The sequence below is a fragment of the Callorhinus ursinus genome, unplaced genomic scaffold (assembly GCF_003265705.2).
Source record: "Callorhinus ursinus isolate GAN/ISIS: 27379988/994484 unplaced genomic scaffold, GSC_fseal_2.0 scaffold4, whole genome shotgun sequence".
Lineage (NCBI taxonomy): Eukaryota > Metazoa > Chordata > Mammalia > Carnivora > Otariidae > Callorhinus > Callorhinus ursinus.
Genome location: NW_027397066.1, coordinates 26905529 through 26977617, shown reverse-complemented (window position 1 = coordinate 26977617; position 72089 = coordinate 26905529).

Genomic DNA, 72089 nt, shown 5'->3' with positions numbered 1-72089 from the left:
CAAAATTGGAATTTTGGATTTGATTTTTACTTAAGAATAAAACAGTATAGGGTAACAGCTTGCCAGCACAAAGATGTATTATTTCCATCATCTTAAGAAGAAGCCTTATTCTCATGGGGTTGATTTCAACCAAGAAGCACTCATAAATGGGGCAAAGAGACTGCTTAAATTTAATAAGGCTGACAGGTTCTGACTTACTATCTGCCCCACATCAGGGACGGCAATGTCTTTCAAGGGATGTAAACAAGAAACCCAAGAACAAGTTTTCAGCTGAATCATCATTTTTATTCTAAATATTACATTCTAAAACAAAGTTTTTTGTATGGGTTTGGGGAATGTAATCAGAAACAGCATTATTTCTTCATGCATATATAAATAAATAATTAATAAGAAAGACATACAAGGAAATATCAAGTCAGTCCAGCTTAAATAGTGATTTTTTTTTCCATTCACATTTTAGGTTTTTAAAAATTCTATTCTTTTCTAAAAAAAAAATTCTATTCTTTTCATTCTATTAAACACTGAAAACTGTCCACTGTTGGGTGAATAATAAAACGGACGGGCTGTGGAAATTGACTTTGAAAAAAAGAATGATTTATAGTCTTGACCTTTGATCTTTGCAAAATCTGAAAAGTTTGCCTTGTATTGAGATGGGAGGAAGTTTTATTAGGAAATTAAAATAATCTCTTTTATTAAAACAACAACAACAAACAAAGGGGAAATTTCAGCCAATTCAAAGCTGCTACAAATGAAGCCCTTAGGGTTATAGGCAGGTAAGAGGAAACCACACCTTCATTTGATTCCTTCTCTTCAATAGAAATTGTAAATGTTTCCTCTGAGACAATAACTGCACAGCTAATAAGGAACCTGGAATGTGCATAAAATCTTCACGGAAGTGAAAGGCATTCAGCTAACATAAACTGAGCAATTGTCTATGTACGTTTATAATCAAATTCACTCACTTTCCAGGTAGTTCAATTAAACTGTACCTCATTAATTCCTTAGAGAATAAAGAAAACCATCTTGCAAAATTTTAAATGAACTCAATCAAATCAGCTCAAAAAATACACTGAAATTGAACCATCTAAAGAATTGACCTTGAAAAGCCTCTGTGTGCCATCGTAATCTTTTTAAAATAAATTATCCCTTCTAATTATTTACTTGCTGTTTAATTCCCTTACATTTTCTTTCATTTCCAAACTTTAGCCCACCTTTGCCACAAAATTTTCTACAGGCAAGGGGAGGAAAAAAAGGATACTTTCAACATTATGATGTACTGTTTATTCTGTATCTAAAGTCATTGTAATTCTGGAAGTTGTTCTAAGGTTCAATGGATGTTTGCCAGAATTTTAGTCTGTGAAAGTGAAGTACTCTTGTTATATGGAGAGAGCAACACTGCCTGCATGGAAATAAGTTTACACCCTTTACCTACCTAGAGCTAAAATCTGGAAGGAAAAGTAAAAGCTTCTCTCATGAATGCCAATAGTCCCCGTCTACCTCCCTCAACTCCAGGTGTGGGTAGCATGGTGCCTGCATACAATACAGGGTAAATACTCAATGAATGAATTGAATGAATAAATATACATGCCTGAAATAATGAGAATGATTTCCGTAAGTTACCCTCAAAAAACAGGTTTAATACTTTTTGGTAATCTGTGACAATATAAGCAAGAGCAATCTCTAACCTCCATCTTTTCCTTTTTTAGATCTGCTACAATAATATATAATATTTCAAGGTGGAGAAAGGGAGAGAGAGGGGGAGAGAAAAAGAGGAGAGAGAGAGAGAGAACACCATCTGCCCCTCCACATTAACTGTAAACAGCTTTTAAGGAATTAATAGAATTATTTTTGATCTGTTATGCAAAATAATTGCTAATTTGGCTAGGAAAATAATAAGCAAAATGACTACAATAGAGTTCAAATACACTATGTAAATGCACATTTTCTGACAGTGTTCGACATGCATACTAATGTTGGTTATTTAAAACCAGAAATGGATAAAGCTGGTTATAGGTGCCTGATACTGTCTTGCTTCATCAGAAATCCATTTCTTAAGAGCAAGTTTCCTCTTTCATTTCTTTGGCAACATGCCCCTTCTCATATATTCAGTTATGCTACATTGCTTGAGGCTGTGCTTCTATGAATCCTTAACATGTTTCTGCTGCCCTCTCTGCTTGTGATTACCCCCATTTCGGTTCACTTTACAACAGCAGTTGGATATCCTGCTGTCTTCTATTTTCTGCACATGTGCAGCTCGGTAGAACTGTGCTATGATGAATATTGTTTCAATGTTGCCAGACCAGTTATATTAAAAGACTGTATTTCTGTGGCTGTGTTTCTATCACTGCTGTTCAGTAGTGCTCAGAGGTAGGTTGATGAAACAGACTCTGAAGCCATATATCTTATGGACTCTAAGAAACTTCCAGAATGCTCAAGCCCTGCTTAGGGTGGAGTGGCTGCTTTAGCACTGTCTTACTTGAAGTCCAGAGTTTCAGAATTACTTTGGAAGTCACTCCTAAACTGACCCGCAGCAGAACTCCCCAACTGTGACTAGTTTAAATCTATCCTTTGAGTTCCTATGAACACGTTCTCCCTTGGTATTCACCAGATACCTCTTGGGATACCAAGATGATGGAAACTATGGTTTATCCATCCAAGTGTGCCTTGTATGCTGTCTGGCACAAAATAGGAGTGCATCATTCATGGATTAAGTAGGAACTAGATTATAAACTGAGAAATGGGATAAAGCTTTTGGCAATATTAAAGTAATTCTGCTGTTGCTATTTTTACTACTTTCCTTCCTAGTTTTTTCCGGGTCAACATCTGCCATTTCTAAAAGATTTTATTTTCTCTAGGAAAAAAGTACACAAAGAACCAGAGGAAAAAAGAAGTCACTATAATACATTTTGTAAATTTCTAAAAAAAAATCAGGGATAGATATCTAATAAGTCTGGTGATTTGAGATTTTCCAAAGATAAAATTTTTACAATAAAAATTGAGACGTTTTGCTTGTTTAATCCACAGATTAAGAACATGGTGAACTTGTAGTAGGATGTGTGTTTTAATAAAACATTGTGTGTGTGTGCGCGCATATCTCTCTCTGTGTGTGTGTGTGTGTGTGTTATATTTTAAGTGTGTGTGGGGTATATCTTGATTGTATAAGATCAAGTTTTTCAACAAAAAGACATAATCCAGGTAGATTCCTACAAAGATCACAGAGAAGAAGAAAGTATAAGGAGGACCACAACATCAGAGATAAAGGCTACCCACTAGTGCATCAACAAAGAAGAATTACAAAAGAGGAAAAATGTGTTCAGAAAGTGTCTGGTATACCATTTTCCCTACTTCTGATGACCCTGTAAGGTGCAATAGATTATTATAAAATGTCCCATGTATTTAAAGAAAATCAAGAAAATCTAAGAGTGGGCTAGGAGAACTAGAGAGGCCTTATGTTTGATGATGAGGAAAAGTAACCTCAGTGACCTGGTAGTCTATAAAATAACTGGCTTGTAATCATAAAGAAATGCCAATGTCATGAATGTTTGAAGGAGAGAAGAAGCCTGCGGCAGCTAAGCAGCAGGTGATACAGGCACCAATCCTGAAAAGTTGAGAACAGATGCTTCTCTAAACCAAAGATTGATAAAGAAGGACAATCTGAGTTACCTTCTTAATTTTGCCTGTGTGATTCTTCTTATACCTTCACCATCATTTAGATTACTCCACATCCCACTCCACAACTACAGAATAAGAAGAGCAGGTGAAAAAGGAGAATTCTGAATTTACTGAGAAATTCTGAATTGGCTTGAAAAAAATTAAATTGAAGGTCAAGAGTTATATAGTTAGATTCAGTTAGTTTTCTATACATGATTAGCTAGAATTCATAGTACTACAACATTTCCAACTGTAGTAGAGAAACAAAATTGATAATAGACAAAGTTATAACTTTCTTATCAGTATCTTAGGTAAATCTCCAATCCTTCTAATCCTTTGTACTTCAGGATGAATTTATTTTATTTTATTTTATTTTTTTAAAGATTTTATTTATTTATTTGAGAGAGAGAGAATGAGAGATAGAGAGCACGAGAGGGAAGAGGGTCAGAGGGAGAAGCAGACTCCCTGCTGAGCAGGGAGCCCGATGTGGGACTCGATCCCGGGACTCTAGGATCATGACCTGAGCTGAAGGCAGTCGCTTAACCAACTGAGCCACCCAGGCGCCCAGGATGAATTTATTTTAGTCTTTCCTCTCCTTCTTCCTGCTCCCACCATGCCTGTGATTTTGCCTTTGTATAATAGAAACTGTCACTAGTCATCCATATATGGAAGTTGATTCCTCTTTCTTCCTTCTGACCACCAATAATTGCATCGCATATTTTCAGCATTTAGTCCTAAAAGTAGACACTAATTGGAAATAAAATGTTAAAGGAATGAAAATTTTCCAGGAATTATAATTTCAAGCTTTGGATAGGTTGCATTAATGCAATTATTAACTCATTTCCTCTGTTATCTTTTTCTTTTTTTCTCTCTCAGTACATCCTCTGTGTGTGTGTGTGTGTGTGTGTGTGTGTGTGTGATATGCATACTTTTTTAACATATAAGAGTAGGTTTTAGGCATCATTACCCTTTATCCTTTTAATGTTTTAATTTGCATTTTTAAAGAATATTTATACAAGAATATTTTCTTTAAAAATCTCAGTAAAATTGATAAACTTATGAATTTAGCAATAATACAATATTTTATTGTAACCCACAGTCTAACTCCAGTTTATGCAATTGTTCCAATAATGTCCCATAGGACTGTTTTCCATACAGGATTCTGGCCAGGTCATGTAATGAATAAAGTTTGTGCCTCTCTCCAGACTTCTTTAATCTGGGACATTTCCTCAGCCTTTCTTTGACTTTTGTGACATTGAGATTTCTTGAAGAATGCAAGCCAGTTATTTTATAGACTATCTCTCAGTTTGCATTTGTCTGATGTTTCCTCATGATTAGATTCAAGTTATGCATTTTTCGCTGGCACATTTCTTAAGTGATGTTGTGTCCTTTTCAGGACATCACAATGGAGGACTAACAGGTTCCTTTGCAGTTTTCTGGTAATGTTAATTTTGATCACTTGGTTAAAATGTCCAGTTTATTTATTTCATAATTACTACTTTTCCTTTTGTAATTAATAAGTAATTTGAGGAGAGGTCCTATGAAAATAGGCAAATATCCTATTCCTCATCAAATGCTTTCCTACTGACTAAACATGTATTCATGATTCTTGCCAGAATCAATTCATACTATGTTAATTGTAAAGGTAATTTCGAACTATATTCTTTCCTCTCTGTATATTAGTTGATAATATACTGAAATGAAGAAATTTCCTTATCCACTAGTTATTTATTCTCTTATTTATTTATATACTTATGCACACATTGATATATGTATGCATACATTTATTTTCAATACAGGCTCAAAGATTTCTACTTTATTTGAAAGGACCATTAATATCTTTATATATTTTGACACTATGTTGTACCAGTTTGGCTAGCTGGCATGCTGCTAAACTAGTTCCTCCAAAATTTTGACATGTCCCCCATTGTTATTTTTGAGCAATTCCTTAGTCTCTGGCCCAGTAAGATGTTTTAGTTTCATTATTAAACTATGAGACCTGGAATCAGTCATTTTTCGAAGGATTCTAGTTTCTTTTAGTGGTTAATGGTATTTAGTAACCATATGAGTGATAAATTGCTGTCTAAGTAGTTTCCTCAAAATTCAGTAGTTAAAACAATCTTAAACATTTATTATCTCTCACAGTGGCTGTGGACCAAGGATTGAGGAGTACTGGACTGGGTGTTTTTGGCTAGGGCTTCTCATAAGTTTTCTTGGTCAGTTGTCCCTGGGCCTGCACTGATCTGAAGGTTTAACTGGGGTTGAAGCAGTCACATTGATCTCTCATGTGCCTGGCCTGTTGGTATTTGTTGTTTGACAGAGACCTTAGCATGCTGTCCAATATGGCCATCTCCCCAGGATGGCTTGCTTGGTTGCATGATAATGTGGCTGGCATCCCCCCCACCCCGAGTGCATGTTACACGGAAAAAAAAAGACAGAAGTATTGAACATTTATGGCCTAACCTTAAGAATCACAAACCATCACACTTAGTATCTCTTAGCTATCCAAGCCCTGATTCAGCATGAGAAGAAAATACATAGGGGTAATGATGCAGGGAGGTAAGGCCATTGGGGTTTTTCTTTTTGTGCAGCTATATAATATCGTTTTCCTACATGGAAAGTCTTTTCTATAGCCTTGATAATCTCAGATTCAATCACCATTATCTATTTTACACACCTTTCCACCCACATCCCCTCTGGCAACCGCCAGTTTATTCTCTTTATTTAAGTCTGTTTGGGGGCGCCTGGGTGGCTCAGTTGGTTAAGTATCTGCCTTTGGCTCAGGGCATGATCCCAGTGGGGAACCTGCTTCTCCCTTTCTCTTTGCTGTTTTCTTTCTCAAATAAATAAATAAAATCTTAAAAAAAAAATAAAAAGAGTCTGGGGTGCCTGGGTGGCTCAGTCGTTAAGCGTCTGCCTTCGGCTCAGGTCATGATCCCAGAGTCCTGGGATCGAGCCCCGCATCAGGCTCCCTGCTCAGCGGGGAGCCTGCTTCCCCCTCTGTCTGCCGTTCCGCCTGCTTGTGTTCCCTCTCTCGCTGTGTCTTTCTCTGTCAAATAAATAAAAATCTTAAAAAAAAAATAAAAACAAATAAAAAGAGTCTGGACTTTTTGCTTGTTATTTTGTCCTAAGGCCAACTCAGAATTTTCCCACTAATTATTTTAATACTGTCTTTCTGTTGTTGTTGTTGTTGTTGTTGTTGTTGTTTGAGAACTTGAATTCACACGAATCAAATATGAGTATTCACTAATAATGTCCATTGCAAATACTTCCATCATATGTAGATATAGCTACATCTTACTAAACCTCAATTTCATGGCTTGCGAAATCCCCAAAATATCACCTTAAATTTGGAAATAGGCAAACTGCTTCAGCTCTGCCCCTATCAACCCTTACATTCTCTTCACATTGAGTTTTGTGCTATTAGAATAAAACTTAGTAGATCACTCTGGGTTGTCCCATTTTGTTTCCACTGTTTCTTCTCTCCCACATTCTTTCCTCTCTTTGTCCTCTTCTTTATTTTTTTTTAAGATTTTATTTATTTGAGAGAGAGAGAGAGGCACGAGCAGGGGTGAGAGGGAGAGGGAGAAGCAGACTCCCTGCTGAGCAGGGAGCCTGATGTGGGACTCGAACCCAGGACCCTGGGAAAATCACCCGTGCTGAAGGCAGATGCTTAATGACTGAGCCATCCAGGCGCCCTTCTTCTTTCCTTTCTTATGCTGACCCAAAATGCAAGACTTTGGGGGCACTTGTTTTCAGCAACCAAGCACTGCAGTACCTATCCTAAGAGGAATTTGGGTGGCATCTGTTAATATGATAAATTTCCTTTAGGTGCATTAGTTAGGATTATGTTCAGGTACAATAGACAGAAACTGCAGGAGAGCAGTTGCTCATGGAAGATAGAACTTAACTGCATGGTGTCTCCAACATCATCCCAGATATGCATCTCCTCTTGGTCACCATGATTCCTATAAGTCTTAGCATTCATGTCCACCTTTCAGTGAGCAGGAAGGAAAATGAGGTAAAAAGGGATGTGTCTTCTATGTAGGGCTACTTCCTGGAATTCCCACAGAGCACTTCTGGGCCAAAAGTTAGTTATTTAGTCACAACTAGATTTTAATGGAAACAGGGGACTGCATCTGTATCCCCAGCAGCCATGTGCCCAGTGAAAAATTGGGAATTCTATAACTAAACAAGAAGTTGAAAAATCTATCAGGAGAATACTAGATATGTCTGATCCAAAAAATCATTTTAATTGTCACTGCTAAGAGTAAGGTAGAAAAAGAAAGAGTTAAAAGAGAAAAGAAAGAAAAGATAAAAGAAAAAAAGAGGGCATACATGTTATGATAGAAGAGAAACTTAAAAGGGAAGAATCAATTACGTGAACATAAACAAGGAAACCAAAAATATAGATAACAAAGAAGCAAAGATACAGATTACAAGAGATTCATTTCATAATAACTTCCATCCTACTATTAGGGCACAGTACACAGATGTAGAAATAAATATGGATTCAATCTGAGTATCTGAATATAATACTTCTAATTGAGATTTTACTATTCTATTTTTTTTTAAAGATTTCATTTATTTGACAGAGAGAGACAGTGAGAGAAGGAACACAAGCTGGGGGAGTGTGAGAAAAAGAAGCAGGCTTCCTGCTGTGCAGGGAACCTGGGATCATGACATGAGCTAAAGGCAGACACTTAACAGCTGAGCCACCCAGGCGCCCCTAGATTTTAGTATTCTATTGACAACATTATCTTTTGTTTCCCTTTTTCTCATTTATTTGAGAAATATATATATTGAATTCTTTCGATGAGTCAAACAATATGTACCACACTGATAAAACAAAGAGGAATAAGAAAGATTCCTTTCCATGAAGCAGCTCTTGAATCAAGGGAGAATCCAGATACACAAACAGAAAAGTAGACTGGATTACAGAAAAGAAAAGAAAAAAAAAAGATTTGCTTGGACACATTGTAAGATGTTAATTTTTTTTATATTCAGACAAATAGAGATAGTATGAAATAGAATCTCCAACTTTTAAAGTACCTGGCAAGCCATTCTTCTTTGCCCATTAGGAATATGTTGCTGGAAAAGTTTGAGAAGTACTACAAAATGAGGGGTGACTTCATTGCTTTGTGCAGGGATCTAAGACTGTCAGTTTGAGTTTTCTATGTGAACTAGAATTGAAGGGGTATAATAAAGGAGGTATGTCAATCAGATTAGAAAGAATCTTTACCAAATTCTAAGAAGTAGATGATGAAGTCCTGAATTATAGTAGTGAGTATAGAGATGAAAAAGAGGAGAATAGATTTAAGAAAAAGTTAGAAGATACATGGACAGAGCTAGAAAGTATAAGGCTAAGCAAGATAAGTCAGTCAGAGAAAGACAAATACCACATGATTTCACTCATATGTGGAATTTAAAAAAGAAAACAAACAAATGGAAAAAAAAACAGAGAGAGAGAAATCAAGAAACAAGAAACAGATTTTTTTTTTTTTTTTTTTTTAAAAAAAAGACTCAATTGTAGAGAACAAGCTGGTGGTTACCATAGGGGATGTGGGTGGGGGATGGGTTAAACAGGTGATGGGGATTAAGGAGTGCACTTGTCGTGATGAGCACAGGGTGATGTATGGAATTGTTGAATCACTATACTGTACACCTGAAACTAATATTACACTGTATGCTAAGTGGAATTAAGATACAAATTTAAGAGAAAAGAAAAAGGAAAAAAGAAAAATTTAGGAGATACAATATGTAAGACTTGATAATTAATTAGAAGTGGAGGATATGGGAAACGTAAGTCAAAGGGGCAATGCTAGATTTCTACACTGGGTGACTAGCTGTATAATAATGCTGAGCACTGACATGGAAATTATCAGGAATATTATATTTAATGGATAATATATACATTGTTTTAGAGCTTATTGAATTTGAGGAATTGGTATGTGTATTCTCCTAAAGATGTCAAGCATGCATTTCTTTTGTGATTTGTGAGGCTTGAGCAAGATTATAGAGTAAATGAAATGAAGCCTTTTAGGAAATCAAAGACAGAGAAGAGAGAGTAACCTAATGATGGTGAAAGGTCTAGAGATGACAAAAAGAGATGGGGTCAAGAGTACAAGTGAAGTGACTGTCTTTAAATATCAGAAGAAAAGAGAAATCATTCTTAAAAACTGAGTGAAAAGCCAAATCCTAGTTTTATCACTTGTAAAAATTCAGAGTATTGTTTTCTAGCCAGTTTCATGGATAAGAAATCTCAAGATAAAGTCCAAAAGTCATACTATTAATTGGCAAACAAAGGAATCAAATCTTGCTATGCCCAAATTTCCCCCATGCTCTTTTCACTACATGCTATCTACAAAGACATGGCCCGGGAAAAGTTTTAGTTTTTTTTTCCTTCCAGGATTTATGTTGAACTATTGTAACAGCTGAACTTATTTTTCCACCTACCCTCACAGACTCCTCTTGCCACACACACATAAAACATACAACATCATGTCATTATTTTGGATAAAAATAATTGCATGTAACTACAAAGAAAGGATTACCTTTTTATTTATGCTCATATGACATTTCTTAGTTCCCCAAGGCAGGACTTAGACACCTAAAAAGAAGTCTAGGAACTGAAAGCTTTAGGTACTACAATGTTATAAAGATGGAGAGATTAGTCAAAATCTTCAAGGAGATTGAGAACTAGAAGCAGTCAAGAGGTAGGAAGATAAAGGAAGATGCTTCTTTTCAGGAAGTTAAGTGAAGATAGTATGACAAAGGGGGGGTAAAGATTATCTGCGTTAATTGTATTGCTGTGTCAGGTGAGATGAGAGCAGAGATTCACCGTGATTTATCAAGGTTATGGTTGTTGTCAATCCTGACAAGAGCAGTATGAGTGTTAGAGCCCAAACTGAGTGGAATGAGTTTAAGGCAGCAGAGGAAATGGAGACCTTCAAGTATACTCATTTTTTAGAGGATCATTGCTATAAATAAAATCATAGAAAATGTGAATGGTAGCTTGGAAGGGATAAGAACTCAAGAGAAGGATTTGTTTACTAAATTTTTAAAGTGGGAAGATATTAGCGCAATTGTGTGCAGATAGGAATGATCCAATAGAGAGGGAGTAGGTATGGTAGGAGTAGTGGGCTAGATAGGAGATGTCATGCATAGGTAGGTGGGTTGGTCTTACACAAACACAGAGAGTAAATATATATTAATAAACCAAAGCAAGATAATAAATAGAAAGTGTGATGGTAGCTTACATATGGATTTTATTTTTCTTAGGATGTTTCTTTTCTTAGTAAAGTAAGAAACGAGGTCATACTCTCTGTGTCAGAACAGAAGATAACATTTTGAAGATTTCAATAGAAAGAACAGGATATTTAACAATTGTCCAAGAGTGTGGGTAAGTAGAGAGATAAGAGAAATGTAGTATGTATGCTGGGCAACAACATCTGCTCAATTGAGAAGAGTGGTAGTAACTTAAAGTGAGAATAGTTAGCATGGTTACATGTGCAGATGCCAAGCTAGCAGATATTTAGCAAGGTTGGGTTTTGTATTACACAAGTTTCTGAGGAATGAGAGAGAGAAGCAATGTTATTGAAGTTATAAAATAAGGTGATGATTTCATTGCTGGGACAAGGAATTTAATTTGGATAAAATTGAAGTGAGGAATTACAATGGGAGAAAGGCCATGGAGAGGGAAAAATAATTATTAAATATAATTCTCAGAGGGTGCCAAAGTTGTTGGTGTCTTGGTACAAGTTGGAGTTATCTGGATGACAGAAGTTTGGTCAGAGTTGGGTGCTTGAACTCGAGACTGTGGAGAGGCCTCAGTTATTGGTAATGATATGTTCTAGAATCTGGCTGAGGAAATGAGAGGTAGGGTAGAGGCAAGACAAGTGGAGGAGAAGAAGTGAAGGAACTGGGAGTCCAGTGGACTGGAAGGATATCTGTGAGAACACTGACATTTCCAAGAACATGGCAGGAATACATTAGAGAGGGTGACAGTGAAGTAGCTAAACTCTTCAAGGAATGATTGAGAGTGACTTTGAGGTTGGCAAATGACGGAAACAAGTAGCTGCGTGTATGATATACTTATGACCTTGATTCTGTATTGGCTGTTTTTAGGGAGGGGAGGAACAAAGTAGTCTGAAAGCAGGAATGAGGTGCAAGAAGGGCACCCACTCTACCTCTAAGCTTAGTGCTCAGAGAATCGTGGGAAAAGAAACAGCAAGTGGACATTTTGGGGACTTCATAGGAGGCCAGATTCTGAGGGGGAGAGCCAGATTAGAGCAAGAAGGCAAAAGGGACTTTTAGGTAAATGATTGAGGATCCAGGGGTTTAGCTGATAACTGTGTGTTCCAGATGATACAGTGGAAAATCTTCAGGAGTTATTGAGGGGTAGGGAAGTGAGTCAAAAAGAGTGTGTGCATCCCTGTCTAAGTGATTAAAATCTAGGTATTAGGGAATAACCTACACATCCCAGGATTTTCTTGGTGACTGAATTGACCAGGAATAATGGCATCATGATGTCAGCCGTGATAGTGTCTAGGCAGTGTGTGATGAGGAGCCTTGGAGCACTGTGTGGGGGCAGGAGGGATCCCCTCCTGGTGATGGGGCAAGGCTTGGGCAACAGCTACAACACACAGCTCTCTCTGAACCACAGCCTGTGATGGTGCTTAATTTAAATTTGAGTGCAGTTTCTAGCTGGTACAGTCAACCTTCATATCTCAAGAAATGAGAAATATCAAAAAAATATGAAGAAATATCAAGAATTACCAAGAAACATATCATAGAACTAGGCTCTTGTTCTGTTTCCAGTAACAAAACAATACTTAAGAGGGGTAGAATAAAAGGTCAAATATAGGAAATGTTTTGTATTGTGGTGACATTTTACATGAAATAGATATATCACATTTGTAATTTATAATGCAGATTTATAATGCATATGTGTTGTAATTTAAAGGTTCTTATTTGAGTCTCACAGAAAACTCTTTTAAGAAGGTAATATTAACCATTTTAGCTCCATCTTAAAAATGAGAAAGTAGACTTAGAAAAACTAGTTTGCCCAACATCATACCAAGGATTTCAGCCAGGTTTCCTTTCCTGGCTATGAATTTTCTTACTATTTTACAAGAGACCGTGTAAAGGCTTGATAAAGGAAGCCACTGGTATCACAGATTTGGGGCACCATCAATAACCCTGGGAATATGTCAGGGCACTTCACACTGTTTCTTACAGAGAAAAGAACCTAGGAGGTCTTAGGAATGTAGGTGCAAGTTGACTTCCAGGAAGAGTTTTACAATTTCACTGTAATTACCTGCCTTCTTGCTTTACTCTTGGTGTTCTCTCTGCTCGAGATGTTTTCAGCAGTCAAAACCTTGAGTGGTCATCACAATTTCTCTTCCTCAATAAAATATTTATTGACCCAGGAATAGGCTATAACTTTTCCTTTAAATCCCCTAGGAGTTGTCATTATACATTTATTCTGTCACTTTATATATATTCCACCTTATACTATAGTCATTTGGGTAATCATCCAAGCACTTACCTGTAAAGCATAGATAGTAAGAACAAGTGTAGTTGGAAACCTTTAAAAGAGGAAAATATACATACTCTGCAATGTTATTAGGAATAAATGAAAGGTGAGCAAAAGTTTTGTACAATATAAAATGCTAAGTAAATATAAGTTATACGCTATTGTTAATATTAAGAACACATGACAGCATCATGGTTAGGAATTCAGGCTGTAGCTTGAAACCTGTATTGAAACCAGCATCCTCATTTACTTGTTTTATAATCTTGGGCAAACTATTTAACTTCTCTGTGTCACAGAGTTTTCATCTATAAAATGAGGACAATGAAAAACCTGCTTCAAAAAGTTGCTCATTCATTCTTTCAATAGCTCTTTATTATGGGTCAAATATTGGTCCAGGTGCATATTAAACTAATTATAGCTGTAAAGCAGCTATAAAAAACATTCGATACCCAATGGGACCTCAGCAAATGTTAGATATTTATTCTCCTATTAATTTATTGAGAGAGAATCCTTGAATATAGATGACACTCAAAACATGGCTATTGAAATTCAAATTAATTATAATTTAGGTACGTATCAAACAGAATTTTAAACTCTCCAAAGCAGTGAATCAAATGACCATTACCTTCACATATGGCCTTATGAGAACTATGAGAATAGATCCAGTCTCTATGAAAATCCTAATGAAAATATATCTGCCATGGCCAATATCTTTACCTTATGTCAGAACCCAATTTTGAATTATACAAAAAAGCAGGACATTTAATCAAACTTAAAAATATACTATTAATGCATAAACCATGATTCATATGAAATACTTAAATATTAAAGAAATTCAAAATCCTTTCTGTCAGTGTCTGACCTTTATGCTTATCTATTCCTAAAATACATCTTGCCTATCAACCAAAGCTTTAATCACTTTCTCATTTCAGATATTGAAAGAGAGATTCCATTAAATCAAGTAAAGGTCATCTTTCTTTGAAATATAGATTATTCACCTTCACTCTTTAAAGAAGCAGAGATTGGAGAGCAAACTCAAAAGCACCTTTCTCCCCACTCTTCAAAGTAATAAGTAAGCAGCGAAAAGGATTAAGGATGATTATGTTTAGCTCTCAAGAACTGAGTTCCAAACCAGATATAAAATGCAATTCCAGTACTAAAGAGTAGGGTCCATATGTTAAAAAAGAAAGGACATATTGCATTTCTCTGGGCTTCCTTTGAAGCACTTAATGAACTCCATTAGGGTTTAAGCAGCCATAGAAGAAACACAAGGTAAGTAGGACTGGGTAATTTATCTGAAATTTTTCCTAGAGAAGCAAATTGTTTTTGGATAGGAAACAAAATTTCTAAAGCAAATGTGTAGCATGTCTTTTCTCAAAGTCCCCATTTGTTTTAGTAAGTATCTTAGGAACTCACTAGAGGAAATTTATCTCTAATGGAAATTTAGGTCTTTTAATTCATGCACGTTTCCTTGAAAAAAGAATGATTTCAATTTTCTTAAGGGATCAAAGGTGTTTGCTTTTCAATCCTCACTAGTAATAGTGCTGTTCATTACATGGTTACCTCCAGATATTTCACAAACATGTGAGTCATTAACCATTAACACATAAATGCTGGAAAAAGTAGTATACTTTATAAAGTATCTAGCAAAGAGATTTGTCCATTAAGAGACTACTTTTCCCCAGAGTATTTATATCCCATCCTTGCATCAAGGCCATTTCAATGTTTTTTCCTGAGAATTTTGAACCAACTGTTTTTCCTTCTGAATGCTCACTGTATTTTCTGCTTTTTTTTTCTTTTCTTTTTTTTTTTTTTTACATAGCAGCCTTTTAAATATACTTCCCTGTTCTCTTACTATTTTATGGGACTTGTCTGAGTTTTTAATCTTCCTAGGGATAATTGCTCTTTCTCCTACTTTACATATAAAATGTAAGGCCTCTGAACTCCAACTATTATCATCCCTTGACGAGTACAAAATGGCCCAATGGCTGACCTTCCTTGAATTCTCATGTAAGCTTTACTAGATATACCACATCCTATAGCTGCACTCCTGAGGTTGTATCAGTACTGGGCAGGCTTGAAGTATAGACGTCTTATGAGATTTAGACCACCAGAACTCATATACACCAGATGTCTGGAACTTAGAAGAATTTGGATGGGTTATTTCTTCAGAAATGGATTAAGTAAAGGCAAAAAGCAGACACTGGGTTAACAATTTTGGGAGGAAGGTGTGTTGGAGGTCTGGATGAAAAGACTAAGAAAATAGCCATCAATGCTAAATTGACCTATGAGTCGATGGTGTCTAAATTGTAGGTTCAATTATGTATGTCTCATTGCTAAGTATACATATTGAAAAAATATTTAAATATATAAAATAGTTTTATTTGTAAAAGCACTTCTGGTTATGATCATTTTTTTTTAATTCTTATCAGGTATGCCTGATTGCTGTTCAACAAGATTAGATGTATACAACTCATTTCTTATGTCAAATTTACTTACTAAGTTTTATTTATAGTCAAAGCTGAGCTTACTCTATTGCTCTCATAAAATGGTCATGAACATACAGCTTAAAATAAATGGGCCATTATAATTGTGCAATGTTAACTTTGTTTTAAAATATGAAGTTTGCTCCAACTTTCAAATAAGAAGTGGGTAGATGGGAGGGTGGCAATATGTGATAATATTGCCATTGCAAAATGACTTTGTGTAAAAAGTGGTATACTAGAAGGATGTAGAAAAGAGAACATTTTTCTGTTTCACAGAGCTCAGCAATTCCAAACATAAGAAGAAATAATTCTTAGAAAAGAATGCTATTAATTCATGTTTAAAAGTCCATTAAAACAGAGTCAACTTGCTGTTTTATTATTTACTAATTTCACATGGATTTTTTTTTTTTGCATAACTCCACTGTTAGTATGTGAATTAAGTATTTTGCACTGAATGTTTTGGTTGAGCTGTGAAATTGCACAGAGTAGCCACAGAGTTGTATTAAGAAATGACAACTGACTAACATTATTAAAAAAAAAGAAACTATTTCAGTGCATAATAAAGTATCTCTTCAGAGGAAAACTGAACAGTTTTCACTTTCATAATTATAATTAAAAATGGAAGAAGCTCTAAGCAATTTTTAAGATTTTATAAATATTTAATGTAAGGAATGTAAATGTTTGTTGTTATATTTTTTTCTGGATGCAGATTCCCAATTCTTCAGCATCCATGATGCATAAGCAATATGTAAATAGTAAGCAGAATTAAATTATAGGGAGAAAAATCTTTAACACACCATGGGGCCAGAGAAATTTACAGTGCTTAGAGTTCCCCGATGAATGCTATTTTACTCTTAATCAATTGCAGCAGGTAGGAGGAACATCATTTTGTAAGCCAAGTGGGAATGTGTATCCATTTTTATAGAGTGTGTTCGTTACTCTCATTTCCTATATCAAAAGCAATATATTAACAGAAGTTACTTCAACATGCAGGAAATAGAATTCATTGCTGGTAAAATGAAGTTGGGGAAATGTCTATGTTTCACAATTTAATCACTTAACCTTCAAATGAAGATTGTGAACAGGACAAGTTATTTCAGTGTGGCTGAGAAGGAAGAAGGGACTCCTTTCATTTTGCTTCCTCCTGCCAGAGACATGCCATTGAAATTGCTACCATTCCCAGGCTTATTACTGTAACATTGTGATTTTGGTATTCCAAACTGTAATTATAGTGAAAATAAGGGCCTACAAGACAATAGACCTTGCCTCCAACAACATCACATTTAGAGTCTTTTTACCCCACTCTTTTTTTTTCTTTTTTTCCTGAGTTGCATGACATGCCCCCAATCTCTCAATCTCTTAGATCTAAATAGTCTGCAAGGGACTCAGAGAGAGAAAATATTTCTCTTTGTTATAATCCTTAACTAGCTGAGAGGGTGCAAGATATACCAACACAAGGTATATTAATATATATACATAGATATGTATATATATATATTCCTTTTGTTATATATCCTTACTATGCAATTGGATGTGCCTGGAAACGCATTCATGCTACTGTTTTAGTGCCCTTCTCGCATAGAAAGGGATCATAGAAGAGTGTTTCACACAGTGTCATCTTCTAATAAGAAGAACAGTCACAATTACAAGTGGAGCAGAAGATAATGACTCCTCAAATTGCAAAATGGGGAAAGCGAATATACTGGGAGTACACACTAGGGATATATCTGACCACATAGTAATGTATCAAGCTGATGTGATCATTTAAACAGTTTAATATCCAATTCGCTTTCCCAAATTATCTGGCTACTTCAGGTGAAAGTGATTTTAGGTTAAATTGTGGAGATCGTTGACTTAATCTGACATGTCACTTTGTATGACCCCTTAGATTAAAAAGCTCATACAGCTGGTTCTCAGAGTCCATTAATCTTATGAGGATGATATGGCAGAGAAACAAAGAACTTAAAATCAGTTCAAGTCACAAAGTCAGCAAACATTGCAGTCAAATCACTACATATTTTGTATTTATTTAATTATAGACATGACCCATCTAAGTCAGGTTCTTACTATTTATCACTTGCTCAGTAGTTCTAAAATAGGCTCTACACAGTCACCACTAGAGTTGCTGAATATTTTATAGATTCTTGAGCCCACATGTGCAGATTTTGATTTAGTGCATCTAGTGGGAAATCTAGAAATCAGCTTTTTAAACCAGTACCTTGTGTGTTTTTATGAATATTGATAGCTGGTATATTAGCAAATGCTGGACATAAAATAGGCACTCAAAGAATTATTTAATTAAGCTGAAACATGGCTCAATGAGTCCTCTCATTGCCTCAAATTTACATTTCAACTGGGTCTCCTGCCTCATTTCTTGTTTCCTTCTATCACTTGATGCATCTTCCCAACTGTCATTTATTTTCCTGCAACATTCATTATTTTTTAAAGAATAGTGAATAAAACCCCGACTTTTTAGGTTTCTGTATTCTGCATGCATGGACGTTTGCATCTTTATTTTCCACAATTTCACAACATACACTTTGCACACAAACTGATTTAGGCGATTACTGCACCTTGTATTCCATGGCATTTTTCTCCTATGTCACGGCCTTTGTCTATTATCCCTCGCATGTCTAGCTTTTGAAATTCTCTTGCATTCACTGGGGCTCAACCTGAATACCACTTTCTCTAGGATTTAACCCCTCTCATTGCACTTCACACCATTTAAGAAATTGTCCCATTTTATGTGATGTTAAAGATCTTCATGCAATATTTAATAGTCTCCATTAGAGAAAGAGTTACTAGAGCTGTGTTGTCTAACATGGTAGCCATTAGCCACATGTAGCTATTTAAATAGAAATTATCTATAATTAAATATTAAAATTTTTCCTAGTCATGGAGTGCCTGAATGGCTCAATTGGTTGAGCATCTGGCTTTTGATTTTGGCTTAGGTCATTATCTCAGGGTTGTGAGGTCCAGCCCCGAGTTGGGGGGTCTGCGCTCAGCGGAGAGTCTGCCTGAGATTCGGTCCCTCTCTCTCTGCCCCTCCCTTGTTCTTTCTCTCTCTCTCTTTAAAATAAATAAATCTTTTTTTTTTCTTGTCACATTAGCCACATTTTAATTGGATGACACAGACATAAACTATTTCCATCACTGCAGAAAGTTCTACTGGACAGTGCTGCACTCAGGATTAAGACTCTATTATGGAATTTTTTTAATATGAAGTTTACTGCAGTTCATTCATTAAAGTAATTCAATTATTGTTATGGAATGATGGTAGCCCTCATACCCCCAAACCCCTGAAGGATATTCTATATGATTACACAATTATTTCCAATATACCATTGTTGTTTAGTGCAGTAGATCTCACTTTAGCATACATCAGAATCAGCTGGAGAGCTTATTAAATAAGATTGTTTGGCTCTAACCCTGGAGTTTCTAATTCACTAGATCAGAGTTAGAGATTGAGGATTTGCAGGATTTCTAACAAGTTCCCAGGTGATTCTGATACTGTGGTCTTTTCAGAACCACTTGTTTAGTATTTTATTTTCCTCCGAATTCTTTGACAATTCTTTGAGCTTTGTATTTTCTTCCTGGCAACTTTCATGTACAGAGAATATTTAAGTAGGTACAAATCAATTTGGTTCAAGATGTATTTAATGGGGGCTTACTTGACCTAAATTTGTATTAGAAGTATCTTGATTAGTATTATATTATTATCTATACTATATTTTCTATCCTTGTGGAAATTGGAATCTAGCTGGAGAGATGACATAAAGATATATTAGAAAATAGTAATCCTAATATAGCATCACCTATTATGATATTGAAAACACTTTATACAAATTATTCTCTTTGATCTATGCAATAATACTGTCAACTAGGTATGGACATAGAGCTTCCCCATTATTCGATGGGGAAACCTAGACCCAAGGAGTCCATGTCTTAACAACTGTATTAACATATGCTTATGGTGGACTAAATTAGAGAAAAACATACACCATGTGATTTCCTTTTAAATAAATTTAGGGAAGTAAACCACATTTTGTTGGAAGGATTCTACTAATGACCTGGCTAGAACTTTATTATTTTTAAGTTTCTAGATATTAAGTAGCAACTTTTTTTAAAGATTTTATTTATTTATTTGAGAGAGAGAGAGAATGAGAGAGAGAAAGCACGAGAGGGAAGAGGGTCGGAGGGAGAAGCAGACTCCCTGCTGAGCAGGGAGCCCGATGTGGGACTCGATCCCGGGACTCCAGGATCATGACAGCCGAAGGCAGTCGCTTAACCAACTGAGCCACCCAGGCACCCTAAGTAGCAACTTTTAAAACATGGAATATGGTACAGATTAAAAGCCTTTGAATAAAATACTAGAGCTTTTAGAAGTTCAGGAAATTTATGGACTTCCTTTTAGCTATAAAAGGGTTGAGGAACCAAGAAATGTCATGTAGGAAATGTTGATAGATGCTAGCTTCTTTTATTCCTCCTTTTCTCCAGAGCAATCACACACTTGAAGATTGGGAATGCACAAATGCTTAGAGTGCCTGGTAAATGTAGTAAGCCATTCAAATCTAACATGAGATCCTACTGTGTTCCTTTTGTCCCCAAGATAGTTCTAATTAAATTAATCTTGCTGCCGAGATGAATATAGCAAAATGGGTCAAAATCTTCATAAACCCTTAACAATCTGACAATAAATTAACAAATTGACTAATGTCTCTGTAGTGCTTGTAACATCTGGGACTAAAGGAGGGAAGACGATATGAGAGCAGGAAAACATGTTGTTCCTTAATTGCTCTGTGGACTTTTTCTATAGTGGATCATCCTCCCAATTCAATTTAAGTAAATCATTGAGCATATGGTTTGTACTAAATATAGAGCATCTGTGGTGCTCACTGCTACGCATATTTGCCACGCAGGTGTCTGATTTTGGACTTGTCATATGGACAGATGGGATTTTTCTGTTTGTCTCTTTTATTGATAATGGAGTAAGGGAGTTACCCCTCACTACTATTGAGACAGCTCTCTCACATCAATACATTTCCCCTATTGTAAAGTGAGTTAGTGCTTATCTCTCTTTCATTACTCAGATTAAGTAATTAAAGTTATGCAAATAAAAATAGAAGGAATAATTGAGTCTTAGGGATATAAGGTAAAATGTTATAATTATTTTTTCTCTTAGAGACATCTGAATGCATTTATCTACATTAATTAATAATGTAAATAAGTAGTATAGATTGCTTATGAAGGACTAGACATTTCTTGAGAAGGTTACAGGTATTTTAACATTTAATCTCATTAACACTCATTTAATGTCAGTGTAATTTTTATCCCCATTTTAGAGATGGGAGTATTGAGGCACAAGAAACTTGGCAGAGATAACACAATGACTGAGATTAAATTGGGACTTGAACCCTGGCTGTGTGGCTCCAGACCCATTCTTTTAACTATTATACTTTACCACTTCTCTTGTTGACAGAATTGGTTTATGGATTTAGATTCTTTGTTTTTCTGAGTTATTGTTTTAATTCTTTATCAATGTCATTATTAACACAAAATTCAGAGAATCATTTTATTGGTTATTGATAAACTGATATTTACAATATCAAATATGCTTTCTCTTTGATGGTGGTGGTCATGATAGGTAGAGTTTCATTAAGGTAAATAGCTACAAGGTGAAACTTTTAGAATAGGGAGCATATTCTTACTTCTGAAAATATCTCCTAAGCATGAAAGATCTGATAAGATGGGAGAAAAGGAACAAAGAATGCATAACATTAATAAACCTATGTTTCCCTTCTAGGCATCCTCAGTAGAGGAAAGCTATGCCTCTAGAAGAACTACAGAGCCACAGGTCCTGTATTGGAGGTATGCCTAGCAATATCTTTAGAAATTGCCATAGTTTCTAATGCTTGCCCCATCCTTGTCATAATAGATTTTATTTCACTTTGTTTATTTGAATCAATAGATTCTTTACAATGTCAAAAGTTGATGTGTCTTCCTAGGGTATTTGCAAGGACAAGAAGCAATTGTGGGTGAAAGTAAGGATTTTCTCTTAAAGGGGAAGTATTCACAAACTATTGGTAGGAGGTTAAAAGGCTGTGCAAGCCAACAGAGCAAACTGAATCTCAGCGGAGTCTGGAATAAGACATTCTACTGTCTGGTACTTCTGATAACATGGCACATAAGAAGACCAAAGGGGGGAAAAAAAAACAAAAACAACAACAAAAAACTGCTTCAGCCCACTACCTTATCTCTTTTGCTACAATGTTACAATGTTATGCTGGATTTTATGATGATAAAGCATTCAGAAAGTCCACAAAAGTAGTGTTACAAAAGTATGACTGCCAGATATAGTAACTCTTATGCCAAAATAAATATTTGAATAAAAAGAAAGAGTTCCATCCATGACAGAAGGGGGTTCAATATAATAAACCTACCACCAAGGGACAGGTTTGTATCTCTGGATTATGGTGCCATTGTGGGGACTCTATATTGATTTTTGCTGTCCTACAGGACATTTGGTAGTTGGTAAGTCAGCTTTAGGAATAGAAAGATCATGTACCATCTGGCCACTCTTTTCTTGACTTCGTTGATTAAATATTACAGCTGAAAGAAGAAAAAAAGAGAGAGAGGACATATCCACAGAGCAAATCAAATTATCTTCATGATTAATTGTAATTTTCTCCACAGTGTTGGTCTATTGAACATTTACATGGGCATAAATATGGTCACACTAAGGGCTACTCCTTGGGAAATACATCCATATAGAAATTTATCATCCTACATTTCTGGAGGCTAGATGTTTGAGATCAAGGTTTTGGCAGGGTTCCTCCTTCTAAAAGCCATGATGAAAAATCTGTGCTATATCTCTTTTCCTAGCATTTGGTGTTTTGTTGACGATTTTTGGAGTTTCTTGGCTTAGAGATGCATCACCTCATTTTCCTCCTTCTGTCTGCATATGTGTCTTATCTCTGTGTCCAAAGTCCCCCTTTTTTGTAAAAATGCCAGTCATATTAGATTAGGGTCCACCCTAATGACCTCATCTTTGCTTAATCATTTGCAAGGACCTATTTCCAAATATGGTCATATTCACAGGTACTGTGGGTAATACTTCAACATTTTTTGGGAGGAGATACAATTCAACCCATAACATAGCTCTTTCTCTAAAATCTTTACTAGCAACTTCCTAACATTACATCTTTCATATATGACTCTCTAGCTATATATTAGCCATTGTTAAAATATCTGTATGTTTCCTAACCTTAAGCCATATAACATTCCAAGCAGGGGGGACATCTTGATGTATGATCATAAGTTTTGCCCACTGGGGACAAATTTCCCCCAAGTGGGAATATAGCATTATATATAGAATTCTGCTTTGCTCTGGTAAAAGTATATAACCCAGTAGCATCTCTAAGGCTTTATTTTCTTTTTTCCAGCTTAGTCAACCAGTCACAGGGAATTCTTTGTGAAGCTCTAGAATATACGAAAGTTGGCAGAATGGATGAAGTAGAAAACATTGATTAAGCCATCTGCTCAAGCTGTTCACCTGTGTCTTCAATAACTCTTGGGGTCATCTCAGATGTAAACTTTCACTTAAAAGGGAAAGCACATTAAATGTATGGGTTTGTGGATCATATAACATTCAGTTTAGGATGAACAGCTTGTGACATATGTGTACCTGTTGTGGATAGCCATGTTTCATTATCCACAGGACTCCATTAGTAAGAATTGAAAGAAGAGGAAAACTTTAGAGAACTCTCAAGCTATCCTATTGGGGCTTGCCACAGCCTCCACAAGCATTCAGACACTACAGATTATTTAACTGTATGGGTTATAAAGGCTAAGTTGTAGATCCGCTTGCACTATAGTGAGTATAAGCCAGACTCTTCTCTTCACTTTTTATCCCTTTCAAAACTCAAAGTCTTTGTTCACCTGGGAAATGGATTGAAGTAATATGCTTTATGGTATAGATTGCTTCCTAAGACCAAAGAAACATAGTTCCTCTTTCTTAGTGGTAGATAGAACAAAGTGTGGCAAGTTATCCTCCTTGTATTTTATATAAAATGTACACAAGTTTACACAAGATCACTGAGCTCAGAAACTTCCCTGAAGAGCCTGACATTCATGGGATCAATCTTCCATCCTTTACAGGAGTGTGGTTAAACAAAATGACTCTCATCCTTTTATGCTGAGTGTAAAGCACATGGCTCAGTGCTTAGGTAGTTACAATGTCCAGAATCATGCCACAGGTATCTATTAAAAACAACTGTGTTGTCACTGCTGGAGATAGACTATATTTCTTACAGAGGGGAACATACTGATATCAGACAATGCATGCTTCTGCTACGATAATTGAATCCCCATAACTTTATATGGCTGCTGATGGTTTGAGCATGCTGTTGAGGATGGATGCTGTATAGTTTCTTCAAGTCTCTAGATACAAAAGTCAGGGACACATACATTGTTTAAGGTATCCTACAACATATACCTATATCTTCTGTGACAGAAGTCAGAAAAGTAAATATTGGGCACATTCTGCTTCTAAAGAAAGAAAAGGTCCTCATTTTAAGACAGAGTATTCTCCATCAATAGAAAGGGGTATAAATGAGTCTTGGTTTTCTTGACAAGCAGGACTCACAGGTGTGTACTTCTCATTAGTGCAGCACAGAAGGACTCTTCCTACATGTGCTTTTGTCACATGTGCTAACATCACCTTGACCAAAACATGCCACATGGCCAAACCCAAAGTCAAAGGATAATCTGTGTAGTAAAGAGTAAAGATATAATAAGGAATGAAGAATTGAGGGTAATAAAGTTCTACCACAGGGGCTCTTGGGTGGCTCAGTCAGTTAAGCATCTGCCTTCAGCTCAGGTCATAATCCTGGAGTCCCTGGATAAGACCCTGCATCAGTCTCCCTGCTCAGCAGGGAGCCTGCCTCTCCCTCTACCACTCACCCAGCTCGTTTTTTTTCTCTCTCAAATAAATAAATATCTTTAAATATTTAAATTTAATATCTAAAATCTTTAAAAAAATCTAGCACAATTGTCTTTCATACTGAAATGTAAGCTCCTTTCAGAGAGATTTTTGTTTTAGTTAAATGGTGGAGTAACTGGGTCATGTAAAAACATTCAATTAAGTATTCTTTTATTGAATAAATGTGTCAAGGGGCACCTGGGTGGCTCAGTTGGTTAAGCGTCTACCTTCAGCTCAGGTCACGATCCCAGGATCCTGGGATAAAGCCCTGAGTCGGGCTCCTTGCTCAATAGGGAGTCTGCTTCTCCCTCTCTCTCTCTGCATTTCCCCCAACTTGTGCTCTCTCTCTCTCCCTCTCACTCTCTTTCTCTGTCAAATAAATAAATAAAATCTGGATAAATGTGTCAAAAATTATACCGTATGGCTGAAGCTAGATGTACATTGGCCTAATTGTTGTTTTCGTATCCTGCTATAAACTTTTATAAACATGTTATCCCCAGATTTTAAATCATGTCAGCTTCTTCATTCGTGAAATTAGATGTAAATATTTTTCAAAATATGAATTATCTTAAAAATCCATCATAAACTTCAGGAGTGGAGGATTTTAAGTATACTCTAAGTCCTATCTTGAAAACTCAGTTCAAAGTGAGACAATAGGGAAATTGGCTTAGGAAGCTGATATTTGTTGTTGCTACTTCTGTGATTCTGTTCTGAATGGTTCTGGCATATCCCTGCCACTCTGTTGACTGATGTCTCCAACCATTAACCCATCTGTTCTTTTTACTTTTCCCTCTGAATTCCCTTACAACTTTAACATGAAAGGACAAGAAGGACATCGTGATTCATTCAGTGACGGGCAAATAATAGATATTTAAGACCATGAACTTTAAATTCATAAATGGAGGGTGTCTGGGTGGCTCAGTTGGTTAAGCGACTGCCTTCGGCTCAGGTCATGATCCTGGAGTCCTGGGATCGAGTCCCGCATCTGGCTCCTTGCTCGGCAGGGAGTCTGCTTCTCCCTCTGACCCTCCCCCCTCTCATGTGATTTCTCTCCCTCATTCTTTCTCTCAAATAAATAAAATCTTAAAAAAAATAAATTCATAAATGGAAATGGACTGCACTATTAGAAAAAAAGAAAGACCAAGCAAAGGAAACTTTAAAGTTTCTAATGAAATACATATTTTAGGTATTGTGCCATAGCTGTGTTGTGTTAACACTTAGAACGTGGGAGAATTCCCCAGACAAGGGTTAGGCCACAAGCCTCTTATGCCAACTATGACAAGCCTCTGTCATAATTTTAACAACATTATTATAATCATTGATTCTGTATCTGTCATTGGACCATCAGTAACTTAATGAAAATGAGCAACGTTTCCTCATCTTTGAGGACTCAGGATTCTGAATTTTCCTGTGATACAAAATATAGTCAATGTTATAGAAAATATTGGATCAACTGCCAAATGACAAACCAAAGGAGAAAAATGGCAAACCTAACAAAGTAGAATACACAAACCTTGCAGCTGTCCTCAAATGGAAAGAACTTAGGGGAGAACCAGGTATTGTGAACAAATATCCTTAGTAATACATTCAGTTAAATTTTGTTGAAATCATGGTTCATAAAAGGATGGAACACAAAGAATGACAGATTTTTGAGTTGCTGCTCCTTTAAAAATAAAGCCCCCCCTTTTTTTTTCTTAGAATAATGAGCTAGAGATTTATTTGATTTTCTGATTTTATTTTTAGATGCTGTCTTGCTAAGGCCAATTATCATCTAGAACAGTTTAAACACCAAACACATTCCAATCTAATCAGAGAGAGATACACATTGAACTCCAAAATAATAAACACAAATTCAAGATGAATTGAGATGAACAAGTACAGAACCACTTTGAAAAAGACCTTGTGGTGTAATAACCTATTAAACCCCTGCTTACATTTCACAGAAGCAATTAATAAAGTCAACAGAGCATTGAGAGAGATCTTTACAACAGTAGAATGTAAATCAAATACGGCCATGATATATAATTTGATAATATTCCTTAATAAGATTCATCTTTGTATATGCATAAGAACTTGATCTTTTTTGTTTTTGATAAATTTCACTGGATTAAAAAATACTATTGTGAATGCCTTAATTTAAATGATTTTCTATAACCGTAGCTATTCATAATTTGATGTTCTACACATGCACTTGGATAAGGATTAATTTTTAAGGTTTTGTATGAATTACTAGTTTGTTTGTGTACCATATCATTTATGGCCTGCTAGGAACATATTTTATCTGTTTACTTGTTAGTTACCAAATGAGGGAAGAATGTACAGACACAGAAACCATGTACAGTAAGTGCAACTGGCTTGAAAATAGAAATGGCATGATACGAGGCTAGATACATTCAGGGACTGTGTTAGGAATTAAGAGGATGATATATCATGTACTAAATCTTTTTCATATTGCAACTTAACAAAAGAGAATATCTGGAGAGCCAACTCTCAAAAATAAGGATGCTTCAAGCACAGCAAAGAAGAGAGAGAAAGTATAAATTGACAAGAAGGCAGAGATCCAGTGCTTTTGCTGCTTTGGTCATGTCCCTTTTCTTCGTGGTTTTTCATCCTCTCCATCATCAAGATTTCATCCTCCTCCAATCTCACTTCATTTCACCTTACTTTTGCTTACTTTTCTCCTTCTGTTGGTATTCTCTCATGGTCACCTCTACCACCTCTTTGCCCCCACAGGGATTTTTGCATTTTGGCTGCAAGAAGAAGAAATGTTTGCCAAATGTAATAAAGGACTGAATAAATAAATAAAAAGATGAATAAAATCTGTGGTTCAGCTACTCAATACATACTTTTGATTGCTTCATTCATGAAATACATTCCATATATTTAAGCTTTAATCCTTTACATATAGAGGGTACAGATGTGAAACTATTAAACGAGAGTGTTTCAAGACTGGATCCCATACAACAACGTAGAAACCAATTTGTTCTCCTGTAGGTCAGAAGTTAAAGCCTAATAGACTATTAGTGGAAAATTCAGAAAGAAATACCCTTCTTAAGAACTGCCTCTCCAGCCTTCTCGTTTATAAACCAGTTGTTACATACACAAAGTAAACCCTCATATTGTGATTTTTAACAAAACATAAATAGAATGAACCTAATAAGTTTTTATGTCTTTTGGTAAAGTTTCATCTGAATGGTCCCAGGGAGAATATTTTGATGACAAGAACACTGAAAAATATCTCCTGTTGATAAATTGTATATGAAGAGTTGAAGGAGCTTGAGAGAGAGACAGAAAGGAGGAAGCCTTAGCACAACTGTTAAGGGTACCACTTTTTTCCCCTTTTCTGATTTAAATGTTATTACATCAATATTTAAAGTAGAATTTATTAACTTATTCAATGTCAGGTTCTTCCCTTTTTGTTTTTCCTCCCTCTCCTTCCCTCCCTCCTTTCCTTCCTTACTCTCTCCCTCCTTTCCTTCCTCCCTTCTTCCTTCCTTCCTTCCTCCCTTCTTCCTTCCTTCCTTCCTTCCTTCCTTCCTTCCTTCCTTCCTTCCTTCCTTCCTTCCTTCCTTCCTTCCTCCTTCTCTCTCTTGCTCCCTCTCGTGTATTTATATGTATCTATCCATTTTTCAATGATTTAGTTAATTCGAATAATTTTTCAGGGACAAGTTTCTGTAATATGGAGAAGTAGAGATAAAGGATTTGATTCAATCCTGAACTGTGTGTGAGTCTAAGACTCAGTATCTACAAGACTGAACATCTAGAAGTAGTACAGAAAAAGCCAATCAATAGTCCACATACAGTGCTTAAATACCTGGGCGTTCGGTGCTATTTAATGGCAAGGGAAGGTTCTGAGCTCATATCCACAACTCTCCTTTCCAGGATAATGCACATCTAATGCTTATTTAAAGATGACAAAGAGAATTAATTTCTTTTTTACTATAAGATAATTTGAACAATGAACAAAAGCATAGTAAAACATGTGTTATTATAAATAATAATAGAGATTATCACATCAGTTTTTAAAGGGATATTTATATTTGGATAATACGACACTCCATTGTCTTCATATATTTGGAAAATATAAAGGCTTAAATAATACTTTACAATCATAATTAATAACACATTTTGTCTTGTTTTACTGTTAGCCCTTAAGCATATTTTAACAGAAAATATCGTGAATTAAAATGTTAGTTTTAAATAATGAAAATGTTTTGAGTCCAATATTTTTAAAATGTGTGGATTTATGTTCACATATTCTGAAACATATTACAGTGATATTATAATAAGTAGATTATATGTCTGCTTGCAAGTAAGTTAAAGGGGAGAAAAACAAAGTATTCACAATTTGAAAATCAGGTTTTCAGACATTTCTTACTAAAAGCCGATGATATCCCACCCCCACCTGCCAAACCCACGCTTTGAAACCCACACAGGCTTCCACGGTAATAGAAACGATATCACACTCTTCAAGGGAATAGATTCATCCCAGTGTGCTTAAAATGAAAAACACATAAATGACATATGGGTTGGCATATGCTAAATCCTCTAGACACCCAGCACCAGCACAATCATGGGGCCCAACTTGATTTCATAAAATATTGCACATTTATTTCTGCCAAACAGGATAATAACAAAGAAGTATTTGGGGAAAAAAGAGAAAAACTAAGACTACTTTTTTTCCATCTGAAGCAAATCTTTGCAAGAAAATTTTTCAAAAAAGTCACCAAAAACCAAAGAGTAAATATTTTCCTGTTTTTGTGATAGATGAATGTGAAATCTCAATAATGCAATGAACCACTTCATTCTCACTACTCAAGGATTATACATTTGTTTATTTTATTAAAGATTTTATTTATTTATTTGACAGAGAGAGAAACAGCAAGAAAGGGAACACAAGCAGGGGTAGTAGGAGAGGGAGAAGCAGGTTTCCTGCTGAGCAGGGAGCCTGATGCGGGCTCAGTCCCAGAATGTCGGGATTGAGACCTGATCGGAAGGCAGACGCTTAATGATTGAGCCACCTAGGAGCCCCAAGGATCATAGATTTAATATACTTCTGAAATCACAGAGTTGAAACACAAACTATGAATTAATTCTTTTTTTTATTCAAAAAATAAATATAACATGTAGGTTATTGAAGGGGTACCACTAATTATAAGGCCCCAGATGAGCTAAGTGTACAGGAAATCAGCTAAATTCACCAATCATAGTTTGCATTGTCTCTGTTATTTCAAGCTTTGGCTATTTAAAGAGAACAATTTTATCACCTTCTCACATAAGCTTAAAAATAAACTTAATTCATGAACAGTAATTTTCTTCAGGATAAAGAACACTTAAAGCACAAAAATTGGATTCTTCAGTTTTTACACTGTGTATTGATTCCCTTATTCCTTTTTTTTTTTAGGAGTTGAGAATACAAACCTAGAATAGATATGTATTACAAAATAAATGAACATAAGGAGAAAAAAGAGAGACAAACCAAGAAACAGAGTCTTAACTATAGAGAACAACCTGATGGTTATCAGAGGGGAGGTAGGTGGGAAGATGGGTTAAATAGGTAATTGGGATTAAGGAGGTCACTTGTTTGATAAGTTCTTTATAGATCTTTAATACTAACCCTTTATCAGATATGTCATTTGCAAATATCTTCTTCCATTCCGTAGGTTGCGTTTTAGTTTTGTGGATTGTTTCCTTCACTGTGCAAAAGATTTTATCTTGATGAAGTCTCAATAGTTCATTTTTGCTTTTGTTTCCATGGCCTCTGGAGACATGTCTAGTAAGAAGTTGCTATGGCCCATGTCAAAGAGGTTGCTGCCTGTGTTCTCCTCTAGAATTTTGATGGTTTCCTGTCTCACATTTAGATCTTTCATCCATTTTGAATTTATTTTTGTGTATGCTATAAAAAAGTGGTCCAGTTTCATTCTTCTGCATGTTGCTGTCCAGATTTCCCAACACCATTTATTGATGAGACTGTCTTTTTTCTATTGGATATTCTCTCCTGCTTTGTCAAAGATTAGTTGACCAAATAGTTGGGGGTCCATTTGTGTGTTTTCTGTTCTGTTCCATTTATCTATGTGTCAGTTTTTTGCCAGTACCTTACTGTCTTGATGGTAACAGCTTTTTAATATAGCTTGAAGTCTGGAATTTTGATGCCTCCAGCTTTGCTTTTCTATTTCAAGATTCCTTGGGCTATTTGGGGTCTTAAGACAGTATGGAATTTCCTCAAAATGTTAAAAATAGAACTACCATATGACTCAACAGTTGCACTACCAGGAATTTAACCAAAGGATACAAAAATACTAATTTGAGGGGTCTATGCACCCCAATGTTTATAGCAGCATTATTAACAATAGCCAAATTATGGAAAGAACTCAAATGTCCATCAACTGATGAGTGGATAAAGAAAAGTTGGTATATATACACCACGGAATATTACTCAGCTATCAAAAAGAATGAAATCTTGCCATTTGTAATGACGTGGATGGAGCTAGAGTGTATTATGCTAAGTGAAGTAAGTCAGTCAGAGAAAGATAAATACCATATGATTTCACTCATATGTGGAATATAAGAAACAAAACAGATGAATGTTTTGGAGGAAGGGAAGAGGAAGGGAAACAAGAGAAAGAGAGGGAAGCAAACCATAAGAAACTCTTAACTATTGAAAACAAACTGAAGGTTGATGGAGGGAGGTGGGCAGGGGATAGGCTAAATGGGTGATGGGTATTAAGGAGGGCACTTGTGATGAGACTGGGTGTTATATGTAAGTGATAAATCACTATATTCTACTCCTGAAGCCAATATTACCCTATATATTAACTAACTATAATTTAAATAAAATCTCGAAGCAAAAGAAAAAAGAAGTGTACTTGTGATGAGCACTGGGTATTGTATGGAAGTATTGCATCACTGTATGATACAGCTGAAACTAATATTACACTGTATGTTAGCCTACTGGAATTTAAATAAAAACTGACCAATATCTATTCATTTCCCCCACTCCTTAGTCTCTGGCAACTACTCTGTTTCTATGAGTTTGACTTTTGAATTTTATTTTATATTTTATTTTATTTTTTAATTTTTTTTTTTTTATATTCCACACATAAGTGATACCTTGCCCTATTTGTCTTTCTGTCTGGCTTTTTCATAATGCCTTAGCACAATGCCTTCCAGGTTCATCCATGTTGTCATAAATGGCGGGATTGCCTTTTTATTCATTATGGCCGAATAATATTCCAGTGTGTGATATCTCTCTCTATAGATATATAGATATCACATTTTCTTGGCCATTCATCAATTGATGGATAATTAGTTTTTTTTCCTAACATGTGTGAAGTGATGTCTCACTGTGGCTTCGATTTGCATTTCCTTGATGATTAATGATGCTGAACAACTTTTCATGTACCTTTTCATGTGGTCATTTGTATGTCTCCCTTGGAAAAAATATGTATTCTTGTTCTTTGTCCATTTCTAGATCAGATTATTTATTTTTTTGCTACTTGGTTGTATGACTTTTTTATTTATTTTAGAGTAAACTTATCAGATATCTGATTTGCAAACAGTTTCTCCCATTCCATAAGTTATCTTTTTATCTTGTGGATTGTTTCCTATGGTGTGCAGAAGCTTTTTAGTTTGATAAGTATAATGTAGTCCCACTCACATATTTTTGCTTTTGATATTACATCCAAAAAATCATTATCATGACCAATGTCAAAGAGCTTTTCCTCTATTTTTTCTTCTAGTGGTTTTATAGTTTCAGATCTTACATTTAAGTATTTATTTCAATTTACACTAATATTTATGAGTGGTGTAAGATAGGGGTTCAGTTTCACTCTTTTGCATGTAACTATTCAGTTTTCCAACACAATTTATGGAAGGTATATCCTTTCCCCATTTTGTGTTCTTGGCACCCTTGTCAGAGATCAGTTGATTATAGATGTTGGGTTTATTTCTGGAATTTCTATTCTGTTCAATTGGTCTCTGTGTCTGTTTTCATGCCAATATCATACCATTTTGAATACTATAGCTATGTAATATAGTTTGGATTCAAGAAGCATGATTCTTCCAGGTTGGTTCTTTCTCAAGACTGCTTTGGCTATTTGAGGTATCTTGCAGCTGTGGCTTATTGTAAAGCTTCTGTCCTATGTCACCTGTTATTGTGCTTCTCAGTGTCTTACCTACTATCTTCTGCTTGTGACTTGTGGATTATTCAGCTATATTGAGTGTGTTCTTGGTTGCGTGATCAACTTACTCTAACTTACTCTACAGGTCACCTATATAACCTTTGTGAAGTAGAAGGATAAAATGTAATTATTTTCTTCCTCTGAGACATCTTTTTTTTTTTCTATTTTGCACCTTTCACCATTCAAAAAAAATCATTGCTTTTAGTTTTAGACTCTATTTATATTCTCTGTCTTCCTTCTCCTTAGAGCCTTTTTATCACAACATCTATCTGTGTTCTATTGTTAGCATCTTTGCCCAAATTGCCACACTGATCAGAATCATTAGTTGGCTGCTGCATCCCTATTTAGAGGTGCATTAAATATATTCCAATGTAAAAAAAAAACAACTTTATAAAACATCATACCTTTATAAAGGATAATTTACCTACCAAACCCCTCTAGTATAACACCCTGGTCCAATTTACTGTAATTCTTCCAAATATGTGGAGTAATGTGCTTGGAAAATCCATAAAGAGATAGCAATTCAAACTGAGTCATACACTACTGTAAAGTATGTTTTATCATAAGGATTGCTCTCACAAAATTTCTACAGAAGTTTGAAGAAGACATTCTAGAAGTAATTAATAAAATGTTTTCCAAATTTTAGTATTTGAGTAAGTTGTCTAGAGCTCAAAACATTTACTATAAAAATTACCTCAAAGATGGTTGTTTAAATTCTGTTTTCTAACAAATTATTTTAACTTCCATGAAATTTTCATATGTGTCATGAACCACACACTTTTAGATTCTGATTTCTGGGCTTTCTTATTCTTTCGAAGTCTCAGGAGAATAAATAATTAAGTAGAAAATTAAATCTGTATGTCTATACCAAAGTGGGTTAATTACTTTGGTAGATAAGAACAAGCTTCCAAAAGTAATAATTTCTGGTCAGATGTATTCAAAAACAAATTTTGATTGAAAGCGGCATTTGTAGCAGCAATTGACTCTGTAAATGGCAGTTGATAATCAGATGAGTTTGTTTTAAATCAGATGTTTGCAAATAAGGGACTAGCTATATTAAAAATTTGGATAATCAACATGGGATAAAAATATCAATAGTCCATTTGACATAGAATAAGCGTTTCTAGCTTTGTAATTTTATTTTGATGAAATAGTCTTGACACAGTACTGTGTCTCTATAGTAAACTATATGCGGTAATGAAATCACTGTATTTCACTGAGGTACGAATATTTCTATCTTCCCAAAATTAAATCAATTTGGTCATCAAATATCCACAGAGATTCTGGTGCTTATGAATTTTAGAAAGTTGTAATTGATTTTAGAACTTCTAACACATGTAAATCCTATCAAATGTGGAGTTGTTTTTTTGTTTGTTTGAACAAAATTTTTTTGGTCCACCTATCTAAAATTCTTTAATTTATAAGTAGTTCAGCAAATATAACATCACAGTTAGAAGAGAAAGGACACTCGACCATCAAGAGGAGTAATTGTTCAAAAATATGAATGGCCTTTGGTAAGATCTTAGAGAAATAATCCATAGAAGCTAGCCAAATTACTAATTATATATATAGTATATATATATATATATATATTCAAAGAATAATCAAATTAGAACTCCAAAAGGCAATTAATTTTTTTCTAACAGACGCTCCCCCCACACACATCTTGTTCTCAGTAGACATCCTATTTTACTCATTACCTCATCTGTTTGTCTTGATTTTGAAGAATTAGCACATGCCTATATTTCATCATGTCCAAAGAAAGAAAGGTTCAGAATCCACAAACAATTTAATCTTATTTTTGCAATGTCCCATCCACAATTCCAGCTTTCCTACCACAAAGCCATCTGGTGCCAGATTATACCCTTTATTGCTTTCAGAGTTCTGGTTTAAACTCTTATCTGGGGGCACCTGGGTGGCTCAGTCGGTTAAGCGACTGCCTTTGGCTCAGGTTATGATCCTGGAGTCCCGGAATCGAGTCCCACATTGGGCTCCCTGCTCGGTGGGGAGTCTGCTTCTCCCTCTGACCTTCTTCCCTCTCATGCTCTCTCTCTACCATTCTCTCTCTCTCAATAAATAAATAAAAATCTTAAAAAAATAAATAAAATAAACTCTTATCTGACCCTTGTCTCTTGAATTTTGTTGGATTGCAGATAAAAGATAATGATTTGGGGGACACCGTTTGACTAGAGTTTAGACTCCCAGAAGATTGAGTAATATATATACTTCTTGCCTTCTTTTCTGAAGACTCATATCATGGTTTTGGCAGTCTAGATTTTATTATGCTGAATATACAAAGATAAAAAGAAAAGAATATAATATAATAAAAGTTTTCCTTTATTGCTTAAGGCAATGAAATTCTAAAGCATGTTCTATGTGTGCTTTCTGTGGGCTGTATGCTGGTTCAGATTACCCTTCTAAAGTTCAGGAACCTGGGGTGCCTGAGTGGCTCAGTCAATTGAGCTTCTGACTCATGGTTTTGGCTCAGGTTATGATCTCATGGGTCTTGGGTTGGAGCCCTGCATGGGGCTCACCGCTCGGTAGGGAGCTGCTTGAGGATTCTCTCCCTCTGCCCCTCCCCCCCAATAAATAAATAAATAAATAAATCTTAGAAAGAATAAAGTTCAGAAGCCTGCAATGAAAGCAGAAGAAATTCTCATCCACTAAATCAGCTATATTGAGAAAAGAAAATGACCTCTAATAAGGTAATTAATCAAAGGGAATAAACTTCTTAGGTCTTTCTCCATTTATAATTTCTGTAATTATTTTATTTGTCCCACATGATGCTCTGTCCTATAGCACAGTAACCTACTTCTGTTTTCATGAAAATTTCTTTTTTTTTTTTTGACCTGACCACAGGTTGGAGTGTGAATGGGTGGGGTCAAAGTTCACAATACAAATCTTAACATATAATTTTTTATGCAGGTAAGGAAGAATAGTGAAGATCATTGGCAAACCATCTCTTTATTTCAAGAATGTTATTTTTAACATTATATTACTATATCTCAATATTAGTGCAATCACTTCAAGAGTATGGTTGTGAAAAAAATAAGTATGAGTTGAAACACAACTTGATAATCATAAGGTCTGATAAATACTAAGTTCTCTAAACCTCAGTTTCCTATGTCTGCTTCAAAGGGTTGCTATGAGGATTAAATAAAATGAAATATGGATTGTTAGTCTCTTCCAGGATATGGAACTTAATTGGAACTCATTAAATTCGAATTATTTTTCTCTCCTCCAACAAGTGAAAAATTCAGTTATCAAGTGATCATTTTATCTATTTATGGACCCACATGGGATTTTGCATTTTTTTTCATTCATTAAGCAAATAATTATTGGGCACTTAGCGTGAGGCAAGAACTCTTCTAGGCACTGGGGATATAATAGTAAACAAAATGAAAATAAAACTGACTTCATGCAACTTATAAGGATAGTGGGATTTGTTTTCAAGAAATTTACTGTATTGATTAATTTAGTATTGTACTAGGCTACACCAAGCTCTTTAAATTTACTAATAAGAAGATTGGGGAGAACAAAAAATTTTGGCAAAAGTTTATTGAGGCTTTACTACAACGAGCAGTTCAAAGTTGCATTTTAGTTCTAATCAAGGGACGAGCAATCAAGAAATGATACAGTTACATTCTTATTATGGAATTTGCCAAGGATGAGGAAGAAAGAAACTAAACTATGCTCTTATTAATCATGAATTGCCTTTATCTCTTGAAGGAGCCAAAGAAAGATGAAGCTTCTAAGAAAATATTTTATTTTTCATCACCCATCCTAAGTAAGCAGTTTACTTAATAATCATTGTTGCCAGTCTTTATCATTTTTCAAGGGATTCTGAGATCAAGATTTTTATGTGTTAATCTATGTTTTTTATCTGTTGATAGACATATTTTTTTGAAAGATTTTGTAGGGCAGATAAAATCTACCAGTTTAGGGCGCCTGGGTGGCTCAGTTGGTTAAGCGACTGCCTTCGGCTCAGGTCATGATTCTGGAGTCCCGGGATCGAGTCCCACATCGGGCTCCCTGCTCAGCAGGGAGTCTGCTTCTCCCTCTGACCCTCTTCCCTCTCGTGCTCTCTCTTTCTCTCTCTCTCAAATGAATAAATAAAATCTTAAAAAAAAAGAAAAAAAATCTACCAGTTTAGAACCTACTACGTTTCATGTACAATTGCACAGGTCATATATATCTGTATTGTGACTTGTTCTGGCAGACATTTGATGATACATGGACAATTCTTAAAAGAAAAAAGAATGTGTCTGCAATTCATACTACTAATACTATCTGTAAAGTCTTTGCAACTTGCAGTACCAACTTCCCACCCTGTATCTTACTCCACTCAGAGATAACAGAATTCCTCACTACTTGGTATCTACAATTCAGTCATAACAATGATATTTCTGCAGGCATTCAAGGTTCTACCTTTTATTGAATGACTCAAAGATATGAAATGTTTGAGTCTAGATCTAATGAGTGGAGGCAGGAATTGAGGAAAAGTAGAACTTCCCCAGATATGTCTGGAAGGTTTGAAAGAGACATCTCTATAAAGAGAACAGCAAGGGTCCTGAGTTGGTAAAATGAGGTTAAAAATTAGGATATAGCTATGAATGAATCTCCCTTTGAAGAACATACTTTTTGTGGTTGGTTTGTGTTGTAACTGGTAGAAGCTGGGAAATATTTCTTTGACAATGTTTTCTCCATTTACCTAATATAATTCTCTGTTTACATTACCTCAATTCCTTCCTTAGAATATTCTGGCTAGGAAGATTAAGAGCATAGTGGTATATGAACAGGGGAGTGTATTCAACACCTTATGGTTTTGTTATTGTCTGTGCAGAGAAAAGCAACCTGTTTCAAGACGTAGGGCCAAGAGTTCCAAATGGTAACAAGAGCCATAATGAACATAATGAGTGTTTTTCATGCATTACTTCTTTCAACCTTTATAAAAACACCACAACCTTGATACTTTCATCTCTACTTTACAGATGAAAGATACAGAGAAGTCATTTACCTCACCAATAACTAGTAAATACAATATTCAGGGGTAAATCCCAAGTTTTTAACTCCAAAGTTCATACTTTTAACCAGTACTCTATATTATGAGGAGTACACTAGAATATGCCAGAATGAACATACAATTTGGGGGGCAACTCCTAGGGGAACATTCAAGAAAAACAACCTAGAAAAATAAATGGAAACATTAAGAAAGCTATGTTATGCTTTATAAATAAGTTCATATCACTTAATTTTCAGGAATCTAGACATTTTTGTTACTTAATCAAATCAGAGTTCTCAAAGCCTTTTCTTCACTAAGCTTATTAATTTACCATCCAAATAATGGTTTGCTCCTTCAAAGCCAAACTTATGTTTCTGTTTTGAGAATACTGATAATCACAGCATCTATGCCTCTTTCTTCTTCACTTTTCATATGCCTTTATGACCTTTATGATTTGAATGTGTATGTTTAGATAAATTTAATTGTGCCTACCTTTTGTTATTATTTTTCCTTTCAAATGTTCAAAAGTCAGCTTTGAAATTATCATTTATAATTTATACTATTCCTTAGGACACATATAATTTCACCAATACAAAATCTTTAAAAGTTTTTTTCACATTGATTGATTGATGCATATGTTTACTAACTTTTTGAGTGTATAAATATCAGGCACAGTGTGATATGCTGGAGAAGAATAAGAAAAGCTCAAATTTTCAAGAATTGCCAAAGAATAGGAAATAGATAATTCAGGCAACAATTACAATAGGGTGTGTTAATGCTCAGACAGAGACAGTCACAGGATGCTATTTGTGTTATTACAAATGTATCGAGTACACCTTTCCATGTTTATTGAATACTATACATTGTTTAATTAATCAAATGCTTTTTTAATTTTAAAACTACTACCAAGCAGCTTTATTTCAGCCATTCTTGGATCATACATTCTGAGTTTTGTTTTACATTCTATATTCAGATACCATGGGAAAATGCTGGAAATGCTATGGAATGCAACATTTTATTATTTATAGGGATGCAACTGAGTGTTGTTTATTGAAAGGAAAAAAAATAAATCACTTCTCTACTACTTTTCGCTGTGTGATTGGGTAAACAAAAATTATTTTATTCCTCATTTATAAAATAGAAATTTTACAACTAAATTAACAATTGATGTAATATCTGAAATATGGTTAGCATGATGATTTGTACATCGTGAGGACAATCAATTTTAGTTGTTTTTATTGTTATTAATTTCTCTATGTTTTGTTTCCTACATAAACAACACTAAGAAAAATTTTTTAGACTTAAGCTCCAGAAAAAATACAAGCATTTTCTTATAAAAAATTGAAATTTTTCTAACGTAAAATATTCAGTCATCATTGACTACAATTTTCATTTAATTTTGTGCTAAAACCATGTGTGAAGCTCTACTATAATAACTTAGAAGGATATAATTTTCTTTTTATTTTTTAAAGAATTTATTTATTTATTTAACAGAGAGAGACACAGTGAGAGAGGGAACACAAGCAGGGGGAGTGGGAGAGAGAGAAGCAGGCTTCCTGGCGAGCTGGGAGCCCGATGTGGGGCTCCATCCCAGGACCCTGGGATCGTGACCTGAGCCGAAGGCAGACACTTAACAACTGAGCCACCCAGGAGCCCCTGCTTATATTTCTACCTTTTAAGTTTTTCTTTGGTCCTGACCTGTATATTTGGTTGCAATTTTTATCTAGTTATGTTTCATCAATTTATTGTATGCATGCTTACAAACTGATTAATCCTTTGTAGAATAGGGAGATATAGATAAATGCACATATACATTTATATAACATTGTTCTGGAAGAACTGAACATTTCAGAGAGAGGATTCAAACAAATTTCTCTCATGTTATCTAATTAGTGTTCTTGATATAAGGGGCAGTTCCAATGAAAGCTGAACCTTCATTCCTCTGAAATTAGTGAATCATCAACACCTTTAACCTCCCCAACATATTCAAATTGGTGTAAGAAAATTAGTAGTTAGGTAAATGTGTACACAGTATTTCATTTTAAACTGTAGCAGATAATGTTTTCTTATACAGAGATGAAATTTTGTTTTCTTAAAAAAACCAAAAAAGCACTAAGACTTATAGTTACTATTATGAGAGAAAATCCAGAACATAAAGAAGTTATTTTGCCCCACTTCCTCTTTTGAACTGTCTTGCATATTCATGTTGTAAATATATTCTTCAAATACTAGTTTTATTATTTTAACTTCTTCCTCAGAAACATACAGAGGCTTTTAAAATTCTCCAGCAAATACAAAGCAAACAGGTCTACCAAATATTATTTCTACCATGTATGAAGATTTAATTTTATATTAACTGTTGAAAATATGCCCCCCCCACTTAAATCATAACAGTCTGCTTGCAGTTGACCATACATCTCATATTGATTCCTGCTTCTGAGGCCTCTGGCAGCCATTCTCCCTTATTTACACTTTTACAAACTCTTGCTTCACTACAGAACAGAGTTTCAAAATACTTGTTTAAAAAGCTCACCAGCAACCTATCCTGAAGTCTTACCCAACTCTGAAATTTCTTTCACCAAGCATCACTCAAAACTCTTCCTCATCATTTTAGATCGCCACTTGTTCTTTCTATTACCATCAATCCCCTGGAGCGTTTAAATTGGGGCCCTCACAAAAGGAAGCAACATTTCTTGACTGCCTGTTATTTACCAGGTACTTCGCTAGGCAAAGTCTAAGGTAATATTAGTTTCTATCTTAATACCTCCCACAGGTAATGAATTCCAGTTACTTTGACTAATTATTGTGTTAGGGTAGTTATTTCTATAGCTCTAATTAACAAACTGATACTTAAAAAAAATTCTCATATATAGATACAATCTACTGACATTCTCTACTAGATGGTGATATAGATGTCATGTACATGCTCTACATGTAAGTTCTTTTTTTTTTAAGATTTTATTTATTTATTTGAGAGAGAGAGAGAATGAGAGATAGAGAGCACGAGAGGGAAGAGGGTCAGAGGGAGAAGCAGACTCCCTGCTGAGCAGGGAGCCCAATGCGGGACTCGATCCCGGGACTCCAGGATCATGACCTGAGCCGAAGGCAGTCGCTTAACCAACTGAGCCACCCAGGCGCCCTCTACATGTAAGTTCTTAATCCTCTCCTAATACACACAGATCACCTGCTAATGGTACTTTAACAATCTTGTAATCAACATAATTTTAGTCAATAAATTAGTCTAAGTGCTTAAAATCAATTTTTTTCATAATTCAGTAAGATTGTTGATCTTAAAATGTCTCTCACTTCATTAAATGGCCTATGGTGTGGGAGACTAGTGATAACATTTATATCCATTAAAAAATAAAAATACAAGTTTTACTCATTTAAACTTCTTTTTTCAGATGTTATTTAGAGCCTAGGTTAAAGGAGTGCTACTAATTAAGCATCAGTTGAAGACTATACAGTATAACTTTAATTCTAGGAATGCTAGGATTCCATAGGTGGATCTACTTGATAGTCAGAATCCAGGTATTTGAGCAGTATGTCCGTGAACTTGACCTTAAAGAGTTACTTTCATTTTCGGTATTGCATACCTAATCAAGGGAAACTACAAGATACAGCTTCATTAAAACTGGTGCTTTTTTTTTTTTTTTACACTTACACTCAAGAACATTGTGTACCAATATTCCCTGTGAAGCCCTACTTGGTAATTAATTTTTAGATAGTTGTAGGATTGGTTTAGAACAGATAATAGAACATGTAACTAATCATATTTTTATTTCCTGATTTCTAAAGTTTTCAAAACCCATATATATTGACTAACCTTCATATTTATAGTATGTTTTTGGTCCATAATATGCTATATTTACATTTACTTTTATTTTATTTTATTTTTTTAAAGATTTTATTTTTATTTATTTGAGAGAGAGAGAACGAGGGATAGAAAGCACGAGAGGGAAGAGGGTCAGAGGGAGAAGCAGACTCCCTGCTGAGCAGGGAGCCCGACGTGGGACTCGATCCCGGGACTCCAGGATCATGACCTGAGCCGAAGGCAGTCGCTTAACCAACTGAGCCACCCAGGCGCCCCTACATTTACTTTTAGCTATAATTTTTATCTATGTTTTTATAATTTTACTCAATTTCAAATGAATTGCTTCAGTAATAAGCTGTATAATAAATTGAGTATTATTAAAATAATAATAAAATTTCTGTGTTATTTGGCTGTATGTATAGTTATGTGTCCAGGAAAAAAAGATGAGAACAACACTGCAGTTCTATGCCAATATTTATTAGTAACATCAATGACAGGATACTTAACATTACCTTGACTCCCTTGTTGTCAGATGAATAAGTTAGCATTGACCTTTTATTCAAGGCCTAAGTATTAACTCATATTAAACCATTACTAACAATCATTCAAAATTTTAAAAATGTAACTGACAATACGAACACCACTGAAAGAAATTTAATTTTACTATAACTTTCTGTGAAATACTGAAATATACGTGTGGATTTTAAAATACTGTGATATGCTATAATCAACTTTAAGTTTCAAGATATTAGAGTTTTACATGATAATGATGTTCATATTTAGGGATTGCTGGTACAAGTATCTCCATTTGGTTTTGGTACCAAAGCAAGATATCAGAAAACTGAGGATAATGTGTCCATCACACTGTAACAAATTGCTCCAATATTTAGCAGCATAAAACAACACATGTTTATTATCTAACAGATTCTGTGGGACAGAATTGACTCAATGAAGTCGTCCTGGCTCACAGTTTCTCATGAGATTGAAATCAAGATATTGCAACATATGGCTAGGGATGAAGGGCTTGACTAAGGCTAAAGATTTGTTTCCAAGACAGATCCTTCACTTGGGATTTTATTACCACTTGAGACTCTCCATAGAGTTGCTTCAAGGTCCTCACAGCATGGCAGATGGCGTTCCCCTAAGTGCATGGTGACAGGTGGAGACAGACTCAGAGAAATAGAGAGGAGTCATATTCTATTGGTCACAGCAACCAACCCTGAAATAACATGGGAGGGGATACACAAAAGCATGAATCACAGAAGGCAAGTTTTATTGAGGAGCACCTTCCTTGGAGGCTGGCAAGAAACAAAATGGATTTTTGATTTTCCTCATGTGTCATACTGAATGATTGTTCATAATCTATAGGTTCTGTAAGATATTTAAAAATGCAAATGACTTGAATGGCTAAAATTAACGAGGTGTTGGTAAGGGCATGGAGAAAGGGGAAATCTCTTATACTGTTGGTGGGAATGGAAACTGGTACAGCCACTCTGGAAAACAGTATGAAGTTTCCTCAAAAAGTTGAAAATAGAACTACCCCATGACCCAACAATTGCATTACTAGGTATTTACCCAAAGAATACAAAAATGCTGATTCAAAGGGATACATGAACCCTGATGTTTATAGCAGCATTATCTAAAATAGCCCTATTATAGAAATGTCCATTGACTGATGAATGGATAAAGAAGAGGTGAGATATCTATACATCTATATATCTATATCTGTATATATGTACATCTCATGGAATATTACTCAGCCATGAAAAAGAATGAAATCTCACCATTTGCAAGGACACAGATAGAGCTAGAGTGTATTACGCTAAGTGAAGTCAGTCAGAGAAAGAAAAATACTATTGATTTTACTCATATGTAGAATTTAAGAAACAAAACAAATGATCACAGGAGAAAAAATTAGAGAGGAAAACCAAGAAATAGACTCTTAACTATAGAGAACAAACTGATGGTAACCAGAGGGTAGGTGGATGGGGGTGATGTGTTAAATATGTGATGAGGATTAAGGATTTCACTTCTGATGAGCACCAGGTGTTGTATGAAGTGTTGAATCACTAAATTGTACACCTGAAACTAATATTACATTGTATGTTAACTAACTAGAATTTATTTTTTTAAGGATTTTATTTACTTATTTGAAAGAGAAAACAGAATCGAGAGCCCAGAAATGGACCCTCAACTCTATGGTCAACTTATCTTTGACAAAGCAGGAAAGAATGTCCAATGGAAAAAAGACAGTCTCTTCAACAAATGGTGTTGGGAAAATTGGACAGCCACATGCAGAAGAATGAAACTGGACCATTTCCTTACACCACACACAAAAATAGACTCCAAATGGTTGAAAGACCTAAACGTGAGACAGGAGTCCATCCAAATCCTAAAGGAGAACACAGGTAGCAACCTCTTCGACCTCAGCCGCAGCAACTTCTTCCTAGACACATCGCCAAAGGCACGGGAAGCCAGGGCAAAAATGAACTATTGGGATTTCATCAAGATAAAAAGCTTTTGCACAGCAAAAGAAACAGTCCACAAAACCAAAAGACAACCGACAGAATGGGAGAAAATATTTGCAAATGACTTATCAGATAAAGGGCTAGTATCCAAAATCTATAAAGAACTTATCAAACTCAACACCAAAAGAACAAATAATCCAATCAAGAAATAGGCAGAAGACATGAACAGACATTTTGCCAAAGAAGACATCCAAATGGCCAACAGGCACATGAAAAAGTGCTCAACATCGCTCGGCATCAGGAAATCCAAATCAAAACCTCAATGAGATACCACCTCACACACATCAGAATGGCTAAAATTAACAAGTCAGGGAACGACAGATGTTGGCGGGGATGTGGAGAAAGGGGAACCCTCCTACACTGTTGGTGGGAATGCAAGCTGGTGCAACCCCTCTGGAAAACAGTATGGAGGTTCCTCAAACAGTTGAAATTAGAGCTACCATTCGATCCAGCAATTGCACTACTGGGTATTTACCCCAAAGATACAAATGTAGGGACCCGAAGGGGTAAGTGCACCCCAATGTTTATAGCAGCAATATCCACAATAGCCAAACTGTGGAAAAAGCCAAGATCTCCATCAACAGATGAATGGATAAAGAAGAAGTGGTATATATACACAATGGAATATTATGCAGCCATCAAAAGGAATGAGATCTTGCCATTTGCAATGACGTGGATGGAACTGGAGGGTGTTATGCTGAGTGAAATAAGTCAATCAGAGAAAGACATGTATCATATGACCTCACTGATTAAGGAATTCTTAATCTCAGGAAACAAACTGAGTGTTACTGGAGTGGTTGGGGGTGGGAGGGATAGGGTGGCTGGGTGATAGACATTGGGGAGGGTATGTGCTATGGTGAGCACTGTGAATTGTGCAAGACTGTTGAATCACAGATCTGTACTTCTGAAACAAATAACGCAACATATTTTAAGAAAAAAGAAAAAGAAGAAGATAACAGGAGAGGAAGAATGAAGGGGAGTAAGTCAGAGGGGGAGAGGAACCATGAGAGATGATGGACTCTGAAAAACAAACTGAGGGTTCTAGAGGGGAGGAGCGTAGGGGGATGGGTTAGCCTGGTGATGGGTATTAAAGAGGGCACATTCTGCATGGAGCACTGGGTGTTATGAACAAACAATGAATCATGGAACACTACATCAAAAACTAATGATGTAATATATGGTGATTAACATAACAATAAAAATAAAAAAAAATTAAAAAAAAAGAGCACAGAGGGAAAGAGGGAGAAGCAGACTCCCCACTAAGTGGAGAGCCCGATGGGGGGCTTGATCCCAGGACCCTGAGATCATGACCCGAGCCAAAGACAGACACTTAACTGACTGAGCCACCCAGATGCCCCAATTAACTGGAATTTAAATAAAGACTTTAGAAAATGCAAATGACTTCATTATTATTGGACATAAATTATGGACTCACTAGTCCTAGGACAAAATTTGGAACATAATAGATATTTAATAAACAACTGCTGAAGCAATGAATTTTATTTATTTGTATTATTCGTTTTCAATATTAAATATGGCTAATGAATATGCAGCACTATTAAATTATTTTATAATGATTTTTGACCAATGATCAGTTGTATGATTATTTCAAAGTTTGACATGTTTTATTAAAATGCTAAAAGAGTTCTACATTGTGTTATAGCCTCTAGAAATAATACTTTTATTAGAATAGTTTAATGCATATTTACACATCCATTCACCAGTTTATTTCTTTGTTAGTTTTTTGCTATTTGTCTCTGCTGCTGCATTTGATTTTGAGTTTATTTCTTTTAACAATGTTCCATATAGCAGTTTTTTTCAGCAAAGTTATGTACAACGTATTACACAACTTCATTTTTGTATAAAATAAATTTATTTCACTCTTATTCTTGAATAATACAGTAGTTGAATACAGAATTCTACGTTAAAAGTTGTTTTATCCCAGTTCTTTGATGATATTCTATATTCTATGGACACTATTTTTCTGATTAGAAGTTTGTTTTCAATGATTTTAAAGTTTCTATAGGTATTTTTCTTCTGTTTTGCATTTATGGATTTTTATTTCTAATACTTTGAGTTTATATACCTGCTTAGGATTTAATGGTCTTTGATCTAAAGGCATATATCTTTCTTTAGTCCTGGAAATGTTTCAGCTATTAGGTTTTTATACATTATGAGTCTTCCATTTTGTATATTTTCTCTTTCTGGAAACTAATTCAATACATTAACAGCTTCCATATCTCTTAACTTCTTGCATTTGCATTTCTTATTTTATTATGCAGTGGGCTCTGTGCTTTCCTTTAAGCAGTCTTCCATTTCATAAAGTTTCTGTATAATTTCTTAATCTGTTCAACATGTCCATTGTTGGTTTTTTTTTAAGATTTTATTTATTTATTTGAGAGAGAGAGAGAGATCACAAGAAGGGGGATAGCAGAAAAAGAGAGAAGCAGGCTCCCCACTGAGCAGGGAACCCCACGCCAGGGCTCTATCCCAGGACTGCGGGATCATGACCTGAGCTTAAAGCAGACACTTAACCGAGCCACCCAGGCGCCCCAGCATGTCCACTGTTTTTAAAGTGTTGTTGTTGTTTTAAGATTTATTTATTTGAGAGAGAGAAAGAGAGAGAAAGAGCACACAGGAGGAGGGGCAGAAGGAGAGAGAGGTCTCAAGGCGACTTCATGCTGAGCACAGAGCCCAGCTAGGGGACTGGATATCAAGACCCCAAGATTGTGACCTGAGCTGAAACCAAGAGCTGGGCCCTCAGCTGAATGAGCCACTCAGGCACTCCTAAATGTTTTTTTTTTTTTTAATGAAAAATTTCTCACTTTTATTGAGGTATAATGTATATACGATTAGTCTACTTGAAATGTACAGTTTGATATATATAGCAATTGTATACAGTTGTATAACCACCACCACAATGAAAAAATTCCCTCATGCTTCTGCAATCAATATCCTCCTACTGCTCCAAGCCATAGGCAACAAATGGTATATTTCAATCCTTGATGATTGTCACTACAATGCTAATTTTTCTAGCATTGTATATAAGTTAAATCATATAGTTTGTCTTATTTCACCTAGAATAATGCTTTTGAGTTTTATCCATGGTATTGCATTTATCAATAGCTCATTCCTTTTTATAGCTTTGAAGTTCAAGGTAAGCATGTAAAACAATTTGTTTATTCATTAACTTGCTGATAGAAATTTAGTTTCATTCAAAATTTTCACTATTATAAATAGCACTACTATGAAGATTTATAGATGATCTTTGTGCTATCCTATGTTTTGATTTCCTTTAGGAAAATACTTAGGAATGGAATTCCTTGGGTGTATATTACACATATAAGTGCATGGCTTCTTCTAAAAAATTTACAGTTTAAACTCTGACATTTAAGTCTGTGATCCATTCAGATCTATGATTTCAAAGTAATTTTCCTTGTGGTGTGAGGTAAGGGTCTAGGTATATTTCTTTAAAAAATACGGATAGCTGCTTGTTCTAGCAACATTTTCAGTAAAGCTATCCTTTCAGCAATTGGTTTACCTCTAACTTTTTAGAAAATCTGATGACCACAGAAGTCTGGGTCTATTTCAGGACTCTCTAGTTCTGTTGATCTACATGTCTGCCTTATGCCAAAGTCATACTTTCCTTTTTTTTTTTAAAGATTTTTTTTTTATTTTTTTTTATTGAGAGAGAGAGAATGGTAGAGAGAGAGCATGAGAGGGAAAAAGGTCAGAGGGAGAAGCAGACTCTCTGCTGAGCAGGGAGCCCGATGCAGGACTTGATCCTAGGACTCCAGGATCATGACCTGAGCCGAAGGCAGTTGCTTAACCAACTGAGCCACCCAGGTGCCCCAAAGTCATACTTTCTTAAGTACTGTAGCTTTATCATGTCTAAAAATCTAATAGTATAAAAAGTGGGGACATAAAACACAAACTTATTTCATTATATTATATTTCATTTATATTCCATGCTATAAATATAATACATTACTTCCATTCACATTCTAAGGGCCAGATCTAAGATAAAGGATTCAACTATCAATAAAACATGCTGGAAAATATAGTTTGGTTTTGGCTCCAAAAAAAAAGAAAACACCCAGATATTGTTGACAGTGTTTGCTGTGCTCTTTATTTCTTGCACCTGAAATTTTTCTTTCCATTGCTGAAACTGTCTATATATTTAAATGCATTTATTCATAATTTATGTTTACTTTATGTAAAATATCTACATTAGTTCAACTTCCATACAAATAGAACGAGCATTTATCTTATAAATTATTACACAAATATTTACTCGTTAAGAAAACTTGGAAAATATAGATACACAAAAAGAAAAGAAGTGATTCCCCTGAATTAGAAATAAGAATACACAGTTAATTAGCCAGAACACCTAGTAAACTATCTGCCACTATAGTTAATGCTTGCAAATTTTGCATATATTTATATATATCATAATATATCACATATATAGATATATATCACATATATGGGTATATATTACACATGTGTGCATATACACTATATGTGTGATTGTGAAATAAAATACATATTAATCTGAAACTAGCTTTTGCATTTAAATGTAAACACATACACACATATACATACTACAGGTATATGTAGTCTATGTGTGTGTCTATGATGTTTGATATTTACTCTAACCATCCAGTAGATATTTTCCATGATTTATCTAATTTAATTCCCAAAATAATCTTATAGTGTAAATAACCCCTGAAGATTCTGAGAATTCAAAATTTTTGTAACTTGTCATACTTCATACTTTTAAATAGTAGGGCTGAGATTCAAGCTTCCTTGTCTAACCCTAAAACCTATGTGCTAAACCAGTCTGCTAACCCTTCTTAGCATAGTTCTTACCTGAGTACTTACTATGATCCAGACACAGAGTAAGTGTATTATTAATATTTATTATTTAATTGTCACAACAATTGTTTGATAGTGTTATCCCATTTTTTATGAATGTGATATTTTTATTTAAAAAATATTAAATAACTATACTACCATACACAGTTATTGTAATATAAAAATGTAGCTAGGTAGGAGCAAGAGTTTCAAATAGATCAAGGAAATAAAACAGGCAATATTTTGAAAAGATTGAATTTGAGAGGAATCTGGCATTACGTGAGGACAATGGGACCAAAGGAGGAATCTGAGATTTATAGACTAATTTCTTCATTTTATTTTAAGCTCTCATTTTATTATTTTTAAAAAAGCTGGACGTATTGCTGGCATACAATAATTCAGAATGGAAATTTCCTACTTAAAATCATTTTATGATTTTCTTTAAGTTTCATGAAATTCAGATGATTTGTCTTAGATTTTATTCCAAAATCACACATTTAATACGTTAAACTCTATCTAAGTTCACATGGGATCACAGAGTTGGTCAGATCAAAATCAATCCAGTTAAAACTCCATCTCTATTATAGACAGAACTGATGTGTGAGGATATGCAGATTGGCCTTTCTATTAGAAATCTTAAATCTTCCAAAAAGTAAGCAATACCATCCTCACCTCAATTAATCTTCTGCTACATTATACTACAGAGTGTTTATCTAAATCCTAATTAAAGTGTCCATATTTCTAGCCCCTTTCCTTTTCTCTTATTTTAAATTTTAATATTTGTAGAAAAAAATGAAACATCTTCCTGAGATGTAGCAAAAATTTATATATATATTTTATACTTATATATTTTATATTTATATACATTTATATATTTATGAATGTCTGTATAATATATATAATATTATATGTTCATATAATATAAATATTTATAAAATATTACCTTCCATAATTTTCGAAAGAAGACTGAATTGTGGGAGAAAATATGCACCAAAAGATAATACTTTTCAAATATTCTTTTATATTCATGAGTCAGTATTGTAACTAATAGCATTCTCTGATGTTTTCACAACACATATGTCATCTTTTTCAAAGATATAATTGTAAATAGCAGTAAATCTTGCAGGAGCTCTTGGACATTCATTATTCAGATATTTTTTTAATTATATTTTTTAATTAAAATATACCTTCAGGAAAAATCCTTTCTTTAGGATTCCTTTTAGTTTCAGTAACAACATAGCTTGTCCTAATATGTCAAGACTGGTGACCTTTTTCAATTTAAAAAACATTGTCTTAAACTTAAGGCAAACTGTCAAGGTTCCCCTCATAAAGAAGTAGAAACACTACATCAAAAACTAATGATGTAGTGTATGGTGATTAACATAACATAATAAAAAAATTAAAAAAAAGAAGTAGAAATGGTTCAAATTATACACCTGATCAAGTTATAACACCTGATATTTGAAGCTTTGATATAGAAATACTATTTCAGAGTTCTTAACATGAAATAAAACTTTCTTTTTTTTTTTTAAAGATTTTATTTATTTATTTGACAGAGAGAGACAGTGAGAGCAGGAACACAAGCAGGGGGAGTGGGAGAGGGAGAAGCAGGCTTCCCGCTGAGCAGGGAGCCCGATGTGGGACTCGATCCCAGGACCCTGGGATCATGACCTGAGCCTAAGGCAGACACTTTACGACAGAGCCACCCAGGCACCCTGAAATAAAACTTTCTTATCAAGTCTTAAGGGACATTTATTTTTCTATATTATTTTTTTTGCCTAGAAAGTTCCTCTTTTATTTATTTATTTATTTATTTATTTATTTATTTATTTATTTATTTAATTTTAATCACTAAGCCCTACCCTTAGAGTCCAAAGAATTTGTTAAATAATGAGACACATTAAATTCACAAAATCATTGCCTTAAAAGCATTATTATCTAACAAGTTAATATTTCCCCTGGTCCATCAGCTAAGTGGTATAAAACATGCAGATAAAAACAGAATGATTACAAAGACTAGAGTGTCAACATTTTGTCAGAATTTATTACCTGAGAACATTGTCAAGAAATAGAGTATAATTGTAATCTTTGGCAAGGATTAGTACTGTGGGGTTAGCATGTTAAATTCAAGAATTAAAACAATATATTTTGAGATGTTTCTTTATTCTTTTAAGCCATAGCTTTGTTTGATTGGTTCATCCAATTTCCTTTCACCACAACACAAAAAGTGCCTTATAATGTAACTCCTTTATTCTAAACAGGAAGTGATGTGAGATAAACACACAATATTGCAATATACATCTTGATGAATGATTTTTTTAAAGATTTTATTTATTTGACAAAGAGAGAGCAAGAGAGCACAAGCAGGGGGAGCTGCAGAAAGAGAGAGGGAGAAGCAGACTTCCTGCTGAGCAGGGAGCCCGATGCAGGGCTTGATCAGGACCCCAGGATCATGACCCTAGCCAAAGGCAGACGCTTAACCAACTGAGCCACCCAGGTGCCCCTTGATGAATAATTTTCAATTAAGATAGTTTTAGGGAGGTACCTACATGGGCTTGAAAGAGCATTGACCTTGGAGTCAGAAAGATTGGATTTGTATCTTGATTTTGTTATATACTAGCTCTGTCCCTAGGGTAGGTTACTGAATATTTCAACTTCACTTTCTTTCTCTCTCTCTCTTTTTTTTTAAGATTTTAACAACTTCATTTTCTGTGTATGTAAAATTGCTATTTGTGTATATATAAAATTGATAAAAAATCTTACAAATAATAGGCACTTTATCAAATTTGTTTCCTTTCCTTTTTCATCTTTCATTATCATCATTTTAGATATCTTAAATATTATACTCTCAACTTGCACATTCATCTTTTAAAAATTTGGGTATCATCAATCCCATGCAGAGATTTTAGCTTTAGTCCTAATAACATCTTTGCCTCACCCGAAAAGTTTTGGTAATATTGACTCCACGTCAAAGAAGGGAACCAATAACCTTGCATATTCTTTAGGGATCACGAAGAAATCATTCCAGATAAAAAGGCAGACTGAACATTTCCATTACAATTTGCAAAAAGCCAGTGCAGATTGGGACCAAGAATTGAGTCAGAATTTATATCTATAAACGTAAATTTCTCTTTTCTACTTGCATGTTTAGAATTACAAATATATCTCACTTCAAAGATTTGGCTTTCAGGGTCTAGAGAGATTTTATTCCATCAAAATTCCCTCTTCTCCCTATATTTTCAACTTTTTTTCTCTTTATTGACGTTTATGTCCCATTAGATCAAAATATATCCTAATGTTCCCCACTGAAAATAAACAAATAGCTCTCTCTTGATTTATGTTCCCCTGTCAATCTTGCTGTATCTCTCTCATTGTTTTCTTAGTACAGTTTAATGAATAATTGGTCTACATTCAATATTTCAATTTTGTTTCCATGTACTTTTGTCTTTTCACCTCACAAAATTTACAGCTGCCTCAATATTTACAGATACCTTTTAGTCATAAAATCCAAAGAAAAAATTCTTATTTTATTAACTATTGGACTCTACCACTCTTTCTTACCTTCAACACTACCCTGCTTAGTTTGCAGGATGCATTTCCCTTTTTTTATCCTGCCTTTTTTACTCCTGTTCTTCTGCGGCACATATTTGTGTTTCCCTGGTTTCTGCCCTCAGTGTTTTCCTTTATAACTACCTCAGCATGCCCTGGACTTCAATATCCCCTATACTCTCATGATTAACACTATGGATATTCCCAAACCCACAATACTCTTTTGAGCTCTAACTCCATATACTTAATGTTCTAATGGATGATTCAAACTGTGTGTGAAACGGGCACCTCAGTTTCATGATGATACCAATTGAAATCATCCTTTCTTCAGATTGGTGGATTTTCAACATTTTGAAAGCTGTTTATATTACCTAGGTAGCCTCCATAGCCAGAAACCAGTATTTGATATGTTTATTTATCCTATACCCCCTGTCTATTTATTCATCCGTTTAGTTTTCCAAAGCATATTTATTGGCCACCCAATTTATGCTAGGTACTCTTTTAGGTGCTGAGAATAAACAAGATAAACAATAACTTTTGTCCCATAATGCTTTTGATCTACTGGGAAGGTGGTAGACAATGAAAAAGTAATAAATAAGGAATATGGTTTTAGATAATGGAAAGTAACAAAGAATGTTAAGCATGGAGGGGGAAAGGGAAATATTTATGATTAGATTTAGCTGCATAAAACAGAAAACCTAAAATAATAGTGACTTAGGATTCAGATTTATTTCACTCTCATTGTAGGGAAACTGTAGGTGGTCCAGAGCTTGTATGATGGCATCATTTTCTTTAGGTACCTCTGAGTCATTTTCTTCTACAAGCCTTATACAGAGCTGCTTTATGGACTGAATGTTTGTCTCCCCAAAATTCATATGTTGAAATCCTACACCACCCCCCGTGTGGTGGTACTAGGAGGTGGGGCCTTTGGGAAGTAATAAACATTAAATGAGGCCATGAGGGTAGAGCCCTCATGACAGAAGTAGTGTCCTTATGGGGGTTGTGAGAGAGCTTGCTTCCTCACAAGGATACATGGCAGTCTACAACCCACAAGAGGGTTCTCACCAGAACCCAGCCAGACTGGCATCCTGTTCGCAGACTTTCAGCCTCTAGAACCATCAGAAATAAATTTCCATTTTTTATAAACCACCCAGTCTATGGTAGTTTGTTATAGCAGCCTGAGCTGACCCAATGAGCTTCCAACTCCAGGTCACTTCTTGGTTCATGAAGGCAGCTGGGACTTCAGTCATTGAGTCTAAACTTAGTTCCAGGCCAGCCGAAAACAGAAAGGCATGGAAGAGAAAAAAGGGACACACACTAACATAGTTGACAGCTTTCAGTAGTATTCCTGAAGACTCCAACAAAAAAATATGTTCACTAAACCAGAATCATTTACATCACGCTGAAAAGTATGCTTTTTGCTAGTTACCTTGCTACTCCAAACAAAATTGCATTGTGTTATTGCATGGGGAAATGATTTGGGGTAAACAGTTGTTTCTAATACAGGTGGCTATTTAGTTAGCATTAGTGGGGAGGACCTTTCTGAAGGAGTAGAATCTTAGCATGTATTTTTGATCATCCCATACTACTGATTTCATCCCCTTAATAAGCCATTTGAATCTGTTTTTTAGTCTCTATTCCCATCGCTCCTGCCCTGTGTTAGTAAAGGTTTTCGGGCTCCTCCCCTCTCTTGCAGCCTCATTTCCCTAACGAGGTTCATGCCTCCAGTCTGATCACCCAGGATACAGCCCTAGAGCTTTTAGAATTACAAATCCAATCCTTGAACTTCCATAATTAAAATCTTTTAATGTTTTCCACTGATTCAAGACAGTATCCACACAAATCTTTCATGAGAAGCTCCCTGACCACCCCATATTTTAGTCTTCTCCTTCTTCGACTAAACTCTAATTTCTGGGCATGAATAATGGTTTTAAAAATTGAGTTTTTCTCATCATTCTATTTGAGGTCATTGGTTCTCTTCCAAATATATCCTTCCCCATCCAGGCATGTCTAGAAAAGGCAGACTCATTTATCCTTTATCATTCATTTGACTGCCATCTATTGGTTTAAGCTTTTCCTGAATATCATACTTTAATGGCAAGCTCCTATCTTTAAACATACAAACCATTTCTGAAGCTCCATTACTTACAATTATTGTCAAATTTTATTGTACAAACAATTGATCTTCCATGATAAACTGTGAGCTATCTGATAGTAGGGATTGGAGCTTTTATTTCTGGATCCAATCGCTTCTTTCTGAGACAAGCACATTTGAGATACTCTGTAAGGTTTTGTTGAGTGAATTAAATTCATTAGCCTCCTAGACTGAAAATGTTACAGTCATCTCTGCTACCCCCCAGCCGTTAGTTCTGGCATCATTTTCTATTTATGTTATCTCTGCAGTTCCTCTCTCATCCACTCCTTTCCTTAATTCCTATTTCAACTGTTCATTTCCAGCCATTTTCACCACACATTTGAATTCTTACAATATTATAAATGAATTCCCTTTCCTTTATTTTCTCAATTTTTTGTTTTTGTTTTGTTTTGTTTTGTTTTGTGCCAGTGATGCAACACAGATTTTACCATATCATGGTACTGGCACCAAGTTCAAATACTCCCGAATCATTCAATTAAATTCATTTTTTTTCCAGCACAGAATTCATTACTTTTCAATAATTAGTTATATCCTCTTCCCAGGCTTGTATTTTACTGTCACCTCTGCTACCCCCCTTCACCTACCTTTTGGTCTTTGTCCAAAGGGATATCTCTAGGAAGAAGGCACCACTAAGCATGAAGCATTCTGTCAGGGATGTCAATTTTGTGGTTGGTGTGTGTACTTTGGGGATGTGAGTGAGGCCAGTGGCACATAAAGCAGATGACCCAGAAGACCCCAAAAGTTTCATGGGAGACTGAACTACTATGTAGACATGACAGGCTAGTTCCAGCAAAGTATTTTTCCACTGAAGCTTTAACTGGAAGGAACTAGGGGAGGGGGGCAGGGGTTTCCAGTTTCAAAGTGAATTCTGGACTTGCTCTCTAATAACGATTCTAAAGATAAGGAACCCAAGCTGGGGACTGAGAGGAAAAAAAAAAGATAATTTAGCAGATTGATTAAAAAGTGTTTTTTCCCCCTTAGGCACATTGCAAAGTGTTCCCTTAGTGTAAGATAATGTTACTTTAATTTCTTCCACAGATTATTTTATAAGAACTCAATGAAGCACATAACTATACCCCTACAACATTAATTTTATGAATCCTCTGGCAGCATTGTATTACATTCACAGCATATGCAACTAAAAGAAAGTTGTATGTGAGGTATACTTCCATGTATTGTGGCATGTGTGAAACAAATGCTCTCCTAGTAGAAGATATCCACAAGAATCGAAAAGATCATGCACCTGATTTTTCTTTCTCAGTAGTAGAGCATGCTTTGCATTGTGAAGAGGAGAAAAAAATCCTCTCTTCATTCCCCATGGAGTTTTTGCTTCAACCCAAAGCAACAAAACATCATCTGTCTCTCCTGAAGTGTCTAAGTGATAAAAATGATCAAAATCGTACCCCTTCTTCAAAATCAATATTAAATATTACCTCCTTCGTGAAATTGTCCTCAATTTCATCAGCTAAACTATTCTTACCTATTACTGTGGTCCCAGAACATTTGGTTTGTACATCACCTTGAAAATTTATCAATGGTGGTCTTTAGAGCTTCGAACAGAAAAACTTAGCTCAATGTCTTCCACTAAGCCTAGTGCAATGTCTTGCACACAGCTTTTGCACAGAGGTAGTGCACTGCTGGCTAAATGCCTGGGATCTGGGGTCTGATTGAATGAAGTTGATTGCTGATTCTGCTCTTTCCTCGCTGTGTAACCTTACAGAAACAACTTAAACTTTCTGTTCTCTGAGTTTATCTTTAAAATTGACTAATCTTTAAAATTGACTAGGATTGTTGTAAGTTAAAAATGAGATAAATTATTAAAACTGACAGTTTTGTGTGCTTAATAAGTAGTCCATAAATATGACTCATTGTCATTACATGCTTAGTGAATAGATATAACCTTTAGGACACTGAATTTAAATATGCCTTATGCCTCCTTTTTACCTTTTTTATCTGTTAAGGCTAAACTCAAGGCTCAGTTTATTTTTAAGAAAAAATTATTTTAATTCCAGTATAGTTAACATATAGTGCAATATTAGTTTTAGGTTTATAATATAGTGATTTAACAATTCTATACATCACTCTGTGCTCATCACAAAATGCACTCCTTGGGGCACCTGGGTGCTTCAGTGGGGTAAGCAGCCGACTCTTGATTTCAGCTCCAGTCATGATCTTGGTTGTGATATCAAACCCGGTGTAGGGCTCTAAGCTCAGCACGGAGTCAGCTTGAGATTCTGTCTCCTTCCCCTCTGCCCCGCCCCTGCTCACACTCATGCGCAATCTCTCTCTCTCTCTCTCAAATAAATGAATAAAATCTTTAAAAAAATAAAAACATAGTGCAATACTTAATCCCCATCACCTCTTTCACATATTCCCCAATTACCTCCCCTCTGGTAACCATCAGTTTGTTCTCTATTGTTAAGAGTCTATTTCTTGGTTTGTTTCTCCCTCTCTTCTTTTTTTTCTTATAAGGCTTAGTTTATTTTAAAATTTTATTTGATGCCACCTCTATATAATTATGTTATCTTCACTCAGCTCCTTTAATATTTATAACACAGGCCACCCAACTAAGCATTTTGTTATGAACTGCTTTGCTCCATGCTCTATTTGGCTTTCACCTCTTCCTGAATATCGTGATACAAATTCCATGACTAATGATAGATAAATCCATACTCAAAGGGAGCTGAACTGAGGACTATACCAGGCAAACTCAATTGCTACTTGGCAATTGGACAGAACATAAAATAATGAAATTTGGGTTTGGCTGCTTCCCACTTCTTCCTCTTTCCCCTTGGTCTTCCACATCTTCATAACTTTATGCCACATGTCTTTCAACTTGGTAAATGGTGTTTTTTTGTTTGGTTTTGATTTTATTTTGTTTTGTTTTGTTTTAACTAACAGTGTGATCACACTTAAAGACTTTCCGTTCTCTCCCTTATGTTAGGAAGTGCCTATAACATAACAACATCTCCATGATAGAAGGAATTTTATATTTCAATTCTTACTTGATACCTGGCTTCCTGGGAGAGCGGCCTCTACTATTTAATAACTCATTCTCTTTTAAATTTAATTCTAGAATATTTCTGTTTGGATTGAACTTATATTTGTTTCTTAAAAGCAAATATACATATTCTTTTGATCTGTATTTGTCTCCCTGAAACAGATACATATGTTTCCTGCACTTTAGAGTCATGCAGAATGTAAGTTCAATCCTCCATGACATGTTAAAACTCAGATATTTGAAGATAGTTCTTAGGTTCTTCCTCAGTTTTCTTATCTTCAGGCTGTGCAAGAAATGAATGATGGTGTGTCATAGGTACAAGCCTAGTTACCATCCTTTGAATATACAGGAATAAATTAATATTTCTATAAAGGTACTGCACTTGAAGTGAATACCATTCTCCATATGTAACATGGCTGTGAGATGTAGCCTGGAATGATTATCATCATTGTTTTGAACAGTCTGTTTCAATTAATGCAGCCTAAGCCAATTTATCATTATCTTTGTTTCTCTGTTTGTTTTAACACTTTTATTGTTTGTTTAGGTAATATTTATTGTGTATATAATCAAAATATTAGGTTATTTTCTCTAATTGCATTGTTATATCTGCACTAACCATTTCAAAACTTAAAATGACAGATGTTTATTTAGCTCACAATTTTGTATTGGCTAGGCAGTTCACCTAGTCTAGTCTGAGCCAGCTAAGCTGATCAATGGTGGTTTCATTCATGGGATGTGGTTAGCTGGTGGGTTGGGTGATGGAAATCGAGGATGGATGGTTTCATTCACATGTCAGGCAGTTGCTGATTTGTGAACCAGGGCAGCAGAGGGCTGTAGTCTTCATGTTTCACATCAGGTTTCACTTCTTCATCTAGCAGTCACAGAATTCCAAAATTATCAAGAGTGGCAGTTGCCCAGCCTCTGAGGCCTAGGCTCAGAATTGACACAGCATCACTTTTTTCACATTTAATTAGTTAGAGAAAATAATAAGGCAAGTCCACCTTTACAGGCTTAGTGGTTTCTACCTCTTTGATGGAAGGAACTGCAAAGCAATGTGGCTCTTTTTGTAAACTAATACACTTAGTAACTTATGCTTTCACAAAAATGAGGAGTGCCTAAGACAAAGTTTTTGTTTTATTTATTTTTATTTTTTTAAAGATTTTATTTATTTGAGAGAGAGAGAGAGAGAATGAATGGGGAAGGAGCAGAGGGAGAGGGACAAGCAGACTCCACACTGAGCACAGAGCTTGATGTGGGGTTCAATCCCATGACCCTGAGATCATGACCTGAGCCGAAATCAAGAGTCAGCGGCTTAGCCAGCTGAGCCACCCAGGCACCCCAAGACAAAGGTTTTAAATAAAGACAAATTAAGTATAATTATTTCAGATTAAAAATATTTTATATTTTTATTTATGTCATGTGTCAAGATATTCCTCCGTGTTATATACATTATAATTCAACCAACCATGATACACATATGATTAATATAGTTGTTTAAGAAAAAGAGTCCTAAGCCTGCCACTGGAGACCTTCATCCCAATTGATATTAATATTTTTATGAGATTAACTGTTCAAATAACTACCCATCCATTTAACTATATTCTCCCCTATTTTATATTCATTTTTCACAAATATTCCATGAAAATTTTATTATTTCTCTGAATGCATAAGATTTGTTATATACATATACATATACATATACATATATATATATACATATATATGTTTCTGTGCATGTGTGTCTTTGTGTGTGTGTATGTAAGTTCACTTCTGAGTACTTTTTTTCCCAAATAAATTCATTATCACACTTCAAGTACAAACTCCTTAGGCTCTCATTTTTTGCTCTGTTCACATTTTCTCTTTGACCTAATGCTTTTTTTTTTTTTTCTCAGTAGGTGCCACACCCAGGTGGAGCCAACATGAGGCCTGAACTCACTGCCCTGAGATCGAGACCTGAGCTGTGATCAAGAGTTGGACGCTTAACTGACAGAGCCACCCAGGTGCCCTGACATTATGCTTTTATGCAGTCCTTTGATTTCTATTTTCTTCTAATCTATCCATGCTGCTCTCATCTTCCTTTCCTACTCAGTTTATAATACTATGTATTCATAATTACTCCCTTTATTACTACCTAACGTTCTTGAGAGCTTACCACAGGCCAAGCACTATTGTATGTGCTTTATACATATGAAGTGTTCACTACAATCTTATGAGGCAGGTGCTATCATTATCCCATTTTGTGGATGCGGAAGCTAAGGCCCAGGGAAGTTTCTACCATGAATCTTCTGGTAGGTTGTAACGGTCTTCTCATGTTCCATTACTTAAATCACTCCCTTGCCAGTGTTCTTAACTTTTTTGCCATCTTGTCCTTCCCTCTCCTTTGCTGACACCAGTGTTTCATAGAAAAATCGTAAAAAAGGCTAAATTCCTTCTTCCCCAACTCTCAATGTCTGATTCTGGAAAATCATCCTAAAGCTATACAGAATGATTCAAGTCTCAAAGACTCTATCTTCCTGTGGAGACTCAATTAGGGAAGAGTTTGCTTTTAAGCACATTCAGGTTGTTGGCATCTTTACGGTTATAAAACTGAGTTACCATTTTTCTTGCTAGGTACCTACCAGAAATGACCCAGCTGCTAAAGGTCACTCTCTGGTCCTAGCCATGTGAACCTCTTCATTAATGGTCATAAAATGGTTGTTTGCTTCTTCAAGGCCAATAAGAAAAACCTCCCAGGAATATCAGAACTCTTCCTTCAGGAAGGGCCCAAACCCTTCAGAGGTTTGAAAGGGTTGACTGGATCAGGCCTATCCAGGATAATCTCTCTTTTGATCCCTCAGAAGCCTTTAGGGACTTAAGTATATATTCAAATCCTTTCCTTTGTCATATAATGTAACTTAATCATGAGAGCAAAAGTGATCATATTCAGAATCCTGCCCACACTCAAGGGGAGAGAACTAGGCATGGGGCTCATACACCAGGAGGCCAGATCAGAATTCTCCCTATCCCACCCCATTCTCCATAATAGTTTATCATGTGCTCATCAATTTCTCCTTCTTGTCCGACTTCTTGAGCCATCACTCTCAATAAATAATTTTATTTCTTGGGAACAAAGAGATAGAGCCATTGAATGGGATTTTTTATTTTCAAAATAGGGGTCTTTACTCTCATTCTTACCTTTTTCTGCTTCTCAGGGAAAGAGGTGTCATTTATGCTTTCTACAATTAATTTTTTTCTTATAATCTGGGTCCTTTTGAATCCCAGTTTTTATTATAATTTTTATTCATTTAAATGTTTTTATCTTCTGGTATCTTCTTCTGTTTTCTTTTCTGCAAACATCTCAACTTTACCCAATGTTTCTCAACCTTTATCATTATTATTATTATTATTATTATTATTATTACTACTACTACTACTAGCCCCTTAAGGAAACTTTTGAGACTTTTTTATCCTAATCTCATCCATGAAGTTGAATACCACAGGTACACTCTATGCCTGTTGTACTATATGTATCTTAATGCTTTTTACACCAAAAGAGTAAGATGGTTTTCATTCCCACTTCTCCTCCACGAAACTAATTTTGCCCCTCCTGGGTGACACTGTCCCTGCTAAGAATACACTATGGCTACCTTGACCTTTCTAGCTACTACCCAATCTCCCTTCTCTTTGTGATGGAAATACTTGAAAGACTAAGGTCTTACCTCCCATCCAGCTCACTACTCCCTGTAATTTAACTTTTGCCCTTACCGTTTTTGTTGAATTTTTTACAAAGGTCAACACTGTCTTACACTTGGCTTAATCTAATAGATACATTTTAGTCTTTACCTGTATTTGAACTCCTTTCAACATTTACAACTGTTGATCTTTTCTTTTTTTTTTCTTTTTACTTTAAACACTCTGTGAATCATATTATAGCAGGCCTTCAACTGTCACCTCTGTGTTAATAATGAAACTTAGAATCTCCAGTCTAGATTTCTCTCTGGAGCTCCAGATGTGTTCACCTTCCTGATTTTCATGGCCTACAAATACTTCAGACCTCACATTCTGATCTCAGCTGCTGGTTCCTGCCTACACAGTCTATTTTGACAAATGATATTATTTTCAGTCTAACTAATAGGACAGAACCTGAAGATCTTCCTCCTTGACTATTCCTTCCTTTCAGTCATAATGATTATTTATTTTTAAGAAGATAAAATAAATTGATACTATCTTATTTTAATCCTTATTCTCAATCATTTAAATCAAAACATCAATATCAATCGGTTGACAGAGATTTTGTCTCCAATACAAATACCCTCTAGTACATCACTTGTACTGTACCCAGAGTGGTCTTTTAAAATATAAATCTGATCATGTTACCATTTTGCTTAAAACCATTCAGTGATATTACTAGATTCAGAATAAAATAGAGTATCATTAATCACTTAAACTCTCTTCCCTGTCCTAAAACTCAGGTAAGAACTATATTATTGAGGATTTTTTTATACACAGTGAACTCAGTTTCTCTTTAGAACTTTCAACTTACATAGGAAGTTAATTCATTGCAATTCTATCCCATTAGTGTTTATTTTCTGCTATTTTATTATTTTTAGTTTGTCCCATGAAACTAAATCCTTTCTGATAAGCCCAGCTTAAAATTCCTCCACCTGTCTTTTCAGCAGGGTTGAGTGTAAGTTCCAGGGACTTATTTTGCTTCATGACATGGGGCAGAGACAGTATCTCAGGGTTAATCCTGGCCACGTATCTAAGGCAACATCACCTTCTTTGCCAGTATCTTTGATTTTTTTTTTTTTTCACCCTACCCTTATCCTGGCTGCAAGGTCCAGGGACATGTATGTCCCTTGATGGTTCTCAAGGTCATATCCATGTCCCTTAAACTCAGAAAATTTAAGGTGGGACCTACAGGAACTCTGTTAGGTGAATTCAGGCCTATAAAGTTGCCTCACAAAACATACTGTTCTTTCTAACCTACTCTTCTGTGTTAAGGTGTCTCAGTGATTTTGGCAAGAGGGTTAATTCATTCTAAAACGCTAGTTGAGAAGCAGGATATATATAGGTCTGTCTACTCTCCCGGATCCAAATATTTATTATATATTTTTGTACTATGTCCCTTTAGAATTAATGTTGGCATCGTGTTCCACACAGTTTCTTATCAGAATACCGTCATCTGTTAACCCACTCTATTCCCTTGAACTCTGTCTCTGAATTCCTTTACCTCCCCTGTGCCCAATATCAGAAGTTCTGGGGGGGTGGGGGGTGGGGGTGTGGTTTGGATAAACTTGTGACTCATTTTTCAGGATAAACAGGGTCTGAATTTAGCTTCCCCTTTATTTGCCATGTGTCGTCCATGTCTGGGGACAGCCAAGGGCAGGAGCACTTTCTTGGGATATGTCTACTTGTAGAAAGTAACTTTTCTTAATCACATAAACTATCATATTTACTTGTAGGCCCATGGTCATATTCTGGTCAAATTAAAGAACTTTTAGTTATTAAGTGTGTCCTGTTCTCTAGTGCTCCAGTGACTTTTATACATAATTTCCCTACCCCTATCTTTGATTGCTAAATAATTCCTATACATTCTTCAAAACGCACATCAGGGGTTATAGAACTGAGGAAGCCTCTTTAGATTTCCTCTTTTTTTGGCCCGTAACTACTTCAGCTAGGGTTGCATTAAGTATTAAATGAGTTAATATATGTGGACTGCTTAGTAACATGTTTCTGTTATATACTCAGCACCGAATAACATAACATACCACCTCATACATTTTCAGTGTTCAATATTATGAGTTAAAGAGTCAATGATAAATTGGTTGAATAATTTGAAATGTTACAAATCCTCACTCTAAATCTGTGAAAATCTTATATAAATTTGAAAGCCGGGTTCCCATCCGATTTGTCTTCCACCAGCTGGTGTCCAAATTTTCCTCTTTCCTCTGAAATTCCCTTGAAATTAATTTGTCCTTTTCTTATTACAAAATAATTTTATATCCCTTATTAGAGCACTGAGGATAGTTTGCACTGTGTTGACTGTATTGCTTAAGTGTAAATCTACTTTTCCTTTTGTCTTCTTAATTTTTAGATGGGTAGCATGCAGGTCACAGCTTTTTTTCTTTTTCTGGGCATGTACACATTTATATTGATTTTTTTTTAAATGTTGAACTGCCCAGGGAGAGAAAGAACTGAAGCGTCAGCCTGGAAGATTCTGTATATCGACACGAAACTTTGCTATATGTCTTCCATATCATGTATGTGTACGTCTGTGTGTGTGTGTGTGTGTGTGTGTGTGTGTGTGTGTGTATAGGATGTGATCCATGGCAATCAAATATGACTCCCAATGACTCATACTCTGTTTAACTCTATTCCCTGAGTGTGTACAGGTCTTATAAATATAATGAAACACTTCTCCTGTAATTATGTTACCTTTCATGGCAAATGGGGTGTTGCTGACAAAATTAAGGTCACTAATTCATTAACCCTGGGTGCACTGACTTTAATCAGCAAGACCTTAAAATTAAGGACTCCTAGTTTTGCTGGAGTAAGATGCTTTGTTGAGAGAGGACCATATGGCCAGGACCTGAGAGTGGCCTCTAGGAGTTGAGAAATCCCTGTCTTACAACCAACAAGAAAATAGGAAACTCAGTCCTACAACCTCAAGAAATAAATTTTGCCAACAACCTGAATGTGCTTCAAAGAGCAAGCTGAGACTTAGTTGAGATTGTAGCTCCAGCTGATACCTTGATTTCAGCCTTTGATAGTTGAGCAGAGAACCTAACACACCTGCACCCAAATTCCTGACCCATGGAAACTGAGTAATATGGATTTTATGTGTGCATCCCTTTGAAATCCATTTGTTGAGACTCTAACCCCTAATGGGATGATATTAGGAGATGGGGCTTTTGGGAGATAGTTAGGTTTAGATGAGGGCATAAGCATGGACCCCCATGATTGTTGTCCTTATAAGGGGATGAAGAAACCCAAAATCTCTCTCTACCATGTCAGAATTCTGCAAGAAGTCATCCGTTTAAAGACAAGGAAGAGGTCCTTCACCAGGAACTGAATTGGCCAGCACCTTGACCTTTGACTTCACAGCCTCCAGAACTATAATAAATAAGCGCCTACATTTAAGCCACTCAGTCTATGGTATATTTGTTATAGTAGCCTGAACTGACTAAGACAATGAGATAGGAATACATTTTTGTTGTTTTAAGCCTTTATGTTTGTGGTAATTTATCACAAACCAATATCAATCTAGTAAGTTATTTTAAATAAATTGGGGTGCCTGGGTGTTTCAATTGGTTAAGCGTTTGACTTCAGCTCAGGTCATGATCCCAGAGTCCAGGATGGAGCCCCGCATTGGGGGGGGTCCCCATTCAGCCGGGTGTCTGCTTGTCTCTCTGCCCCTCCCCTGATTGTGCTCTCTCTCTCTCTCTCTCAAATAAATAAATAAAATCTTTAAAATAAACAAACAAAGAGGAGATTTTGTTTTCTTATTGTAACTTATATACACCTTGTCTTTTGTTTGTGTCTGGGTGAAGTGCACTAAGCACATTCCACAGAAGGGTTTTATGTGAAAAAATCTATGAAACCCTGCAGAAGTGTATCCTTAAGCATCAGTATCCAGGAGAGAAAACCTATGGCATTCACCTTAGGTCAGGCTCCATAACCCCAGAGCATACATGATTTTTTAACAGAACCAGTTCACTTTCTTGCCCCAGGAGAACTATATGTTCCTTTGCTAATGACACAGTACTGAGAAAGAAAGTAATCATGTAACGTAGCTCTACCCCAAGAATTATTAAATGGGACACCTATATTTATCCCCTTCTCTCCACAAAATACCTAGAAGTGACACTATGGAGAGCTCATTTAAGGCTAACTGCAGAGTGACAGTTTTCTCCTTCTGCAGGAGAAGGATAATCAGGTTCATTAATCCGTTCAGACCTCCAGGGTATCATTTATTAAATTGCTCCCAATGTGCCTTATTCACTCCCAGGAAATAATTTACATACTAGGGAAATCTGACTCACTATCAAGCATATTCCATTTTAAACAATTCTCATTTTCATTCCTTGGTAGAAGGTAATAACTTATGCAAAATATGTGCAGGCATAGATTATGCCATGCTGGGAAATTATTTAAGTATTACTTTCAGAATGTCAATATTGCATGAAAATATCTGTAATATATAATTCAATGAATTTAATGAGGATTTTTCCCATGTTTTTCTTGCTCTATCCACCCTCATTTCCACCAAAAAAAAAAAAAGACAATTAAAAGTAATCTTGTGTAAGATGTAAAGACCTAGAAACATAGGCTTATTGATGAACAAGAGTGGAAGTCATACAAGTGACTTCACTCTTTCATTATTCTGTTTCTATCTTTCAAGTGAATCCAGCTGAAGCTATTTTGTATTATATAAGCCTCCATTTAAACAGTTAATTGCACTTTAAGACACTTTGCTTTCCAACTGAAACAACATTAGCTGTCTTATTTAGAGAGAGAAAATTAACTTGGTTTATGTTTCAATAATAAAGTTATGTTTCAACTAGTTAAGCTTTAACTTTTTTATTTTCTGAAACAAGAAGACTCTAATGATAACCACTCATGTAGCACTTACTATGTGCCAAAATATTGTTCCAAATTTTACACATCTTCCTTCAAGTATTCCTTCAAACAACCCTGTGAGGTAGATAATCACAATGATCACAATTGAAAGATGAAGAAGTTGAATCAGAGCAACCAAATAATACAAAAACTGCTCATGAATCTTTCCATGATGAATAGCTTCTATTAGCCTGTTTGATTTTTTTTAAACATAAATATTTGAGTCTTGAAGAGATAGCTACTGAACTTCAAACTGTAAATGATAACATATTGAATGAAACAGCACATAAAAAGCTATTTGGGGGGTGCCTGTGTGGCACAGTTGCTTAAGTGTCTGTCTCTTGGTTTCTAGTCATGTCCTGATCTCTGCATCATGAGATGGAGCCCCGAGTCGGGCTCCGTGCTCAACATGGAGTCTGCATGGGATTCTCTCTCCCTCTCCCTCTGCCCTCCCGGTTGTGCTTTCCCTCTCTCTAAAATAAAGAAATAGTGGTGCCTGGGTGGCTCAGTCGTTAAGCATCTGCCTTCAGCTCGGGTCATGATCCCAGGGTCCTGGGATCGAGCCCCGCATGGGGCTCCCTGCTCAGCGGGAAGCCTGCTTCTCCCTCTCCCACTCCCCCTGCTTGTGTTTACTCTCTCGCTGTGTCTCTCTCTGTCAAATAAATAAATAAAATCTTTAAAAAATAAATAAATCTTAAAAAAAATAAAGCTATTTGTTTTTCACTTCAACTTGCTAATAAATTAACTCATGAGAAAAATAGGATCCAGTTCCAGCACCTCTACTAATAGTTGTGCCTCCTTAAACCTGTTATCTTATCTAGAAAATAAGTTCAGGATGCTCATGAGACTCCTTTAAGTTACAAAACTGTAGAGAAGGAAAAATTCTTCTTCTATCTTTCAAGTTCTTCAAGCTGAACTAAGAATTAATTTTACATGAAGCAGATTAACAGGAGATAAAAATCAAATTTTTTTTATGTGCACATGGAGGTCCAATAATGAAATTGAGACCTAAAGAAAGGACCAAGGTAGGTCACTTTTACACATTTCAGAAAAAGAGGCAATAAATTTGTGAGGAATTGCAGGATAAAAAAAAAAAAAACAGGTGTTTGGAAGCTTTAATTTGCGGGGAATTCTAAGCAGAATTTAGGCTAAGGTAGTAGATTAAAAAAAATAATAATAACAAGGTTTTTCCTACAGCTTCTTCTGCTTTAAAGTCCATATCTTTGGTGATAAGGATGTCTTTTCATTTCTTAGTAAAAGAAAAGGTATTTTTCTTATGGGAGATTTGCTTCCTGCTTTCAGGGGGACAGAGGATAGTCTGAGAGTCCTTTTATAAGCTGTTTCTTAAGAAACTTATTTAAAATAATCAATATGCCAATAGGCCCCTACAAAGCTCTACCTTTCCCGAAACAATACCTATAATTGGTATAAGATTTGGCTAAAACTGAAAAAGTTACAACCAGGAATATGTTGAGGGATGAAGACCCCAACAATCCACCCCACGCCCCCCCCCAAAAAAAACCCACATTGCACAATTATCGTCAAGGGAAATACTTCAAAGTGTACGTCTGGAGTAAGTTTTCCAATGTATTGAGTTTGTTTCCCAACAAACCTGTCAAACATCCAACTCCAACTGTGACTCCAAAATATATATATATTTTTTTATCGAGATAGCAAGATACAGCTTATGCAATCAATATGCTGGCCAACAGCAGATTGAATGTCCTGTCCCTTAAACACATTTTTCCCGACATGGCAAAATCTTAAAATCAAATGAGCAGTGATTGAAACTTCTGCCTCCTTGCCCAATCTCAGGGCTGCAGTTTGCAGATGCTATGAAGTTCACATTACTTCCCCTGCTGCAATCGGTCATGTATTTTAATCTTAAAAGATGTAAATTGTAGGCTTAGAGGAGTGAAAACAATGTGTCCATCCTGGCAGAAAATATGTTAAATTATTTTCTGACAGTGCAAAAATATAGCTACTGAGATTTTTAGCTGATGGACAGTTGGGGATTTGGAGTGCAAATCAGAAAGTCAGCTAAGGAACAGAGTTTTGTCCTGCTATTGGGGTTGTTATCACTGCTATTCTTTTCTCCTCCCAGTGCCAAGTTTTTAATTTTGGCATCTGCTAGACAGTGACAGGCAAGCTGGCTTCACAGTTTCAGAGCCTAGAGTACTTCCAATAAAATAACAAATCAATGGAATGGATGTGACTGAAACTTTTATTCTTCCAAATGCAAATAATTTACTGTTTTATATTTAACCACTTAACCACTTAAACATGTAGATGACGGGGGAACACAGGTTTGCCATGATGTTTTGTTTGTTTGTTTTTTTTTCAATTTTAAGGAATTTTTTTATTATGTTATATTTAATCACCATACATTACATCATTATTTTGGTGCAATGTTCCATGATTCATTGTTTGCGTATAACACCCAGTGCTCCACTCAGTATGTGCCCTCTTTAATACCCATCACCACGTTAACCCATCCCCCCACCCCCATCCCCTCTAGAACCCTCAGTTTGCCATGGTGTTTTTTTGTATGTTTCATTTATTGTTTGTTTATTTGTTTTTGACAGTTTTCTGATATTTTCTTTAAAAATACAAAGGAAATGAACTCTTTAGGAAAATACAATTCAGAGAAAGGGGGGTAAATGGAAAAAATGGTGATAGCAGGACCTGGAACTAACAAAAGAATTTGGGTTGTCCTTGATTACTTTTCCCAGGGATGAATAAAATCCACTCTGAAGGCAGGAAAGAGACACTTAGTAGGAAAAACACTCAATGTGCCAAAGACAGCAATAGAAATCACTCCTTAGCAGAAATGTGCTCTCAAAAGAATGGGAGAGTAATCAGGTAGCTGAACTACTTAGTGGCTGCACCCCTGCCCTATCTCAAAATCAATAGTATGTAAGTGTAGAGGGAATATTATAACCCAGACATTCCACTCAGTGGATGTGCATGCCTGGGAGGCAGTAACCAAGGAAAATGAAGAGACTAGTATGATATAATTACACGAACAAGCCAGTTCAGAAAAGAGTCCTGGTTGGGAGGACTACCAGGAAGGACACATTGAAAAGGATACCTTGCTGTCATTGCAGCAACTTGTTTCTTATCCAGAAACCCAGTTTTGGTGGCCTAAAAGCCATGTCTTAGATGCTTAGTTTTTAATTATGTCAAAGGATTAAGGAAAGGTACAAAATAGAGCAATATTTAGAAGTATAGGCTCTGCAAACAGACAGAACTAGGACCAAGTTCTGATCCTTCCATGACTTCCTGTGTGACACTTGGCAAATAGCCTAACATTTCTCATTGGTCCTCTTTAAAAATAGACAATCTACTTCATTTTTTTCTCTACCAATTAAGCAACATCATGCCTAAAGAGACATTAGCACATTTCTTGACACATAAACCACAATCAAAAAATGTTTATTACTTCTGTGAGCTACTTCCAAAAGCCTTAGAAGAAATCGAACAAGTGCTTTTTGATGAGTTTCAAAGGAACAGAAGCTATTAAATTCTATAGTATTGGGGTATAATGTAGGCAGATGCAGGGGAGGAAAATTGTCTTTTCCTTCTACCTTTCTAGGTTGTCTGCTGGGTATCTGTAATAAAAGACAGATTAACAAGGAAAAAGCATACAAATTTATTTAATATGAATTTTACATGATACAGTAGCCTTCCTAAGGAAATTAAGGTTTAAAAATGGTTAAACCTGAGAGTTTTTATACTAGATTTGATGAAGAATGAAGAGTCATGGAAATATGATAGGACAAAAGGATATGAGCGAGGTGTAGTAAATTGGAGGAAACTTAGCAAGGCTTGTCAGTTCAGATTCCTCTTGACATTTCTCCATCTTCAGGGATATCTTTCCTTCAGTTATAGGGAAGGCAACTCCCACATGAGGGTCTAATACCTGCTTCAGGGGAAGGTCACAGCGTTCTTCCAGCACCTGTTTTTTTCCTCCAATTCTATCAGCTTAAAATATTCAACATGCCATGGTACCATATTTTGGGTAGCACGTCCTGAACTCCATTACAAGGGTCCCATTTTCAGACACTCAGGGAATGTTACAAGAAGGAAGGAATGAAGAGGAACTAAGATGGTTGAGTAGAAGGAGGACCCTAGGCTTGCCCCAAACACAGCTAGATAAATATCAAATCATTCTGAATACCAAACTCCCCACACTCTGGCCAAAGTCCAAACATTCCCCACCTCGGGTAAAAACAAAACAAAACAAAGCAACAAAACAAAACAAAAAACACCTTTGCAGAGGATTGACCTGAGGAAAAGAACAGCCAAAACAGAGCAGGAGAGAGCACACAGCATACACCAGAAACACTCCTGAAGTGCCAGTCCCTGGACCGTATATGGTCTTATCATCATAAAGCCATTACTCACAGGAGCAGGAAACATAACAGGCTTTCCTAACACACAGAAGAAGACAGAGACCTATATAAAATGCCAAGAAGAACAAGAAAAGTTCATGGCCAAGGATCGAATTGAAACAGATAAAAGTAATATACCTGATCCAGAATTTAAAGCAAGAATCATAAGAATACTAGCTGGGCTTGAGAAAAGCATAGAAGACACAAGGAAATCCCTTATCAAAGAGATAAAAGAGCTAAAATTAGTCAGGCCAACATGAAAAATGCCATATCTGAGATTCAAAACTGGTTGGATTCAACAACCACAAGGAGGGAAGAAGTAGATGAATCAATAAGTGATAGAGAAGATAGAATTATGGAAAGTAATGAAGCTGATCAAAAAAGGAAAAGAAAAATTGGGGATCACAAATATAGACTTACATAACTCAGGGACTCCATAAAGCATAATAATATTTGTATCTTAGGAGTCCCAGAAGAAGAGAGGGAAAAGGGGGTAGATTTCTTTGAGGAAAATATAGCTGAAAACTTCCCTAATCTGGGGAAGGAAAGAGACTTCTAAGTCCACGAGGCATGGAAAACTCCCATCAAAATCAATAAAAACAGGCTAACATCAAAACATGTTGTAGACAAATTTGCAAAATATAGAGAGAAATAAAAATCCTACAAGCAGCAAGAAAAAAGAGGTCTCCAACTTACAAAGGAAGACAAATGAGGTTAACAGCAGATATCTCCGCAGAAACTTGGCAGTGTAGAAAGAAGTGGAATGACACATTCAATGTGCTGAATGGGAAAAATCTGCAGCCAAGAATGCTCTATCCAGCAGGGTTGTTATTCAGAATACAAGGAGAAATAAAGAGTTTCCCAGACAAGCAAAACTAAAGGAGTTCATGACCACTAAACTAACCCTGCAAGAAATAGGAAAGGGGGCTCTTTAAGTGGGAAAGAAAGACCAAAAGTGACAAAGACTAGAAAGGAACAGAGAAAATCTCCAGAAACAATGACAAAACAAGTAATAAAATGGCACTAAATTCATATCTATCAATAATTACTCTGAATGTAAATGGACTAAATGCTCAAATCAAAAGGCATAGGGTGTCAGAATGGATAAAAAGATAAGACCCATCCATATGCTGCCTGTAAGAGACTCATATTTGACCTAAAGACAACTGCTGATTGAAAGTGAGGGGGCAGAGAAACATCTATCATGCTAATGGACATCAAAAGAAAGCTAGAGCTGGGATGTCTGGGTGGCTAAGTTGGTTAAGCAGCTGCCTTCAGCTCAGGTCATGATCCCAGGGTCCTGGGATTGAGTCCCGCATCAGACTCCTTGCTCAGTGGGGAGCCTGCTTCTCC